Consider the following 59846-nt stretch of genomic DNA (forward strand, 5'->3'; position numbering starts at 1 on the left):
AAATGGTTTTCTGCAGCTATAGAGATAATTTTTAAGATTTTCATTTTTTCAGGTGTCAGAGAAAACAGCAATAAACTGGCTATTATAAACCAGCATGAGTTTCCACTATGTTTGCAATATTTATCAGGATACTTCTCCATGACTGCTGCTTCCCTTATTGGGCCCATGTTTTATGGTTCATGTCACTTACTGTGCCAGAATTTTATTGCACCATCCTACTGTTACTGGTCCAGACCATCCTTTCCTGCAGCAAATCCTATGGGATGCATCTGAGAGGGAGGCAATCTGCATGAGGATACCCTCTACATGATCACATCAGGGAGCAGAGTTTGCTCTAGCATGAAGTCAAGCTTTTCCCCCAAACCTGGCTGATGCCCAGATAATCGCAGGCGGCCAGGAGACAGTACACACAAGCACAGTGCCTCTGCAATACCTCTGGCCCCTTGCCATCCTCTCCCTCACACACCCTTCCTTATAGCAGTGCGTCTGCATTTTAGCCACACTATCCAGGGCTGCCTCCCAGAAGTCCTGGGAGGAGAGAGGGGCAGCTACTGGATGATACAAACCCAGGCTATATTTATCCTTTTTTTGTTGATTTAAATAACAGTCCCAGAAAATACTCAGATAAAATCTGCTACTCCCAACCCAGGAATGAGCGCACGAACAAAGGAGTGAAACCCCCCTTGTCTCCTGCACATGGCCTTTACTGTAAAACCAACAGACATTCGTTATCAAGAGCAGTGGTTTCCCTCATTCCTCCCGTTAGGCCCCATAAATAAAACACATATGTATTATATGGATATTTACTCTGGCATTCTGTTGCCCCACAAATCCCTTGAAAGGATGTCTGGATGCCCGGAGTCCATGGGATCACTTGCAAGTTTCACAGCTAACATATTTGGGGTTACGTATTGTGGGGCCATTTTAAATAATACCCATGCCCTGGGAGACTTAAACGTTTCCCATTGGAGGTGCCAGGACCGCCTAGTGGGTAACTCCTGGCGTTGGAATGAATGGGTGGCCTGGCACCATCGAGTCGCGGGTAATACCCTTATCTTCTATTTAGAGACCCCTGGCTTGTATTTTATCTGTGGCCACAGTGTCTACAAAGCTTTCCCTCCAGGTTGGCAAGGTCGGTGTGGTGTGGCCCGGGTGTTACCAGATGTGCAAGTAAATGACACATTGGATTCCAGCCAGATCCTCAACCTGGGCAGCTATTCCCATGAGTTTTTCACCCCACATAAAGACTCAAGCGAAACGCGCCAACAATCCCTTAATAGTCAGACAAACGGGGTTCCACTCCTTTGTTCATGCACTCATTCCTGGGTTGGGAGTAGCAGAGTTGAAAAGGGCGGTAGTAAATATTTCTGCTGAGCTTGAAAAGGCAGCTAATGCCTCTTTAGATGCTTTCCAGAAGTTACAACGAGAAATCGATGAAATAGAAATAACGCTGCAAAATAGGTGTGTGTTAGATGTCATGAATGCTAAATTAGGGGGGGCTTGTGCTCGCATCGGGGAAAAATGTTGTTTCTATGTTAATCATTCCGGCTTAATTGAGCAGGATTTACAAGCCATTAAGAATGCTGCTGTTGTTTTCCATGCTGTGTCTCTTGATCATACCTTTAGTTTTGAGGACCTCCTCCCAGACCTTGGGTCATGGTTCATGGGGCTCTTCCGAAAAACTGTCAAGTGGATTATTTTCCTTCTTTTCTTTCTATGTGTTATTTGGGTAATGTTTCAATGTGCAAGATGTTTGTGTAGAGCTGTTACTAAGGGCTCTGCCACCTGTGAGAAAACCCAGTATCTGTCTCTCCGGCTTGATCGCAAATTGCCTAATGGGCTTGACAATTTTTGAGCTTTTCAGGCCCGAAGGGGGGACTGTGACAGTCAGCAGCGACACCTCCCCCCCCCCAATAGCTAGCAGCCTTTATGTCAACCAGTGGCCATTAGGGGGAAGCAGATACCTCACTACACAGTAGCCTGAACTTTTGAACTATCTTCTCTCCTCTGCCTTGAGGCAGAGGGAACTAGCCCCAAGCTGGTTTTAACTGACCAGATAGCAGCAGCACGGGTCTGGCAACCACCAATCAAGTGTTAACACGGCAAGGGCCTTTGTCTGAATGTGTATAAAGGAGCTGTAAAATGTGTGTAAGACAGAGTATTTGTACCAAGGTGCAAAGCTCTCCTTTCTTCTGCAGAATAAAGCAACTCTTCCTTATCCCTGTCTGGCTGTTATTGGCTCTCAGCTAGGTGGACCCGACATTTCGGTAACAGCTCCAAAAGGGGAGATTTTGCATCCCACCAATCCAGTGGCTACTGACACCTCCCTGTGGCCAGACAACTCTCCACCCCCTTCTCCACCCAACCCAGTGCAGACCCCAGCCCACACAGAGGCCAAATTCGCATACAAATTTCAGAGGTGCATACTCATGCAAAATAAATGGCTGAAAAATATTCACTCATTTTAATGAAAATGTTTCGCTACTTTTGCACATCTACACTTTAGAATCACACTGGATGGTGAAGTGGTTTATGGGGAATGGTATAACAGGCCAAAAGCAGGAATTAGAGCAAAAAATAAGCTGCATTTTGATTCCTAGTTGATGTCTGCTAGGAAATTCAAACAGACACTTATTCTGAATGATACACAAGAACGAAAGGGGAGAGACATTTAGAAGTTCAAACCCACAATAACTAATAAAAAAAGATATTCAGTTTTATCAGCCTTGTATAAGTTATGTGTACACTGGGAGCTGGGGGAGGGGATTCCCAGCTTGTGTAGATGTACCCATGCTCTCTCTGCTCAAATTTGCATGCTAAAAATAGCAGTGTGGCCAGGGTAGCACAGGCAGCATCTCGGGCTAACTTTCCAAGTACATACACGGGGGTCCAGGCAGGTACTTGCATGGAGTGACTAGCCTGAGCCACCACCCAGGCTACCCCAGCTACATGCTACTGTTAGTGCACTAGCTAGCTTGAGCAGAGTGAGTCTGGGTATATATATGCGAGCTGGGATTCGCATCCCCAGCTCCAGTCTAGACATAGCCATACAGTCACAGCTGTTTCAGTGGAAGGTCTCCACATACATTGTTAATCCATTGCCAAGGTGCCAACGTCTACTGATAAAGGGCTAATGCAATTTAACCCAATTGCTAAATATGTTCCTGGGGAAAAAACTGGTAGTAACAGACACTCTGTCATGGAGCCCAATATCGCATTCAACTACCCATGAACTCGAAGGTGACGTAAAGGCATATGTGAATGGATGTGAATGCATGCAGACCACCATCGGAAAAGAGACTATACCAGCCACAAAAAGCAACCTCACCGGACACACCACTTCAAGAAGTTCTAAGTAACATTAGGGCCATAGTTATCTAAAGGACACTAAGAAAGTGACAAGAGACTACTTTGTGGTACATGGACAATTAAGCAAGTCAAATGGATTCATGATTAAAGATGATTGCATTATAATTCCAAATGAAATAAAAAGAGAAATACTAAACCTCATCCATGAAGGACATCAAGGATTAACTAAATGCCATGACCAGGCCAGACGCAAAGCCAGCCTCTTCCCAATGTGTGTGTTTTTGGGGGCTGAGGTTGGCCAGACAGAAAATTGGGGTGGATGCACCTCCGTGCCCCCCACTTGCCATGACACTGCACCCCAAGGCCAGGTTGGAAGCCGGAGCCAAGCAGTGGGGGGTGCTGCCTGCTCGCAGACCATAAGAGCTGCCCTGGCAATAGCATGACCAGAAAGCAAATGTGACAAATCGGGACAGGGGATGGGGGTAATAGGAGCCTATATAAGAAAAAGACCCCAAAATCGGGACTGTTCCTATAAAATCTGGACATCCGATCACCCTACCTGAAGGGGACCTGGCTCCAGGGCTGGCAGAGCCTTTGGGAGCAGTGACTGTAGGAAGCAGGGCCCAGGAGCCCGAGCTGGAGTGGGTCAGTCAGGGCCACTGTGTGGAGCCACAGACTCTCCACCTGCCCTGGGTGATGCACCTCGGTGGCCGGGGACACGGGTCACAGGCTGCTCTTGGGCACCCTGGCCTCCTGCGCAGGCTTAATTCTCTACTGCTGCCAGCAGCCAGCCAGCCAGCAACTGCCACACTCTCTACTCTGCCTTCGGAGCTGGGTGGCTAGAGTGTGGCAGCTGCCCTGGGGGGGCCAAGGCAAATTTTGGGATGGCTACAGCCCCTGCAAGTCCTCTTCCCCTCACCCCCTCACCCTCACCCCAGTGAGCATCAGCAATGACATAAAGAATAAAGTATGTGCATCTGAACATTGCAGAACTAACAGACTAACACAACACAAACAACTTTTAACAACAGCACCTCTGCCACACAGAACTTGGACAAGACTAGCTTTATGTGAATTCAGAGGACATCATTGCCTGGTTGTAATGGACTATTTTTCCAAGTATATAGAAATAATATATTTAAAAGACATATTATGTTGCAGTGTTATCGAGGAACAGAAGTGCATTTTTGTTCACTTTGGTATTCCAGAACAACTAGTGATGGACAACAGACCACAACACACTGTAGCAGAATTCAAGTCATTCCAATGAAATATGATTTTGATCATAATGCTGGCAGCCCACGGTATCCACAAATGAATAGAAAGGCTGAAAGAGCTGCACAGAGGGTCAAGAAAATCCTACAGCAAGAAGATCCATTCCTTGCTCTTCTGAGCTACAGCTCAACACCACAAGCAGCTACTGGATATAGTCTAGCACAACTCCTGATGGGAAGACAACTCAGATTCTTTTCCAAAGTTGCACCGTAGTTCTGTCTCCAAAGTCACCAGACATGAAGACAATGGCCAAATTGGATAAAAAAGGGAAAAGAGCTTACAAACACTTTTACAACAGATGTCACTCAGTTAGAGAATTGCTGGTCTAGAACCTGGTGACTGTGTTCATCTCAAACTGGATGGAGAAAAAGGAGAACTCCAGCTGTCATAAAGAAAAAGAATTAATTGCCCAGATCATGTGTGACTGAAACTGACAGTGGAGTGTTCAACATCTACTGTTTGTTCCTCAGAAAGGACAGCCGACAGAGAAAACCCCACAGGAGGCAGATACGGAACAAGAAGAAGATTCAAGGGACTCCAAACCGACCACAGCCAGTCATTACCATTAATGGATAGCCAGATCACGAAGTTGTTACGCCTTCAGGATGTGTAATTAGAAAACCAGTACAATTCAGAGAAGTTTAACAGACTGATACACACCGAATTTCAAAGATAGTGTAAATTTTGTACATGTTAGGAATATAGAATTTAAAGGAGGAGATGTAATGGAAAATGAAACTATATTATGTAGTTCAGCCAATAGGTGGTGCTGTGTGCAACATACATTATTTAAGCTAACTCAGTCATACGAGGCAGAACATTAAAGGTCTTTAGTGAACACATCTGGTGTAGATCTCTCTAAAAAGGAAGCTCTGTGGCCAGTCCATATCCAGTACAGATGCCTGACCTGTTAGTAGCAGCCTTGCAACCCACCACGTACAAGAAATGAATCACACCCACCATCCTGGTAGATTATGGCTGGACAACTACAATGCAGCGTGAAGGCATCTGCCCTTAAAATACTCCAGCTAATTCAGAACAATAATGCATCTCCTCAGCAACACAGACTACCACGAGCATATCAAACCTGTCCTCCATTCTCTGCACTGATTTCCCATAGAATAGTCAAGTTCAGTCTCAGCCCTTAATTTGAAGGTTCTCAATGGCCTAGACCCAGCATATCTAACAGCTGCAGGACAAAGTCTCCGGTCAGCAACTCTGCTTCTCTGGCACAATGGAACTTTCCACCACAAGAATAAAACTTGTCTGTCCAGGAGACAGCTTTCTTGGGGGGCTGCTTCTAGACTGTGTAACTAACTCCCATAGAAATTAAAAACTGCATGACAGCTAAAATTACCATGAAACTTACCATCTTCGGCTCTAAGCACAAGGCACACTTCTTTGACCCTACCTTCTACACATAGATAAGTGTCTACACATAGTATAGACACATAGCAGTGTGTACGTTTGTTTGTTTTTAAATCCTACCAAAACATTACACTGTACACAGAATTTTCCACCTGGGGAAAGGATGAGAGAGAAAACAAAGCACGCTTAACAGATGTTAATCACATTGCTTAATGCCCTGCTGGTGATGAGGGTGATACAAGCGCCTATATAGAATACAACAGAATAGAATCCGAGAATAAAATTTGTATGTAGCTTTCTGCTCTTCTGAATTTGTTTTTCTTTTTGTGGTTCTGAATTTGATCTTTATGATAACTGATGGGAGTATAGTTGGTTTTAATACTCTCCATCACTCAGCAGTAGAATTGCTGGGAGAAGATAATTGATGGATTATTGGACAGTGTTGCAATGCTCCTTGTCGCAGAGAACTGAATTATTTGCTTGCCCTTTCCCTTATTGTATTGTCTATGGTTTTCTTTGGAAGGTGAGCAGGCTGGAAAGAGGGTACCCACTCTATCCTGGCTTTTGTTTTCTTCATTCATGGCCTGCTCTGAGTTGCTCTTGGTGGCCTTGATCACCCTCTTCCACCCAAAATCAGCACATAAGGGCCCTCATGTATTGACCTTCACACCTCTGCACATAAGGGCTGGCTCAGTAACCTTAGCAGCACCACTCCACCTCCACTTCCTGAGTGTGGGTTAACACTGGAGGAGGAAATGAAGTTGAGGCAGGCTAGGAGGAGGCATGGGTGGGAGGAGGCATGGAGATATGCACATGCTATCCCCTCCTGTTGCTTTAATCAGAAAAGCTAAACCAATCTATGGCTGTATTTTCCCCCCGCAGAACTCCCTTTGGTTCCGCAGAGGCAGACGCAGGCAGGGAAAGTTCCTGGCTGAACAGCTTCAATTGAATCACATTGCCCAAGAGCTAGCGGGGATATAGAAGACTACTGCTAGTGCAGAGGTCCAGGACTACTGTGTGGATAGCCCTGTCCTCATGCAGATAACACAGAATCTGTGGGAGTCCCTAGGGTTCCCCATGGGGAAGGGGATGGCCCTGGACCTTTTTCTGCAAGGTAGGGAAGCAGGATGATGGGTGGGCAGTCTCGGTAAGAGTATTATTGTAGAAATGTTCTCCGAAGAAGCCTCCCCTTTGTGTTTCACAATGAGCACTGATGATCTGGACCTCTCCGAAGACTGTTTGGGTCTGCCTGTATTCATGCTATTTATCATTATGTATATGTATTGCAGTTGCACCTAAAGGAACCAGTCAAGCATCAATACTTCAGTCAGATCTGTTTTTCCCCAAGTAACTTCCTATGATGTTAGCAGCAGATTGTTGACATAAGTGTGGCTTTGTTGGCATTCATTTCCACAGGGGATGGTTCTGTTCCCTAGTCCATAATTTTGGTCACCAAAAAAAAACAAAAAAGTTCTCACATTACTAAAATTAGTCCAGTGGGTAACTTCTTTTTCCTGGATCTAGTCATTCTGGTGCAGATGCCTTACAAATCCTTACGAGGCCAATTTCATTTAGAGACTTGTGACTTCCTACCATGCTAAAAAAAAAAAGGATGGGGGAGGGGTCAAGTTGATGTAATAAAGGAGACTGTATTAGAAGGATGCACACGCTGAAGAATATGTAACCACTCAGGGTTTAACCTTAAGCACTAACGGGAAGTGTTCTGGGACATGATTATGAAATTAAATGTCTGATTATAACAGAGACACTAGTCAGTAAACAGGACTGCTGAGACTTTACTGTAATGTGGCTCAATGTTTGTGCTTCTGATACCGTCATCTCCACCCATAGATATGGGGAGGTTTGCTACAGGTTCCTGGGTTGGTGTTTCTGTGGTGTGGTGTATAGTTGCTGGTGAGTATTTGCTTCAGGTTGGGGGGTTGTCTGTAAGCAAGGACTGGCCTGCCTCCCAAGGTCTGTGAGAGTGAGGGATCATTTTCCAGGATAGGTTGTAGATCGTGCTTACTCTGTCCCCATATCTACTCTGGCGACACCATCAGAGGACCCAACCACATCAGCCACACCATCAAGGGCTCATTCACCTGCACATCCACTAATGTTATATATGCCATCATGTGCCAGCAATGCCCCTCTGCCATGTACATTGGCCAAACCAGACAGTCCTTCCACAAAAGAATAAATGGACACAAATAGGACATCAGGAATGGTAACATACAAAAGCCAGTAAGTGAACACTTCGATCTCCCTGGTCATTCTATTACAGATTTAAAAGTCACTATCATTGAACACAAAAAACTTCAGAAACAGACTTCAAAGAGAAACAGCAGAACTAAAATTCATTTGCAAATTTAACACCATTAATCTGGGCTTGAATAGGGATTGGGAGTGGCTGGCTCATTACAGAAGCAGCTTTTCCTCTCCTGGAATTGACACCTCCTCATCTGTTATTGGGAGTGGACTACATCCACCCTGATTGAATTGGCCCTGTCAACACTGGTTCTCCACTTGCGAAGTAACTCCCTGCTCTCCATGTGTCAGTATATAATGCCTGCATCTGTAACTTTCACTCTATGCATCTGAAGAAGTGAGGTTTTTACCCACGAAAGCTTATGCCCAAATAAATCCGTTAGTCTTTAAGGTGCCACCAGACTCCTTGTTGTTTTTGTAGATACAGAGTAACACGGCTACCCCCTGATACTTGTGAGTGGAATGTCAGCTCAGAGCAAGAAGCAGGAAAGGCTGCACCTAAGGTAATGGGGCCAAACAGAGAGCTTGGAAAGAATGAAATAAATCAAATAGAACAACAGAGAAGAGAAAGAGGGAAACGAAAAGAAGAGCAGAGCAGAAAGTGGTTGATACTGTGAGGACAGGAAGATGGAGGGAAGAGGAAAAGGTGGGGAGAAGAGTTGTCAAGGGGAGAATGTGCATTACAATGTTAAGGTCAAACACAGGAGCTTCTGGAGAAAGTATGGCGGGCACAACCCATCTCCTAGGAGTATAAAGCAAAACGTTTGTACAAATGTACAACACTTCAATCCACATTGAATGTGTCTGTCCACTGATGAACTTGGAAAACTCAGCAAGTAACTTAGGAAGTACAGGCTTTTGGAGCTACTGCAGAGTAACAGTTGCAAGAAAATTTATTTCAAAATACTAGCTTCAGGAAGACAAGCCTCGCAACGCTCGGGCTATGTATTCTCTATAGAGTTAACACAGGCAATAGGCACCTGGATCTGAGTACCCGAATTAGCTTAGTTCAGGTGTGAGCAGCCACACTGCAGAGCCAGATCCAAGAGCCAGTGGGTTGCTGCTGGGGGCAGAACCCTGAAGTAGAAGGGCACTGGGGTCTGGGAGGGACATGGGGGGCCAGTGGCTGGTGAGCCACCGGCCTGCAGAGGGTGCTCTGGGCTGGAAAGAGCTAATTCCCGAGATGACCAGCAGGAGGAGCCGCGTGGATGAGTTGTTTCCCTGCCACATGTGGTAAAAAAGGAGTTTCATTATAACTGTTCTACGGTGTACATGAGGATGTGGCTGAACACATGCATGTGTGTGAACAATACAAATACTGACTGGTTAGAAGTGCAAGAACAACAATATATTGCTTCAATGGGGAACAAAATGTTTATAGGCACATTTAACTAAATCTTGCTGTCAGTTTCATGTAGGAACCTTCAGTGCTTTTCAGGAAAGGGTACAGGTCATGGTAGGAGCAATGTTGTGGGAAGGATGGTCTAATGATAGCCCTGGGTGGGGAGAATCATAGAAATGTAGGGCTGGAAGGGGATCTTAAGAGGTCATCTAGTCTAGCCCCCACACTTAGGCAGGACCAAGTATACCTAGACCATCCCTGACAGGTGTTTGTCTAACCTGTTCTTAAAATACTCCAATGATGGGGTTTCCATAACCTTCCTTGAAAGCCTATTCCAGTGCTTACTTATCCATACAGTTCAAAAGTTTTTCCTAATACACCTCTACCCCGATATAATGCGACCCGATATAACACAAATTCTGATATAACACGGTAAAGCAGTGCTCTGGGGAGGGGGGTGGCTGTGCACTCCGGCGGATCAAAGCAAGTTTGATATAACGCGGCTTCACCTATAACACGGTAAGATTTTTTGGCTCCCGAGGACAGCATTATATCGAGGTAGAGGTGTATCTAACCTAAATCTCCATTGCTGTAGATTAAGCCAATTACTTGTCCCACCTTCAAATGGATATGGAGAACAAATGATCAGCGTCCTCTTTATAACAGCCCTTAATATAGTTGAAAATTGTTATCAGGTTCCCTCTTAGTCTTTTCTCAAAACTAAACATGGCCAATTATTTTAACCTTTGCTTAGGCTAGGTCTACACTACCCGCCTGAATTGGCGGGTAAAAATCGACCTCTCGGGGATCGATTTATCGCGTCCCATCGGGACGCGACAATCGATCTCCGAATCGACGCTCTTACTCCACCAGTGGAGGTGGAAGTAAGCGCCGTCGACGGGAAGCCGCAGAGGTCGATTTTGCCGCCGTTCCTACAGTGGGGTAAGTCGGCTGCGATACGTCGAATTCAGCTATGCTATTCGCGTAGCTGAATTTGCGTATCTTAAATCGACACCCCCCCCGTAGTGAAGACCTGCCCTTATACATCAAGTTTTCTAAACCTTGTATCATTCTTGTTGCTCTCCTCTGGATTCTTTCCAATTTGTCCACATCTTTTATAAAGTGTGGCGCCCAGAATTGGACACAGTACTACCTCTGAGGTCTCACCAGTGCCAAATACAGTGAGACAATTACCGTCCATGTCTTATATACTACACATCCCAGAATATTAGTCTTTTTTGCAATTGTATCACACTGTTGTCTCATATTCAATTTGAGATCTGCTATAACCTCCTGATCCTTTTCAGCAGTACCACCACCTAGCCAGTTATTCCCCATTTTGTAGTTGTGCATTTGATTTTTCATTACTAAATGTAGTGCTTTGCACTTATCTCAATCGAATTTAGGCTTATTGATTTCAGATCAGTTCTAAAATTTCTCAGGGTCATTTTGAATTCTAATCTTGTCCCACAAAGTGCTTGTGCCCCCCCCTCCCCACTCCCAGTTTGGTGTCATCTGCAAATTTTATGAGCATACTCTATACTCCATTATCCAAGTCATTAAGGAAAATAGTGAATGCTATCAGACCAAGGACTGACTCCTGTGGGACCCCACCAGATATGTCCTCCCAGTTTGACAGCAAACCATTGATAATTACATTCTGGGTACAATCTTTTAACCAGTTGTGCAACTACTTTATAATAGTTTAGTGTAGACAACATTTCCCTCGTTTGCTGATGGGATTGTCATGTGAGACTTTGTCAAAAGCCTTACTAAAATTAAGATATATCACATCTACTGCTTCCCCTCATCCACTAAGCTAGTAACCCCATCAAAGAAGGAAATTAAGTTTGTCTGGCATAATTTGTTCTTGACAAGTCCATGTTATTCTTTAAAACCCCATGATCCTGTAGGTGCTTACAAATTGATTTTTTACTACACCACTACCTTGATATAACGCGACCCGATATAACACAAATTCAGATATAACACGGTAAAGCAATGCTCCGGGGGGTGGGCATAGCTGCGCACTCCGGTGGATCAAAGCAAGTTCAATATAATGCGGTTTCACCTATAACGCAGTAAGATTTTTTTGGCTCCCGAGGACAGCGTTATATCGAAGTAGAGGTGTAATTTGTTCGTCTCTTTCCAAGTATCAAAGTTGGGCTGATTGGTCTATAATTCCCCCGGTCCTGTTTTTCCCCTTTTTAAAGATAGGTACTATGTTTGCCCTTCTCCAGCCTTCTGGGACCTCACCTGATTCCATGAGCTCCCAAAGATCATCACCAATGGTTCCAAGATTGCTTCAGCTAGTTCCTTAAGTATTCTAGGAGGAATTTCATCAGGACCTGCCATCTTGGAAACAGCTAATTGAATTAAATATTCTTTAACTTGTTCTTTCCCTATTCTTGTGTTCCTTCCCCCTCGATGGTAATATTAATTGTGTTTAGTACCTGTTGACAATAAACTTTTTAGTGAAGACTGTAGCAAAATAGGCATTACACACCCCAGTCCTCAATCATCCATTACTAGCTCTCCTTCCCCACTAATTATTTCTCCAATTTTCTTTGTCTTTTTCCTGCCCTTAATGTATTTAAAGAACCTATTCTTATTGCCTTATAGATTCATAGATTCTAGGACTGGAAGGGACCTTGAGAGGTCATCGAGTCCAGTCCCCTGCCTGCATGGCAGGACTAAATACTGTCTAGACCATCCCTGATAGACATTTATCTAACCTACTCTTAAATATCTCCAGAGATGGAGATTCCACAACCTCCCTAGGCAATTTATTCCAGTGTTTAACCACCCTGACAGTTAGGAACTTTTTCCTAATGTCCAACCTAAACCTCCCTTGCTGCAGTTTAAGCCCATTGCTTCTTGTTCTATCCTTAGAGGCTAAGGTGAACAAGTTTTCTCCCTCCTCCTTATGACACCCTTTTAGATACCTGAAAACTGCTATCATGTCCCCTCTCAGTCTTCTCTTTTCCGAACTAAACAAATCCAATTCTTTCAGCCTTCCTTCATAGGTCATGTTCTCAAGACCTTTAATCATTCTTGTTGCTCTTCTCTGGACCCTCTCCAATTTCTCCACATCTTTCTTGAAATGCGGTGCCCAGAACTGGACACAATACTCCAGTTGACGCCTAACCAGCGCAGAGTAGAGTGGAAGAATGACTTCTCGTGTCTTGCTCACAACACACGTGTTAATGCATCCCAGAATCACGTTTGCTTTTTTTGCAACAGCATCACACTGTTGACTCATATTTAGCTTGTGGTCCACTATAACCCCTAGATCCCTTTCTGCTGTATTCCTTCCTAGACAGTCTCTTCCCATTCTGTATGTGTGAAACTGATTTTTCCTTCCTAAGAAGAGCACTTTGCATTTGTCTTTGTTAAACTTCATCCTGTTTACCTCAGACCATTTCTCCAATTTGTCCAGATCATTTTGAATTATGACCCTGTCCTCCAAAGCAGTTGCAATCCCTCCCAGTTTGGTATCATCCTCAAACTTAATAAGCGTACTTTCTATGCCTTCTATGTCCCTTGCTAGGTGTAACTCATTTTGTGCCTTAATCTTTCTGGTTTTGCCCCTACATGCTTGTGCTATTCTTTTGTTCTTACCTTTAGCAATTTGTCCATGTTTCCTCTTTCTGAAGGATTCCTTTTTATTTTGAGTCATGAAAGAGCTCCTGATGCAGCCATACTGGCCTTTTAACATTCTTCCTATCTTTCCTTTGCATTGGGATAGTTTGCTGTTGTGTTTTTAACGTTGTCTCTCTGAGAAACTGCCAGCTCTCCTGAACTCTGTTTTCCCTTAAATATTCTTCCCATGGGACCTTGCCTATCAGTTCTGACTCTGTTAAAGTCTGCTTTTTTTCACATCTATTGTCCTTATTTTGCTGCTGTCACTCATCTCTTTCTTTACAATCATGAAGTCTATCATTTCATGATCACTTTCACCCAAGTTACCTTCCACCTACAGATTCACAACCAATTCATCCTTGTTAGGCAGGATCAAGCCTAAAATGGCTTCCCCTCCTCTTCCTGGTTACTTACTACACCTTCTGAACCAAGAAATTGTCCCCGGTACATGCCAAGAACTTACTGGACATTTAGTGTTTTGCTGTATTACTTTTTCAACAGATGTTTGGGTAGTTAAAATCCCTGATACTACCATGTCTTGTGTTTTTTATATTTCTGTCATTTTAAAAGGCCAAAGGGATGTAATAGGTACACTCTGTAGGGTGTTGTGGGACAGCTTGTCTGCCCTCTCTGGGACTCAGCCAGTGCTGTGCATTTCCTGGCAGACCCAAGTTGTGATGATGTGCTGTTACAGGCTGGTGGTATGGACCCTGCTCTCCCTGATAACTGGGACTGACAGATGCTGCTTCTAATGGAGGCAAAGTTTCATTTTTGTGCCAGACCATTTGTGCGTGTGCACACGCACACACACACACACACACACACACAAAGCACTCAAATCAGCTTTCAGGTCTGATTCTGGAAACTGCCTTTCAAGGAAGTCCTAATGCACTGATTAAGGGATTGTCCAACACTCAAGAAAACCTCCATCTCTAAATTTACCCTTAATAATAAATTGGGTCTGGCCACAACTGAAGAGGCAGCCAAGTGCAAAATACCCATCTCAAGGTCAACACCAATGGCATGAAACTGAATGGAAATCACATAATTTGCAGTATTCCTTAGCTGCCTTAGTTTCCCTGCATTTGGCTGGGGTCTGAGCCACAACAACACTGAACTGTGCCTCAGTTCCCATTAAGGGAAGGCAGTTAGCTCATCTCCATGGGGATTTGGTTAGACTTTTTCCCACCTCCTCCCAAAGAATCTTCTGAATGAAGCAGCCATGTCTGTTTATCCCTGTCTAACTGAAGATAGACTATTACCTGTGAGGGCACTCACCACATTATATGCCCCCATCCATTCAGCAGGAGCTTTCTCAATGGCTCTTGGCCCCTGTCCCTACATTCTTCTGTGAGTCGAATCAAAGGTGTGTGATCTATAATGTTCTGCCTGCTGAGGACCCACACTCCGTTGACTGCTGCCCACATGGCGGCACTAGGGTGCTTTGCCTAGCCCCTTCATTTCTGGACAATGTGACCTGGGAAATCGCAGGTCAATGATTCCAAGCCCTGGAATGTCCCTGCCTCTCCCCCATTCTCATTCCTGTGCTCACAGCTCTGTTGAGGGGGAGGGAAGGGGAAAGCCTGGTAAGCCATCTCAACTCTAGAAGCCACTTTTAGTCCACTTCCAGTCAGGGGGCTTATGGAAAGGGATTGGATGAGCATGTTGTCACCATTGTTGTGACTACCTGTGGCGGCACACCTTCACTGCAGTTACCTTGGGCTCTGCCCCACTAGAGCTCAGGAAGTGGTGTTTACCTCACCACGTAGCACTGATAGAGGCATGTGGATGTGTGAATGCAGAGCATGTCAGGAGAAAAACACACGACTGAGCCTTAGGGTACATCTATACTTACCCACTGGTTCAGCGACAAGCAATCGATCTTCTGGGATCGATTCATCGCATCTTGTCTAGACGCGATAAATCGATCCCGGAAGTGCTCGCCATCGACGTCGGTAATCCTGCTCTGTGAGAGGAGTAGGCGGAGTTGATGGGGGAGCCTGCCTGCTGCATGTGGACCCGCGGTAAGTACTTTTAAGTTTGAACTAAGATACTTCGACTTCAGCTACGTTATTCACGTAGCTGAAGTTGCTTATCTTAGTTCAAACTGGGGGCTTAGTGTGGACCAGCCCTTAGTTAATTCTCTGGTGAAGACAAGCCCTGTGACTAAGGGGTTGCCCTTAAGTCCCCTCCCATCCACACACAATACCTTCTCTCCTGAGTTTAGTGGTGTTTCCCACCCAGTCTAACTGGTTTGTCTGGAGCTATGGGCCAAAAGCTGAGTGAGGCCATGTCTACATTACAGTGACACAGCCATGGCGCTTCCTATACCAACAGAAGGGGGGGTTCTGTCTATGTAATTAATCAACCTCTCTGAGAGGTGTTAGCTAGATGCATCTATGCTGGGGTTAGGTTGCCTTAACTCTGCCATTCAGGGCTCAACATTTTTCACAGCTCTGAGTGATGCAGTTAGGTTGATCTAATGTTCAAGTGTAGATCAGTGTGGACAAATTGGAGAGAGTCCAGCGAAGAGCAACAAAAATGATTAGGGGGCTGAGTGAGGCACATGACCTATGAGGAAAGGCTGAGGGAACTGGGCTTGTTTAGTCTGCAGAAGAGAAGAGTGAAGGGGGATTTGATATCAGCCTTTAACTACCTGAAGGGGGGTTCCAAAGAGGATGGAGCTAGGCTCTTCTCAGTAGTGGCAGATGACAGAACAAGGAGTAATGGTCTCAATTTGCAGTGTGGGAGGTCTAGGTTGGATATTAGGAAAAACTATTTTACTCGGCGGTTGGTGAAGCACTGGAATGGGTTACCTAGGGAGGTGGTGGAATCTCCATCCTTAGAGGTTTTTAAGGCCCAGCTTGACAAAGACCTGGCTGGGATGATTTAGTTGGGGTTGAACTAGATGACCTCCTGAGGTCTCATCCAACCCTAATCTTCTATGATTCTATAATCAGGCCTGAGGCTTTCACTTGGGTTGGTAACCTGCCTACTTTGCAGTGAAAATGCAGGGTAAACCACTCCAGTGCTGATTGTCCTCCAAGGCCTCCCCACAATCTCCTCCCACCTCCATGTGTCCTGAAGGACAAACTCTCCTACAATTCACTGGGAAAGAATCACAGAGCAGCACAAAGAACCATGGGACGGGTTCCCAGACATCACAGCAACACACCTGGGTGAGTGCAGTACCAGTGAGGTTGCTGTAACTCGGGCGGGTATGGCTTTGCAGTATTGCTGCTCACACCCAGGCTGGGCTAACCCAATTGCTCAGATATGGGTACCAATCACCCGGTCTAACAAACACCTATTTACCTCTATTTGGCACTGGTACAAGCACTACTGGAATACTGTGTCCAGTTCTGGTGCCCACAATTAAAGAAGGATGTTGATAAATTGGAAAAGGTTCAGAGAAGAACCACAAGAATAATTAAAGGATTAGAAATTATGCCTTATAGTGATAGGCAAGCTAAATTGAGCTCTTTGGGTCTAACAAAGAGAAGGTTAAGGGGAGACTTGATAATAGTCTGTAAGTATCTACATGGGGAACAAATATTTAATAATGGGCTATTCAACCTAGCAGAGAAAGATTTAACATGATCCAATGGCTAGAAGCTGAAGCTAGACAAATTCAGACAGGGAAATAAGGTGTAAATTCTTAACAGTGAGGGTAATTAACAGTTTACAAACTGTTTGAAACAGTTTACAAAGGAACATGGTGGATTCTCCATCACTGTCCATTTTTAAAATTGGGAATGGATGTTTTTCTGAGAGATCTGCTCTAGGAATTATTTTGGGGGAGTTCTTGTGTATTATACATGATGATGAATGGACCCTTCTGACCTTGAAATCTATGAACTCTGCAGTGAAGTAGTACCATATTTGGGTTTAATTGTACTAATCCCTTTGGGATGCAGCAACTGTGGTCTACTAGTCAGGGGATAATGGATGCATTTCACTGGAATTGGAGTACTTGTGGCACCTTAGAGACTAACAAATTTATTAGAGCATAAGCTTTCGTGGACTACAGCCCACTTCTTCGGATGCATATAGAATGGAACATATAATGAGGAGATATATATACACACATACAGAGAGCATAAACAGGTGGGAGTTGTCTTACCAACTCTGAGAGGCCAATTAATTAAGAGAAAAGAAAAAAAAAAAAACTTTTGAAGTGATAATCAAGCTAGCCGAGTACAGACAGTGTGATAAGAAGTGTGAGAGTACTTACAAGGGGAGATAGTCAACGTTTGTAATGGCTCGGAATTATCACCTAATTATCTTCTCCCTTTCAGTCATAGCAGAGAAGTTGGCACTTCCCCCACTGGAGGAGGGGGCAAGGAGGGATCCCTAGTTCCTGCCTTGCTAAAGCTACTCCCCTGCTGTGAGAAAAGATGTGCCCTTCCAAAGAATGTGTTCATAACCTTGCTTGCCAATGTCCTGAAACTGCAGGTCCTGGAGAGAGGCCTTGACACCACACTTGGGGTGTAGTAGAGAAGGGGATCTTTTGTCAGACAGGTCCTTTCCTATCATAGAGAAACTCACCAGCAACCACACATCACTGAACAAAACCACTAACCCAGGAACCTATCCTTGTAACAAACCCCGATGCCAACTCTGTCCACATATCTATTCAAGTGACATCATCATAGGACCTAATCACATCAGCCATACCATCAGGGGCTCGTTCACCTGCACATCTACCAATGTGATCTATGCCATCATGTGCCAGCAATGCCCCTCTGCCATGTACATTGGCCAAACCGGACAGTCTCTACGCAAAAGAATTAATGGACACAAATCTGACATCAGGAATCAAAATACTCAAAAACCAGTGGGAGAACACTTTAACCTGTCTGGTCATTCAGTGACAGACCTGCGGGTGGCTATATTACAACAGAAAAACTTCAAAAACAGACTCCAAAGAGAGACTGCAGAGCTAGAATTGATATGCAAACTAGACACAATCAACTCCGGTTTGAATAAGGACTGGGAATGGCTGAGCCATTACAAACGTTGACTATCTCCCCTTGTAAGTACTCTCACACTTCTTATCACACTGTCTGTACTCGGCTAGCTTGATTATCACTTCAAAAGTTTTTTTTTTTTCTCTTAATTAATTGGCCTCTCAGAGTTAGTAAGACAACTCCCACCTGTTTATGCTCTCTGTATGTGTGTATATATATCTCCTCATTATATGTTCCATTCTATATGCATCCGAAGAAGTGGGCTGTAGTCCACGAAAGCTTATGCTCTAATAAATTTGTTAGTCTCTAAGGTGCCACAAGTACTCCTGTTCTTCTTTCAGCTTATAGCAAGTCATTTTGTGACAAAAACCATATCACTGAAGGAGGGTTCCACTGTATATATTTTGAGAGAGAAATGTTTAATCCCTAAATCAACTAGCAGATAAAACATATTGAGTGCTTTTTATTAGTAAATCTCAAAAAGAGCTAGATATTATTTATTTCACTGCTCTGGTAACTTGATTACTATATTTCATGTCTGAAAGGTCATAAACATTATTTTTAAAAGAAAACCCAGAACAACTTTTACAGTATTTAACAATAGGGTTGCAGTATTAAATGAACTTGTCATCTGTATGATAATTAGCTGAATCACCTCCAATGGCACAAGCATAACAGTAAGTATCGGTCTTGAAATTGAACTGTAAACTTAAAAGAGAAAAGGTAATATTCCTCTAATATCCTGAATGTAATTTAAAAAAGCAAGTTAAAGGACGGTTTTGCATAACCATTTTAATAAACATGTATCTGTGACATAATTCAATTACACTGCACACTAAACACATAAAGACCCTGAAAAAGGCTTGACACATCTCAATGGTCTGATGAGATTAGAAACCACTCAAGCTCCATCTGGAGCTTATCATGCTGTCATCAGAAGTTATTTACCCATCTAAGTATAGTTCATTATGGCATGGTCTTAATATGCATAGTTACCTATGCATTGCAATCTGTCTCTGCAATTAATTGTACTATCACAAACATAACATCATATACCAGTCCTATTGAAATTGGCACAACTCTAATTACATCAAAGGAATTAAACTAGCATTGAATTTGACCCTATATCTTCATCTGCTCCTACTGCTTGTTCCTCAGTTGAAAATAATGTTCGTGTTTAGAACAGTAAACAAAAGAAAGGGAAATGTAAAACATATGTGGTCCTGAAGAACTTGCCTCTGAATAGGATGTTTTTCAATGTACTCCATGAAACTTCAGCCTTTAACTCCTTAGTTTCAGAAGTTCCCAGCAAGAAGACTAGTACTGAAAATGAATTTTCCAGGAGTCGATAGCAGGATGGATTACAAACAGTGAGCTAAATACTGTACTGTACATAATCAGTAGATCTCTAATTTGATTGCCTGGTCTGGTTTTCATTATATATCTTGTTCAATGTCATTAATATTTTTTTACTATAGCTTAGTTCATTTTAGTTTCAAAGCTGCTAAATATACAACATAAAATACCAACTGTGGTTACAGCAGCAGAAATACACATTTGTGAGAACTTACAAAGCACAGATATTGAGGGGGGAAAGCTGCCAAGTAGCCTCCTGCTCAAATATAATTAAGTCATAATACATTAAAAATTTCTCTCCAATATCTGAGTCCTACCAAGTGAGCTGGTTTCAGAAAATTATTATGAAGGAAACTACAGGGCAGGCATCAAATCCAGAGTGAGATGGTTGGCTTTCCACAAGACATCCCATGGTAACCCCATCCAAACACAACAGTATTGCTTTGTGGAATTGACATAAATCCAAATAAAGGTATTAAGAGGAGGAGAAAACACCAGCCCAGGCTCATGGACCTTGCTGAATAAACTTTAGGAAAAGACCAGACTGACAGATGTGTTAGGATAGTTTATGGCAGCGGTTCACAACAAGGGGTCCACAGCCCCTGGGCGTCCATGAACTCTTTCAGGTGAGCCATGGGGCTTTGTGGCTAAAACTCAGAGGCCGAGCCCTAGAACCTCCCATGGGGCTGAAGACAGGAGCTGTGGGATTGAAGCCCTGATCCCTGGTGCCCACCGCAGAGCAGAAGCCCTGAGCCCATGGGAAGAGTTGGGGGGACATAGTGGTGTTCCCCCCCCAAACTACAGTTCAAGAGCTGAGGTGAGTCGGGGTGGAGGTGATGCTTCCTCCCTGGACCCCGCCGTGCGGAGCTGGCTCGACCCACACAGGCTCCTGTCATCCGAAGGAGTGGGCTGTAGTCCACGAAAGCTTATGCTCTAATAAATTTGTTAGTCTCTAAGGTGCCACAAGTACTCCTGTTCTTCTTTTTCCAGAATAGAAGTCAATCTACACCTATGCTTGAGCGCCCCCTCCCCCTCCTGGCCCAGAGCCTCGAGTTCCCCCCCTCCCCTGCTGGGCCCTGGAGTTTTTATAGCATGTTATGGGGGGCCTCGGAAAGAAAAAGGTTGAGAACCCCTGGTTTTGGGACACCTCTAAGCAACTATTCAAATCTGGCCTAGTTTGACAGGAGTTGACAGACTTTACTATCTGTTCAGAGGTCTTTATGAAATAAGTCAGCCAAACAGCCATTCTCATTTCAGTCTCTCTAATCTGTTGGACATGCAGTCACAAAACAAAAATAATGTGTCCAATCCTGTGAGGTGCTCTGCACCCATTGCTGCCATTGCTTGATGCTGCTGCTCAGCAACTTCCAGAACAAAGCACTTACAGTATCAGACACCATCACAACTACACAGTAGCTCACATCCTATTGCAAAAATGTACCTTTCTGCACCAGCAAGGGTAGGGCAAACCGTCCCAGCCTAATTCTGCCTCGCCAATTATTTTAAGAATTTTTATCAATATTTTATGCCAATTATTTTCTTTCATTTGACCTGTTGGTGATGATGCTATTCTAGTGAAACTTCAGTTACAGGTATTTTGGTTTCCATCTGAGATTAAAAAACACACACACAACTTTAAAACTACCCGTCAGACAAGATACAGAACCACCATGAAATGTAATTTCAGGGGGTTGTGTAAAATTTAGAGATCACTTTTGTCTAGGATGTCAGTTATTTTGATGAGGATGCTTTAGCATATTGGCAACCAATGTAGTCTGCAGAGGGCATATTCCAAGTAGCAAGTGAACACCTGTGTTCTCCAGTGTTGTAGCCTTGGAATAAATTTCAAGGAAAGACTAATCAGGAGAACTGCAGTCCAGGCTGGCTGTGACAAAAGTATGTATGATTATGGCAAGAATCCCAGGAAAAACTATTGGATTTTCCAGGTAAGACAGACTTATCAAGCATGACTATTGCCTATGGTCACAACATAGTCATATATGCTGAAAGAGCAATCAAGGATGACAACAAATTTCACAGCCATTTCACCACTGAGAGCCTGACTTATGAATAAGGGGCAACCACTACCAATCAGCACCTCACAATGCAGCATCTCACAATACAGCAAAGACTATATAATGCCCCAATGGGCATTATTTAGTCTTTGCTGCATTGAGTTTTAACCAATTGTCTTTAATCCCAATGAAAAAAAGTTGGCTGGCAAAAAAACAGTCTACTAGCCAAGAAACAGGCAATAATGATAGAACTGAAAGTGCTGCAGATAGTGGTGCATTTTGCCATCCATATACTGATGTTATCTCAGATCATAGTTTCATATGATTTCCCCCACTAGCCTTTATGTATGTTTAAGAGTAGGAGGATACTATGGCACCCTATAGGTACCAATGAACAAGTGCCTATGAACACTCCTCCTTTCCAGGAATTATCAAAGCCATTCAAGAACAACCCTACCCATTCCTACCAAGAACCACAGCCTCAGACAGACAGTGTCAATGGCTCTTGAAAGATCATCTAACCATCAGCAAGGGCAGCTTATCAGTGTTGTTGTAGTCATGTTGGTCCCAGGATATTAAATAGACAAAGTGGATGAGGTAATATCTTTTACTGGAACTTCTGTTATTAAAGTTGGTCCAGTAAAGGTATTACCTCACCCACCTTGTCGCTCTAGTTCCTTTGCCCACAGTCTGCACTGTTTAGACTGTGCCTTGTTCCCCTTCCCAGCTCTCTAATTCATTGTCTTGTGATTGGCATGAATCCCAAGGGAGCTAGTTTGGCATAGCATGTTGCTTCAAAGTACTTATTATAGCAAACAGGAAAGTACTCAAACATCATTAGTGTCCATTCCCTTACTGTGTCAGTGTGATTCTGACCCCAAAAAAAAAAAAAGTGTCCCTCTCCTCTCCCCCCTTACCTCTTAAATGCTGTACTTTCTCCAAAGAGAACAGTGACACCCTTTATAGTCTCAGGTAGTGATCAAGTTGGGCAAGACCAGTGATTTATTTAGATGAAGGGAGCTAGAAAAGTCACCCCCTCTCTCCAAAAGAATGAGCTGTTCCCTTTTGAACACTTGATAGCTCCCCATTCTCTGTATATTTGTCTTTCGCCTGCATTATCATTTGTTAGATACATTACAAAATGTTTCCCTGGATCTGCAGTTTCAGGACATTTGCGTAACACAGCCACTCTGAACAGTTCCCATCTAGGACTTTTACAAATAAATCACTGGGCAGGAAACAGACCAACGCCAGCCAACTTTCTAGTGTTTGCATATAGTAATAATTGGGAAATTCCAACAATGTCAAAATCACTGCATGTGTTCCCAGCCCAAAGCCTCTATTCTGATATAATGCCTTGCTAGAAAGCACAGAGGCAGCTACAGAGAAGATTTGGAAGGCTTGTCCCCTACATGGGGGAATTATGAGCTAATGTGCCCCAGAAAACAACCTGTTGCTCAAATCCAGTCGACTAGCTGTTATGTTCCTGGCTCCATGGTGAGGTTCACGCAAGGGGCGTGACAGGTGACTGCTGCTGCCTTCCAGCCAGGGTGGGCCATAGACACCTGCAGATCCTGCCACGGAAGGGCTTAAACAAGAGTAGCTCTGCTGAGTTTGGGGAGGGTGCAAGGCCCCATCTCAAGGGGCCCACCTTAGGTCCACCCCTACTTTTAAGGGCTCAGGTTCCCACCGGGGCTGTGCCTGGCGCTGGGTGGTGGTAGGGGCAGGGCACAGGCCGTTTTGAAGCCGCCCTGTCACTTGCCCTGTTCTGACCCAGGCAGAGCCCAGCCCCGCCCCGCCTTGGCCTCAGTTAGGCCAGGTTCAGGGCCGCTCTCCTGCCCCAGCGCTGCCAGGCAGCCGCGATCAGCCGGAGCCACACGCTTCCCTTCCCGGCCTGGGCACAGAGCCAGCCCCGGGCCTAGGGCTCTGGCCCCATGTCCCACCCGCTCCTGCAGTGCTGTGTCCCCAGCCATGCCCGACTCGTGCAGCTGCTGCGCCCGCGGGAACTCGGCCAGACCTGGCCGGGCGCCAGGCGCGTGGCGGTGCCAGCGTGACCTCTCTCGCCCTGCACAGCTGCGGGGTTTTCTCTGGGGCGCTGCCGGGAAATTCTCATCCTGCACAGTGCTCAGACTTGCAAAATCTCTCTCTCTCCCCCCTCCTTCCCTCCCCGCTGGTTGATAAATGCCTGGGAGGCTCGCGAGTCCCAGAGCTCTTCCACTCCGCTCCAAGCTGTGAGACGCGGCTTTTGCAGCGACCCGATCCCGGCTGGGGAGGCGCTGGTTTGCTCACTACAGGCATCATCCCTCACCGAGAGTCGCGGGAGCGGGAGGTAAGTAAGTTTCTCAGGTGTCCCTCGCCTCCCGCAGCTCCAGCGGAGCGGGACTGCTCGCAAAATTGCTCCCTGCCCTTCCTGAGCCGAGGCAGGTTATATTTTTGCCAAGTCTGCACTACTCAGATGGCCATGAACTCAAACTTCTAAAGGGTCCAGTATGAGTTTGCCCTGACTTTCCCCCGTGACATACATAGGGATGGCTTGTTTCCTGTCTCTTTCTTCTCTGTTAATCACCTTTCACAAAATGTTCCCCGCGAAGAGGTGATGGAAAGGGGCACCACCAGAGATTTGTTGGGACTTTTTTGTAAGATAAAAATTAACGGTGGACTGGAAATCAGGTCTGTCTGTTACACAGTTCATAAAAACACAAAATCTGATCCCAAGTTTATTCAGTCTTTTAAAGGTATTTGTCATAGGAAGTAAGCAAAGCACCCAGAAATACTGCTTTTGTTAAAAAAAATAAAATAAAAATACTAACTAGACTGAAAAGCAGAGTTTCTTGGTAACTACAATACCAGAAATTTTGTTTTGGATTTTAGCAATCAAAGCAAAGACATTCCCATGGTATTTGAGTTTCCTGATCCTGTAGTTATAACTCATCAGTTGTTGAAAGGATAGCTAGATACTGTAAATTTCTTTTTCCTTTAGCAGATTCCGATATGGACTTCATTGTTGCTATGGTCAGAAATCAGTGTTTCAATAATAATGTATTATTGTTTAAAATTTATGTTTTATAGGTTGATAAGCAAATGTCTCCCTTGTTGCAGAAGGGAAAAGGTTTTTCCTTAACAATGACTTGTACCAAACTGTTAATTCAGAGGCCACTTGAGGCTGTCAGAACTATTCTTATCTTTGATATATGAAAATTTCATATTCCCTGTAAACCTGCAATCATATAAAATGTCACTCAAAGTACAGCACATTTTTTTCAGATTCTTGTTCTTTTATAAAATGATGCATTCGGTTGAGGCTGTAATTTATTTTTTTGAGATATGGCCTTTCCAAAGTTCCCGGATTTGTTGATAGTAATGATTCAGAATAGCATGAAATTGTAATAACTAAGAAAGTACTCTTACTGCACCAAAATATTTCAGTAGTCTATGCGAAATCACGTTTACTAGTACTTTCTTCTTCCAGAGTGAAAAGTACTTAACATGTTTGTATAGCTGTGGGCCAGACAGCATGTTCCAATTACTTCCCTTCTTAGAACACAGAAGACACGTAGCTGGCTAAAGTAGCTCACTTTGTGCTACACAGGAAGATTACAAACACTTTAAAGCATGATATTGAGGATCTGTACATTCTCAGCCTACTCTTTTGTATCCAAATCCCCTTTCTTAGTTCATTTTGAGATTGTTTTAGGACAAAATGGAAGGAGAGAGCAGCTCCAAAACATACTCACTAACAAATGGTAGGAAAAAAAACATTATTTCATGTGATTTTTTCATTTGATTTTCAAAAAATTGTCTGGATGACATGATTTTTATTTCAATTTGAAATCAAATTTTAATTTCATTTTTATTTTTGAAGATTAGATTTTTTTTCCAGTTTTAGGGTATCCCTCCTCACACTCACTTTGTCTTTCTTTATTCTTGTTTGTCACTGAGTGCAATAAAACAAATAATGTCTAGGAACCATCCTACCCAACTCCCACCCACACTCCCTTTTCCACTCTAACTTTTCAAAACTTCTCCAACTTTGGAAGAGTTACCAAGTGTCAAGCAGAAAAGTGAAATTCAAACTTTGCAAAAGTTAACAAGTTGGAGAAGCTTGGAAAAGGTAGAAGGGGCTGAGGGGGAAGAGAGGAGAGAAGGGAGGGCAGCTTTGGACATTATTCATGTTATTATATTCAGTCACTAAAAAGGAGGGGCAAGGGAGATGGGAGGCAAAACTTTCAAATTCTTTTCATCTTTCAAAACTAAAACAAAATTTCAATTTGAAATGTCATTTCAAAATTTCCCCATCAAAAATAAAATAAAAAAATAAATCACCAAAAGTGATATTTTCCTACAGAAACACATTGTTTTCAGTGAAACCTCATTTTTCAACAGGAAAGGTTTCAGCCAAAAAATGTCAAGCTGTATTCATTAAACACCCAGGAAAATCCTGTTCTCAAGTGAGGCCAGGGGTCTTTATACAACAAAATCCAACTCAAAATGAACTATAAGACTGGATTTAAAATGTGTGTGCGCGCGCACATACATACACTTAGGGCTAGTTGTAGCTAGACTTGAAAATCTGTTTTGTGATAGAGGGCATGTAAGAAACAGCCCAAGATCAATTCCAGCATGGGAGACTCACTGTCCGTTTATCCACACCTGCCATAATAAAATGTCTGAACAGTCAGTCATTTTACACACAAAACTCCCATTGACTTCAACACAAGTTTCACACATGTACTGACTACAGGACTGGGAAATTACTGTTTTTTACTTTGCATTGCAAATAAGGATGAATTGGAATAATAAGGGAATTGCACCTGATACCAGTCCATAAGGTTGGCTAGATATTCATCATGTTACTATGGAGACCTAACTTTCAGAGTACTGTACCTCCAGAACTCCTGCAGGGCTTAGAGCAGCCACCAAATTGCTAAGAGCAGAACAAACCCAAATCAGCATTATGTCTTATGTATCACGTTCTAAAGTACACGGATATAGGAAATATCATATGGTGTTTCTATAAATCTCTATTGCTTTAGCACCATTACTGGGTGGCAGCAGTCTTCAGAGAGAAGCCACCATAGTTTCTATTATAGAATTTAAGTAACTCATGGTCTCTGAGTTAGGCTCATCCCTGGTTTAATTCCACTTATTTCTTTCCACCTGAAATGTGAGAGATCATGGCAGAGGAGATGTTTTGGGTCTTAGAAGATTGAAGTTAGTTTAAACCACACTAACAGGGGGCTTTAGGGGCTATGAGTACAGTTGTAACGAAGAAACAATGAATGATATTAAAGAATGACAGGGTGGCTGAAAAGCCTTGGTTTACGTGCACAGACACCTTTGTGACTGACCTTATTTGATCAGGAAAGGAGTAAGAACAAAAAGATTTCTTTCTGATACCTCCAGTCCTCCTGTTTCACAACAGATTAAGAAGAAAAAACCCCCACAAGCCGTGCTGCAGGAAGTAATTGGTTGTTATTTTGATAGGCAATTTAGATCAGAATAATTTGGTTTTAAATTAAACAATGGCATATTTTAAGAGATTATTCTTTTTCTAAACACTCACTTCAATCTGCATTTTATCAATCAAAATGACCATTGATTGGGGCATTTTTCTTAATAAAACAGCTCAAGTGGTAGTGCTTTACACTGTTGTGTCAAAGACCTGACTTCAGTATCTAACAATGGTATTTAAGAGCAAAATTCTCTTTTCAGATTTAAGTGATGGAAATCGACTGATATTCTGTTGTCCCTGCTGGTACAGACCTTCCATTAATGTTAACGGGAAAGGAGAATAGCAGAATTTAGATTTGCTGTGTGTATTTTAGGAGAATTGTCCCCTAAATATCTGAGCAGTCAGGGACTGAGAGCAATTCCAAGGCATTGACCCAAATTCTGCCCAAACTGTTTTGCCATCCTGAAGTCAATTGAGATCCATTGGGTGTAAATCTGAGCAGAATTGAGCTTAATCCAGCTGCCAGGAGGTAGAAAACAGTGTACCACATTGCTTTGGGAATGTCCACCTGGACACAGAACTGAGTCATGCTCTGCTGCTGTTTTAACAAGGCGATGCAGGAGGAAGTAAAGAACTGGGTTGTTATCATAAACATGTTGTTAACATTATGTTACTGCTTAATTACCAACTAGGTCTGAATAGCCCTGTCTTCAGCAATTCTTGTTCCTATATTGTGCGGACAACACCTTTAGAATATCCTAGTTCCAGTGATGCCAGCAACTGTTTTGCTGTCCAGCATGTCCAGCAGACAGCCTCTCCAATGTGTAGTGTCATATAGCCAGACCTCTAAGAAACTTGTTCATAGTGTTGACATAATGGACAGAAGAAGATAGATTGTAATAAAATACTTAGGGAACTGTTTACACCATTTATCAATCAGTTTTTAGCAGGTGATCTCATTGGATCCAGTGTATTATAATTGCTGCCATATTTATATGAAACTCTGGCATGGTTTGGGCTGCGAGGGGTCCAAAAGTATTTATTATTATTCATTTCTCTTCTTGAGGATATTACACTATTTTTGGAAATTGCACACTTTAAATAGCTTTTCTATACATGCAAAATATTTGCAAGCACTGCTGTTCTGTTTTAGAAAATATATTTGGGAAAATGTCAAGAATTTCAAATAAGAATTGATTTAACCCTGCCACTCCCTAAATTCCAGAGTAATTCCGGAGTTCTGCAATTCCCGACATACAGATTAAGAGGCTCAGATTATCCACTCCACTTTGTGTTGCGCCTCCAGTGCAAAGTAATCTGAAAATCAGCATGGTCAGTAACTGAAGGACCAGCCAAATGACATAGAGCCTGCATAGAAACATAAAGGGTTGGGAAATGGGTGTGACCAAGATTTCCCTGCAGCATTGACCCCTCAGACCCATTGGCAACTGCCATAATTTAGAGCAGCCTTCTGCTGACTGGACCAGTACACAGTGTTAGAAACCTGGACATGGGCAGTTCTGCCTAGTTGTCAGAGCAGGACTCAGGCTTAATGATAGGAGCAGACATCCAGAACAGGGAAACAGAAGCAAGGGTCAGCATCAAAGTCAGAAACCAGATGCCAAAGCCAACGGTCAAGGTAGAGTCAGAGCCAGAAATCCAAGGCAAAGGTCAGAACAGGGTTACTTGGAATAAGGGAAGATAGGAGCAGGGCTGGGAAAAGGCAGGAGCAGAGACTAATGCATCCACAGTCAAATGCTTTGAGCAACCAGTGCGGCCTGCTGCTGGTTTTAAGAACATATCTGCTGATCCCCTCCACCAGTTGTGCTGTTTAACCAGTCAGGTGGCTGGGCTCTTAAACTGCCTGGGGGTTAAGCTAGCAGGTAAACAGACTGGCTGCGGTCTGACACCCAGGAACTCAGGGAAGGTAAAAGTAGCTTACACTAGCCACCTTTTCACTGACACTATGAACTCTTCAGACATACTGAAGAGTACAGTCATACTATCACACTGGTAGCAGAAATTTTTACAGGTTAGTTTGTTAAACATTTCATTTCTGTAACAAAATATTGAGTAGTTACACATGGGAATAGTCTCCCTCTTCCACATTCTTTAAAATTAGCATAACATTTATGTTCATATTACACAATCAAAAGTTTCCTTTATGGGCACTGTCTACATTAGGTTAAAAGGTGTTGTAAATATACATTACATTAAGCAATACCAGAAAGTTACCGTCTACAGTGTCTGGGGAACTTTACAAGAAATGACTCTTATAGTGTGATTTGATTGCAACATCTATTGACAGATCTTTAGTCAGGTCTGTTGAACCAGTGCATTCTCTAATGATTCTCCCCAGTGGGGATAGTAAGCCAGAAGTATTGCAGCTGGTTCAAACTGTCTCCCTCACTTTGTCCCTTTGTGAGGTACACATTTGCAAATGATTCCAAAATCCCTGCTTTCAACAATAGTACCTGAAAACATGGTTTACAAGGTGTCCCAAAATGCACTGATATAATCACAGTTGTCAGGTAAACCGTGTGTGTACATACCAAAATGGATTGTCAAGAATGATGTTGCCACGTGGACACATCAAATTGCTACAAGGCCAGGGGATATATAAAACATCTCATCACTTTTTGATTTCATAGGTATAGCAGCATTTGTTCACGCAAGCTTTTCAGAAACTACTGCAAGGCTGACTGCTAGCCATTGCTTGGGGATTGTCTTCATCGGCAGTTATTTCCCCAACTCTTCTGTTTGCAAGTAGCACAAGTATAACTGATACTTACTCAGGAGTGCCACCCATCACAAGGCATCTGGGAGACTACACAAGTTGCAACAATAAGTTAGAAAGAATGGAAGCCAGCAGCTTGGGGCGGGGGAAGAAAAAGAGAAAACCGAGCCAATCTGACAAACAGGAGAAAAGGAAATCCAGAAAGGAAAAGGTGATAAAGGAAGGCCAAAATGGGCAATGCTGAACAGAGCTGCAAAGGGAGGCTTCATATCAAGCTTTGAAAACTACAGAAGGACTCTGGTGGACATAAACAGGGAAGGGGGATCATAGGACGGAATGCTGAATTGAGAAGGTGCTGCTCTTAGTCCATTCAAGACAGAACCTTAAAATGGATGGAAAACAAGGACAGCCCAGAGGATCTCAGTTGTCTTGGATAGGAGGAGATGGCTAGATGGTGCCTCAGGCCCCAGTTCAATTATTTATATTGGGTGACCAGTTTTAAGTTTACTTTGTTATTAATCTGGCAAGGTTTACATGTAAGTGCTGGTACCAGTCCTTCCTTAAGGCTCTGGAAAGAGGAATGATCAGTTTCAGAACAGTCTTGGTAATATTTTCAAAGTAGTGATCACTTCTTACAGAAATTACAGCAGAACTGGGTCTTTGCCCCTCAATTTACCTTGACTCCAAAGTACCCTGAATCTAAGCACATGTTTTGTGGGTGCAACGTGATTGTGATGCAGGCTCTAATGAGAGAGAAAGTGGATGAATTCTTCAAGATTCTGTCAAGGACATAGAAAATAAGCAAAAGGGAAAGAAAGGATTCTTTCTGTCTTTAAAATAGTATTTTATCAAAATATGGCAGTCCACAGCATTGTGCAAGCAAGAATGCAGATAAAATGAATGTACTGTAAAATCAGTTCTGGACCATATCCAATGTGTCTTTGATCCTGATCATGTGTTCTGTTTGTTTTGGCAGGCAAAACTCTTGCTTGAGCTATTTCTCTTTTAATAATTCCAACTTGTTCTCCCTCTTTCTCCCACCCTGCAACTTTATATTTAGTGATGGAGAGCCAAGAAACCCCACTGAAGCCTTTTCACAACAGTAGGTAGCCTGCAGTTTAATTTAGTCTATTCATCTGCATTCCAGAAGCGGTAGGTAACAAAGCGGAATGGGCCTGATTTTCCTCTCAATTGCACCAACACAGAAGCAAGAGTAACTCCACTGAAGTCAACAGTTACCCCAGGGCCGGCGCTTCCACTAGATGACCCTAGGCGGTTGTCTAGGGCGGCAGGATTTGGGGGGCAGCATTTTGGCATCTCGGCAGCAATTCAGTGGCAGGGGTCCTTCCGCTCCGCGTCTTCGGGGCGCTTCGGTGGCAGGTCCTTCACTTGCTCCAGGACCCACTGCTGAAGTGCCCCGAAGACGCGGAGTGGAAGGACCCCCACTGCCGAATGCTCTGAGGAGGAGTGCTGCCGCTTAGGGCAGCAAAAACCCTGGCGCCGCTCCTGAGTTACCCTCATGTAGGTGCAAAGAGAATCAAGCCCATAGTATGTTTCCATAGCTGAATAGCTTGTTTTCTGTGTATTGTTCAAAGTGACTGGTTTTGAACCAGCTGTGTGAATAGTTATCTGGATGCAAGAGCACAGCCAGCTAGTTAGCTCATGGATGTGTCTAGCAGTGTCCTACTGATGGACATTCCAAATATTCTACCACCTCATAGTTCTAAGTCTCTCTAGAGACCAAAATAATATAAGAGGATCATAATTCAAACATGTTTGCTCAGTTGCTCTCACTAACCTCCTTGTCTTTTGACAAGTAGAGAATATTATATACATATACACCTTTACCCCGATATAACACTGTCCTCGGGAGCCAAAAAATCTTACTGCATTATCGGTGAAACCGTGTTATATTGAACTTGCTTTGATCCGCCAGAGCGCGCAGCCCCGCCCCCCCGGAGTGCTGCTTTACCGCGTTATATCCAAATTCGTGTTATATCGGGTAGCGTTATATTGGGGTAGAGGTAAATAGAGCTATATGTACACCTTAGGCACTTTTAGGATACCCCTCATTATAATATTACTGAATATTAAGCACAGGTTGCCTTATTGGCATAGCCCCACATTGAGGGAGCCTGCTCACAGTCCAAGCAGGAACTCCCAGAGGAATTGTTATGGGATGCACAGGGGATTTGAAAATGTGGGTTTAAGTGACTTAGCTCAGTGGTTTGAGCATTGGCCTGCTAAACCCAGGGTTGTGAGTTCAATCCTTCAGGGGGGCCACTTGGGGATCTGGGGCAAAATAAGTACTTGGTCCTGCTAGTGAAGGCAGGGGGCTGGACTCAATGACCTATCAAGGTCCCTTCCAGTTCTAGGAGATGGGATATCTCCATTAATATAATATATAATAATATCCCAGAGCTAGTTGTAATAGATCTCCCGCCTCTCAGTCCAGTGCTTTAACTAGGCCTCAGACTTCTGGTGGAATCATTTTCTATTCAGTGCGCAGTTCACTGGATTAAATTAGTGCTTGATACTATTAAAACTCTGAACGGTTTGACAACTCTGAAAGTGCAGAGAAAATAACTTGACTTTTAGCTAGGTCTTGTGTATTTATGGGAACAGTCTGAGGCAGTGAGATTTGCAGCTTTTTCAGTAGGGTGTTATGATTTAGACAACATTAAGCACACCTGTTAAGACCTATACTTCATATATTTAAAGAACCTCCAGACAGCTTTAGTGTTCTCCTAATAAAAAGCAGATGTGGGAAACAGAATACCTGTGTGTTGTCTGTAGTAGGATTTATCATCTCCAACAATTTGTTTTATCAGCTTGGTCAAACTCAGATCTCTGGACCTTTTGCTGAGTGTAACTGCCCAGGAAAGAACCTCATTTACTTAAAAGTAAATTGGCCAATAATTGGTTGTAATATGTTTTTAAGCATTTGATCCCTCACATTGTTTTGTTCTCTTCTGTGTGGGTTTTATATGAGAAACAGTGTAATTTATAGCATAATAATCCAGTTTAGTCACATATAAATCTCCCAGTTGTACGTGAATTAGAAGACAGATTATATAATGTATAAATGAGGAGGGAAGGAACTGTTTTTACAATTGTGCACTACTAAAAAACTGAGCAGATTGTATTTTTATTTGTGACAAAGCCATATATATTTCAAAATAGTAAAATGATTTTTTTACATAATTTAAACTAACTGTGGGTATCGCATATATATTTTAGGTTGCTTTTTAAACTGCATTATTCTGTTGTTCTCCAAAATGCATGAAGGTAGTTGATTAAAACACACGGCAAAATACTTAAAGAAAAATACATTCAATATGACAGTACCATTCAATATACATGTCATATAAAATTACTCAGTCTCTTTATCAAGTTGCTGGTAGAGAATTTAGTGTAAGTGCATTTGGTCAGACAGTTTGTCTAACTTGCATATCCATGGATAGCATGGATAGCTTTTTCCCTTTGATAAAATTATTCTGGCCTCAGACATTCCATCACAAACCACGCATCTCATTACAAGGAGCAGACAGGGATTACTTCTGCTTGTGAGCATATGCAGGAATCTGTCCAGGAACTGATGAGGCAGGATTTACTTCTAGGGAAAGGGCATTTTGTCTGACTCCGTAGGGCAGGGATTGGCAAGCTTTGGCATGCTACCCATCAGGGTAAGCACCCTGGCGGGCCGGGCCGGTCTGTTTACCTGCCGCGTCCACAGGTTCGACCGATCGTGGCTCCCACTGGCCACGGTTCGCCGCTCCAGGCCAGTGGGGGCTGCAGGAAGCAGCAGCTAGCGCATCCCTCAGCCCGCGCCGCTTCCCTGGCAGGCCGCGTGCCAAAGGTTGCTGATCCCTGCCATAGGGCCTGGAGAGAGGAAAGACTGCCAACCAAGATAGGTGAATTCCTCAACAAAAATGTGTACTTGTTTACTCAGAAAAGACTGAGCCCAATTGTGCCCTGCCACTACACAGATGTGCAAGGAAGTATCCTCCACACAGAGGCCAGGCATAATCAAAACCTCTGCTCTCCCTAGACCTGCAGACTGTTCTCTTCCAGAGCTACACTGGATGAAATAACAGCTATAACCATTCAGGAGACGCAGGCAGAGTGAAGGTGTTGATTTGCAAGGAAGGGTATAGTCCTCACATATAGGTGGGGTGCGGAGTGAAATGTATGTAGGTCGATATGAATGAGAGGACAATGGATGTAATGGTAACAGCTGAACCAATCTGACTGAGAGCACGAGTTAAACACTGGACTCCTTGTGAAGCTAATAGAGATCAGCAGCTGAGAGTCAACACAGGAGCAACACAATGGACTAAATTACTGGCCGGTCAGTGAGAGTGCTTAGTTCCAAGGTGTCATGAGTTTCTCCCCATGCTGTTAGGTAACTATAAACAACCCTTTTTAAATGTGAAGGGGTAGATTTGGTTCACAAAGGTGAATCTAGAAAGCAGGTTTGATATGACATTTTTATCATGTCTCCTCTATGACTTTCTGTAAATTTACCCTGACAAACCTCAGGCCATGTCTACACTACAAAATGATGTCTACCTAAGTTATATCGGTGTACAGCCACCACCGTTTTTACAGCACTTGTGCGGTGTGCATGCTACTCTCCTTGTGTCAGCGATGTGCGTCCTCACCAGGACTGCTTGTATTGATGCAGAGTGCAGTATACCATGGTTAGGTATCCCACTGTGCAACTTACCACCATCCTGCACAGGGTGTTTTGGGAAGTTTTTGCAATGCCTCATGGGGCTGAAATGAGTCACACGGGAGTGACTGGGGCCATGGGGTCAACTTCCCATAATGAAATGTTCCCCATCCCATAATTTCCTCTGCAGCCCATAATATTTCACATCTCTTTTCAAAATTCCCACAAATCTGCATGTCCCTTCTCACCATCTGACATCTCTGACAGAGCATGAAGCCTGCACAGCTCTGCGCTATTGTCATGAGCATTGCAAGCATAGGGCACCTGATCCAGCTGTATTTACAGAGAATTGGACAAGACGACGATTCCTTGGAGGCTAGATTGCTGTGGGACAGACAGAAAGAATTCAAGGTGGTTGTTGGCATTTGTGGAGCAGGTGGAGATGGTGCAGCACCGCTTCTGGGCCCAAGAAACCAGCACTGACTGGTGGGATTGCATTATCATGTAGGTTTGGGATGACGAGCAATTGCTGCAGAACTTTTAGATGTGCATGGCTACATTCCTGGATCTGTGTGCCGAATTTGCCCCAGCCCTCCAGCGCAGGGGCATCAGAATTAAAGCCACACTGACAGTTGAGAAGTGAGTGGTGATTGCATTGTGGAAACTGCCAATGCTAGATTGCTATGTCAGTCAGTCAGGAATCAATTTGGAGTTGGGAAATTGACCGCAGGGGGCGTTGTCATGCAAGTGTGTAGGGCTGTTAATTGCTTCCTGCTACGCAGGGCTGTGACTCTGGGCAATGTGCAGGACACAGGGAATGGCTTTGCAACAATGAGCTTCCTGAACTGCAGTGGGGCAAAAGATGGCATGCATATCCTTATTTTAGCACCAGACCACCTTGCCACAGAGTACATCAACAGAAAGGTCTACTTTTCCATAGTAATGCAAGTGCTGCTGGATCACTGGGGTCACTTTACCAATATCAGTGTGGGCTGGTCAGGGAAGATGCATCATGCGTCCATCTTTAAGAACAACAGGATGGTTCAAAAAGCTGCAAGCAGGGACTTTCTTTCCTGATGGCTGAGTACCACTGGCACTGTTGAAATGCCAGTGTGATCCTGGGAGTGAACCCCTTGCTCCCAAGGCTCATGATGCCATACACTGGCCACCTCAACAGCACCAAAGGGTGCTTCAACTACATCTCAGCAGGTGCAGAATGGCAGTTGAATGTGCCTTTGGTCGTAGGAAGGGTTGCTGGCATTGTTTACATAGGAGATTGGACCTCGGTGAGAAAAGCATCCCAATGGTAATAGCACCTGCTGTGTCCTGCAAAATATCTGTGAAACAAAGGAGGAAAGTTTCTGCCAGGATGAACAGAGGCGGTGGAGCTCAATTAGAAGAGCTCAGTGCAGAGCTATACAGCTCAGGGAGGCTTTGAGAGAACATTTTAATAGTGAGCCAGAGTAAGGTGTGATGCCGTAGTGTGCTCTACCTGGCCTTGCTCTCTTGCAGCCTAGTATGATTCTTGTAGTGACTGCTGTCATGTAGGAATAGAACAGTGTTTGTGAATGATTTTATGGGTTTGTGACAAAATGAAGTACCAGGAAATTGGTGTGTGTCAGACCTGCTCAGTGTCAGACAGCGTGTGTTATGAACTAATAACGATGATTCTTGATTAAAAAAATAGAATTTTATTCGGTAACATGAACCAGGCAATTTAAAAAAGCCATTTTAAACTTTGATCCCCCAAAAGGGTAAGCATTACATTCTCACTTCTCCACGGGACTGATACAGCACGGTGCCAGTCACCGCACCAGCCAGGTTGAGTATGGCTCTTTGGGGGTGGGGGCAGGGTTTAAGGTTGGGGAAATAGCTCACAGGCATGAGTATATTGGTATAGGGCAATGGAACTGAATACCGGCACTGTTTTCCACAGGCAGTGGAGATTTTAGCGGCTATCTCACTCCTGATGGTAACAAAGGAAGAGAGAGTGCAGCTGGTGTCCTGATGCCATCTGGACCCATATGCTGCTAGGCTTGTACTGCAATGGTGCTTGCTGAAGTACTTGCTGACTGGCATGGGAAAGTGTCCTATCGCAGTGGAAGAAGTATGGCAGCCTTCCCCAGAAACCTTCGGCAGAGGATTGCAGAGTACCTCCATAAAAGTTTCATCAAGATCTCTATGGAGGATTCACAAGATGCACATAAACTGCTCCGCATGACCATTTTTGCTGCACTCTAGAGAGGAATTAAAACCAGGTAGCAAACTCTATCTCTCTTGGTTGTTTCACTACTTCTTCTAGCACAGGTAAACAAGAGTAAATCAACAGATGTGGCCTGCTACTTTGGAGGTTCCATACCCTGGAATTTCAAAGCAAACTACCTACTCACCAGAGGTTCCTTCCCCAACATAATGCTCACCTTTGCTCAACAAATCGGGATTGTCTGGACTGCAGTGGAGTCAAAAATATAGAACCACAGGGTTAGAGGGACTGCAGGGGTCATCTAGAGTAACCCCCAACCAAGATGCAGGATTTGTTGTCTAAACCATCCAGGACAGATGGCTATCCAGCCTCCTGTTGAAAACCTCCAGTGAAGAAGCTTCCACAACCTCCCGAGGCATCTGTTCCATCGTCCTACTGTTCTTATGTGTCCTGGCTCACTGTGCAACTGGATCCCCCGGTCGCCCATCCCCCACACTCCTCCTTCCTTGTCCTCCTCCCCCCCCTGTTCACAGTGGGGGTCTGTGACTCCTCCGAAGTATCCATGGTGCTCTGGGGGAGGGGGTCTCCACCAAGGATGGCTGGCATGTAGCTTTTTGTAAAAGCAGCAGGTCTCCAACTCCACACCAGATTGATTGTTGATCTCTCTTCCCTTCTGGTATGCCTGCCACAGCTCCTTGGCTTTCACGAAGCACTATTGTGTGTTCCTGTTGTAGCCCTTCTCCTGCATCCGCTGAGCAATCTGCTCGTAGATGTACACATTTCTACGGCTGGATCAGAGCTGTTCCTGCACAGCCTCTTCTCCCCACCAGCCCAGGAGATCCATATACCTCTTGTGTATCTGCAGCATGTCGCCGGCGTGGTCAGCTAGGCAGTTACACACATCAATGGAGAGCTGCTAGGTGTGCTCACCTCACCAGGCACCCAGGAAAACGAATTTCAAAAATTCATGGGGCTTTAAAGGGGAATGGCAGCTGACCCCTGGGCAGAGGAGTTCACAATGGTGACCAGAGCGATCAGTATGGGGCATTATGGGACAGCTACTGGAGACCAGTAATAGTCAACGTAAGTAATGCCGCGCTCACGGTGACACTGTGTTGACCTAACTACATCAACCCTGAGTCTACGCTGCCCGCAGAGGTGGTGTTAAGTCAGTGTAGCGGGGCAGTTACGTCAGCAGGAGTGTCCGTTCTCTGGTGTCTGTGCCTGGTCATGGCAGGACAGTTTGCATGCTCTAACGATCCCGAGTCTGTGTCGGCGGGGGCTTTTTGCTTCTGATAGGTTCAACCATGTTGGATTGGTCTGTGGGGAAGGGGCCAGGCAAAACAGACACCCTGGTCCTCCAGGTTGGGGGTTAGGCACATAGCTAACAACCCTGTCCCGTAAAAAAAACAAAATATGTTACGGAAACAGCGACAGAGAAATTAACCATTACTGTGTGTGATGGCCTTCAGGAGTCAATGACCCGTAGGACTGCCAGTAGTGGAAGCCATTGGCATGAAGACTGAAGTGCTCAACACCAAGTCAAAAACCAAATTTGGTTTTTGGAACGTATGGACAATTTACGAGGCAGGGAAGCTAGCTCAGGTCACAGCAGAGATGAGACGCCACAACTTACACATCCTGGTTGGAGCAGATAGGTGGGATCAGGAAGATTAACAACAGCCTCAGGAGAAACTTTGCTGTTTTCTGGACGGGATGATGGACAACACCATGAGGGTGTTGCCATACTTTTGAAGAAGGGAGTGGAACATCCCCTGCTTGAATGGATATCCATCAGCAGCAGACTTATGAGAGCCAGACTGAAAGGGAAACACAATAATATCCCCTTGATTCAGTGTCATGCTCCGACAAATTACAGTGATGAAGAAGTAAAGGACAAATTCTACCTTACACTACAGGCAGAGTTAGAGAAAGTACCACACCACAGCCTAACTATCGTAATGGGAAACCTGAATGCCAAGGTCGGTAAGGACAACACAAACAATGACAGAGCAATGGGAAGACATGGGGGTGGCACCATGAATGAAAACGGAGAGAGGCTTGTTGATTTCTGTAATATGAATGACCTATTCATATGTAATATGAATCGGCGGAACCGTATTTGAACATTGTGAAATTCACAAACTGACATGGTGTTCTCCAAATGGCAGAGATAAGAACCAGATTGACCATATCATGATCAGTGGCAAATGGCGACACTCACTAACAGATGTGAAAGTGAGAAGGGGTGCAGATGTTAGCAGCAACCACCACCTTGTGACAGCCTCCATCAAGCTAAAACTGAGAAATGTGGGTTCACCAAACAAGGGACATAGATGTTTTGATATTGACAAGCTAAAGTCCCTTGAAATACTGAAAGCCTTCGTTCTGCAGTTAAAGAACAGGTTTCAAGCACTTGCAGACCTTGATGAAGGGGAGGGGACTGCAGATGAGGAGATCAACAAGAAATGGGACAAAGTAACAGCAATTTATAAACAGAGCAGTGAAGCCTGTCTAGGCTACAGGCAGAAGAGAAGGAAGGAGTGGATTACATCCAGCACTGGGAACGCCATAGAAACCAGACGAGCCCTGAAGAAAAATGTTTTAGACACAAAATCCCGGAAGCTAAAGGACAAATACAACGAGCAGTATAGCAAGTCACAACGGGAGATCAAACGCCTTGTGAGAGTGGACAAACAGCATTATATTGATAACCTGACAACACAAGCAGAGGATGCAGCTGCTTGTGGTGAACAAGGAACCATATAAAATGACGCGGCTTATCAGTGGTAAACGGCAGACACCAACAAACACTCATCAGGAACAAACAAGGACACCTACTAACAACCAAAAAAGAACAAGAAATGCGCTGGGCAGGGCATTTCAAAGAATTGCTGAACAGGGAGCCACCTAAAGAGGAAGCAAACATCCAGGAGGCAGAAGAAGATCTTGATATCAACACAGACACCCCAACTAAGGAAGAGATAATTCAAGCCATCAAATCCTTAAATAATGGGAAAGCTCCTGGCAAGGATAACTTGAATGCAGAATTGTTCAAGGTAAATCTTAAATTAGCAGCATCTATCCTGGCCCCTCCATTTACATCAGTCTGTGAAAGGGAAAAAGTGCCAGATGAGTGGACCAATGGGGTTACAGTGAAGATACCAAAGAAAGGAACTCAGTGATTGTAATAACTGGCATGGTATCACACTTTTATCTGTGCTAAGCAAAGTATTGTGTAAGATCATAGTCCAGCATATATCAGAGGCAGTTGATAGCATTCTCAGAAAAGAGCAAGCTGGTTTTCAGAAAGGGCGTGGGTGCATAGACCAGATCTTCAGTTGGCTAGGACTCTATATTAGGAAGCAACCAACAACAACACTGCAGAGCAAAAAGCAGATAAGCAAATAGTTATAGAACTTATATAAGGATTCTTTTCCAAAGAAGTCAATCTTTACCAAAAAAAAAGAAAGCAAGAAAATATTATGGTAGAAAAGCCAGATTCCATGTATTGATAAGCATTTCTTTGGCGTTCATCCCTATAGTATCTGAACACCTAAGTAAAAGAACTTAAAATAATTTTTATATGTTTTCTCCCAAGCATTATGTACGTACTGTAAGACTATCACAGAACAAAGCTAGGTTATGTTGCCATCTACTGGCTGAACAGAAATATAGTGGCTCTCTAAGTAAAATTTACAAACCCAAATCCAAAAATAATGCAAAGTGATCATGGTTTGGAGTTTCATTACAAAAGGCAAATTCTCCAAGAAAGGCTCACAAACACAGGCTACAGATTCATAAGAATCTCATAGACTCATAGACTTTAAGGTCAGAAGGGACCATTATGATCATCTGGTCTGACCCCCTGCATGCTGCAGGCCGTAAAACCGTCCCTACCCCTTCCCTGGACTCTGCTGTTGAAGTCCCCAATCCTGTTTTTAGTGACTTCAATCGGCAGAGACCCTCCTGCTAGAGATCCCTGCCCCATGCTGCGGAGGAAGGCGAAAAACCTCCAGAGGCTCAGCCAATCTGCCCTGGAGGAAAATTCCTTCCCGACCCCAAATATGGCGATCAGTAAGACCCCGAGCATATAGGCAAGAGTCTCCAGCCCGACCCCTGTTAGCCATTATACTATTTACCTACCATTGCTTGGCTTTCCTTGACTACTATGTTTTACCATTAAACCATTCCCTCCATAAACTTATCTAACTTAATCTTAAAACCAGACAGGTCCGTCGCCCCCACCGTTTCCCTCGGTAGGGAATCTGAAGAGGAATCAACTGTATTTTCCCCGCTCCCTCTCCTGTAGCAGGACTCAGTTCCACTTGCTTTTAGCTATCGCTGGGTGAGGAAAAGTCAGTGGCTTACAATCACTTCCTCTCACAACATCTGTTCTCGGTCTCCCAAAGAAAGTGATGGAAGCCTTTGCCTTTGGAACACTGAGAATTAGACGTGCATAAAGATTCCATTTGCTGCTGTGGATGTCAGGGACCTGGGTATGGCTCCCTGATTCTCTGTACTAGGGACTTGGAGGTTTCCACTCCCTTTGCACCAGAAGCAGACTGGGGTAGAAAATCGGTCTCAATGCTGGAAACAATCCTATATTGGTAGAGAATTGGACTGTATAACATCATAGGTTTCGTTCACTGTCTTATGAGAATCTGATTAATATTGTTTAAGTCAAACTGATTCCGTTTTAGAGCAGGTTGAAAACAGAAAACCATTTTTAGTGGGGGAAAAAAAATAAAAATTGAAGTCACTTGCATTCTGCAGGTTTAGAAAGATTTTTTTAAAATTTCTAAAAGATTTTGTTCGGAAAAATTCTGTTTTCAATTTTGGGTGGTGCGGTTCTTCACGCTTTTCTTTTACCCCTCTCTCCCTTCATTCCCTTTGGCCACTGAAAAAGGGATGTGTAGGAGACAAAGGGTGGAAAGGAAAAAAACAAACTGAACACCCCCCCCCCCCCCCCACACACACACACTTACTTTTCATTTTCTAGTTTGTTTGGTTTTGGGGGGGGGGAAGGAAATCGAGCAACTGAAATTTTCTGAACAATTATTTTGAAACTTTAACTACGTTCTCTTTTTTTCTCTTTCCCAAACATTTTAAGGAAAGACACCAAGGGATATTTCACATTAAACTACTTTCCCTGGTGTTTTACAAATTATTTTCCTCTGAAGTTTCTCAGAGGAGGGGTGAGCAGACAAGTTATTGAATGATTGAATTGGAATAGGGGGATGTATATGTGTCTAGATTCCAGGAAACAAAAGATTAGATTCCTCAAACACCTGTAGAAGCACCAGCCCATGTAAACATAAGAAGAGTGTTTTTAGAACAAGCGAATTACATCTCCACATTCATTGGACAAATAGTTATAAGAGAGTGAGAAGCAGCCCAATATAGGGCACAATCCTGCAAAGTACAGAACATCCTCAACTCCCAGAGCAGTGATTGGGAGACAAGTTCATTATATTCATGTTCTTCTTGCTAAATGAATATTAACAGACATGAAATGCTGACTATTTTAAAATACTAGGTAGTACACAAGCTTCCACCTTTCCGAAGACACTGAGCATCTCAGAGGATCAGGTCCTGGCTAACAGCATGAGAACCACGTTAAAATCTCTTCAGTGATTTTGCATCAAACGCAGACTGTAGAACAGTGATACTCTGACTGAGGCTCGCAGGCTGCAAGTGGCTCTTTAATGTGTCTCCTGCAGTTCTTGGCAGCATGTGGTATTAAAATACTGTGTGATTTCATTATTAACCAGTCTACGTTATTAACCAATCAAGATGCTTTTACCATGTTGTTAACCATTGTAGTTGATAAAATAACAACACTTGGTCAGTCATTTTGCTGTGAGAATAAATGAAACAATGACTTTGCACTCCTGTGGCTCTTTTGGGTAATGTTGATTGCTAATTTGGCTCCTGAACCACTGAGATCTGAGCATCACTGCTATAGAACCAGAACAGCATGATAACTACTTTGTAGCATGAGCTATTTAGCATTAGGTCACAGTGTAACAGAAATCTCTGATAAAATATCTGTAATTTAGTGCCCATTTTTATTTATTTATTTATTTATATATTTGTAATATATCTTAATGAATAACATTTAGAGGGAAGTAACTAAATCTGTTTCCATGTGATTTATTTTTCATAGCTTCCCACTTTGCTGAAGCTATTTCATAAGGCTGCAACTCATTTTAATTGAAAGAGTAATCAAATATGCATATTTCCAAACCACACAACTCCAGAATTGTTCAAAAGAAGGCTAAATTTAAAGTGCATATTAATTTTTTCTATCCATTTTTGGAATAAGTGGTAGGATGAAACCTGTGTCATTAACTGGATATTAATTATGGATATTTTGAAAGATTCAGTAATGTGCTATTTCAGCATTAATATTCCCTTAAACACTAGTGTAAGACTTTATGTTCATCAGCACTTAGGTTTTTTTGTTTTGTTTTTTTAGCTAATTACAACAGCATCTACAAGCTTCAACAAAGATCAGCATCACATTGTGCCAGGTGCTGTGCACACATGCAGCATGAGACAGACTCTGCCTTTAAAAATTTACAGTCTAATAGACAAGACAGACAAAGGAAGTATTATATTCCCATATGACAGCCTGGGAATTGAGACACAGAGAGTTTAAGTGATCACATGGCCATGATCACATAGGAAGTCTGTGACAGAGGTGAGAATTGAACCCAGTCCAAAGTCCTGGGGCTTGGTCCTGGAAGGTACTGAGCATTCCAGCCCTCATCCAGCAAGGCACTTAAGCAAGGAACAATCAGTTTTACACATACAAAATGGGAAATGACTGCCTAGGAAGGAGTACTGCAGAAAGGGAACTGGGGATCATAGTGGACCACAAGCTAAATATGAGTCAACAGTGTAACACTGTTGAGAAAAAAACAAACATTATTCCGGGATGTATTAGCAGGAGTGTTGTAAGCAAGACACAAGAAGTACTTCTTCCACTATACTCCATGCTGATTAGGCCTCAACTGGAGTATTGTGGCCAGTTCTGAGCACCACATTTCAGGAAAGATGTGAACAAATTGGAGAAAGTCCAGAGAAGAGCAACAAACATGATTAAAGGTCTAGAAAACATGACTTATGATGGAAGATTGAAAAAACTGGGTTTGCTTAGTCTGGAAAAGAGAAGACAGAGAGGGGACATGATAACAGTTTTCAAGGTACATAAAAGGTTGTTACAAGGAGGAGGGAGAAGAATTGTTTTTCTTAACTTCTGAGGATAGAACAAGAAGCAATGGGCTTAAATTGCAGCAAGGGAGGTTTAGGTTGGCTATTAGGAAAAACTTCCTAACTTTCAGGGCCGTTAAGCACTGGAATAAATTGCCTACGGAGATTGTGGAATCTCCATCATAACACAAACACCTGTCAGGAATGGTCTAGATCATAGGTTCCCAAACTGGGGAGTGTGCCCCCCGGGGGGGCGTGAAGAAATTCCAAGGGTGGCGCGAGTCTGCCTTGCCCTTGAACTCCCAGCCGAGGAGGCTAGCCCTTGTTCCCTCCCCTCCCGTTCCCCCTCCCCTGCAGGCACGCCACCTCACGAGCAGCGTGACTTGTGCCCGCCCACCTCCCAGGCTTTCCAATAAGCCAGTCCTGCTGCTCTGAGCAGCCTGGTAAGGGGGCAGGAAGCGAGGGGGCAGTCCGATAATTCTATGATACTATGTGCTCAACTTTAATCATGTGAATTGTCCCATTAAGTCATGCTTAAAGCAAAGCATATGCCTAAAGCTGTGCTTTATCAGATCTGTTTTCAAACACCTCACAGGATTGAACCCTGAGCCGCAAGATGTTATTCTTCATGTACAGTCCTTTATATTGATGTTGTATTAAAATACATCAACTGATGTAGTAAAGTATATTAGTAGGAATTACAGCTAGAGCTGTGGGAAACTCACTAGGGTCTTTTTGTCATGGATTCTGTCAGACACTTGTTAGTTTTGATTTTCACACATTCATACCCATTGAGTTGCAGCCTGAGTTTTAATTTTGAACCAAATGCACATAGGAAAGCCAAAACTCAGAACAAAATCATCATTGCCTGTAGGTTTCTGAGGTTTTGAGATACCCAGATGACTTACCCTGTGAACTTATCACAGAAGATTCATTACAAATCATAAACCCAGAGGTGAAAGTAGGCCAGTACAGGCCTGTCCGGGATACCGGTAAGAAGTGGCCACCGGTATCGGCCTACGGCAGCGCTTTAACATCGCTCCTCCTTCCTCCCTGCCCCCCATCCAGGGGCGTCAACGGGTAGGCAGCCTACCGGCAGGACCACTGACAGGGAGTAAGGGGGCCAAAGGGGCAGCTGCCCCAGGGCCCGGTGATTTAAAAGGGCCTGGGGCTCCCAGCCACCTCCACCGTGGCAGCAGCCAGAGCCCCGGGCCCTTTAAATCGTCACCAGAGCCCTGGGCAGCACGGGCTGGGCAGCATGGAAAGGCTGGCTGGGGGAGTCTGACCCTCAGCCCCGCCCCTTTCATCCAAGGCCCCACCCCTTCCAGGGGCCCAGAGCCGGGCCCCTGTACTGGTAAGTAATTTATCTTACTTTCACCCCTGCATAAACCTCAGTCTAGAAAAAAAAAATCAAGCCAATTCAGCAACAGGTGGAAATTTTACTAAATTTTGCCAAAAAGCTTGAGGGAATAATAGGACTGAAAAGGGGTTAGATGGAAGTCAACTCATTTCATTTCCATATTTGTTCTTGTAACTAGGCAAGTTACAGATGGCTTGTAGCTTCAAAGCCAACTTTTTCCATATCACTTAGTACAGTGCTGTATTCTTGGATTATGTGTTGCAGGAACAAATGTTAAACTACACAAAGTTAGCAAATAAGATTTAACAATGTACGATATCTATGAAGACATTAACTACTGACTAATTTATCTCTGGTATTTGTGTGCCATCAAATCACTACGGTGATGATAATAAGCACCATCATCTTTCATTATGTCTGACACCCAGTATTTCCTAACAAACAAGGCTGAATTCTCCTTACTTTATTCATGCAAGTGGCCTCACTGCATGACATGGGACTAGTTGTGAGAGTGAGGCCAGCAAAATTTGGCCTATCAGCTCTAAGGGCCCAATCCTACAAGGTACTGAGCAACCTCAACTTCAGCTTAACTAGGAACTGAAGATGCTCAGAACCCTATATATAGGAGGCTGTCAGCACCTTGTTGGATAGGGCCCTAAATAGTAGAGCAAAGAAAAAAAAAATTCTGCAGACTTCTCTCTAGGGGAAGAGGAATGGAGAGTTCTAGAAAGGGATGAAAGAGAGAAGAGCCCAGTGTGCTATAGAGCAAAAGGCATACAGACAGCCTTCCTTAAAGGCATTTTTGGGACCTGAGCTTGCCGCCACTGAAGTGAAAGACAGAATTCCCATTGACTTCATTAGGAGCAGGATGGGCCCAGAAATACAGTCATTTAATCATCATTGCTCTCTGACTCAAGCCAGTGCACTGTTTATAAGCCTATAAATACCTCTTATACTTTCTGTTCCTACAAAACAGTTTATTACCACTATACTATGCCATAGCCACCCAAATGTGATTACTGTCACCCTGAAGAGTTGTAAAAGACTATGTTACCTGTCCTGTGTTTCAGATGTGGGTGAATTCAGTTATGTAATCCCTCCTTCTCCAGTTCTCAAGAATCATATGGCAAGGCCTACAAGAGGAACATTTAGTTTTGTGAGTGCTTGGCCTGTAATTGGAGGCATATAAACAGAAAACAATATTTAAGGTCTCTAGAGGTCAGAACATTGCTTGCTGGATCATTTGGGCAAGTGTTTAGCCCCAAACAATCATTGGCGAATTAAATGTTTGGTGTTCTGTTTTAAAGAACACTGGAGATACTTTGTAGATTTGGTTCTTATTGCTGTAGCTTTCATGAATAAAATGTTTATAATATTAATTAATTCTGCATGTCACATAGAAACAGCCATTTGATTTCCATTCAAATCTCAGTTAGGAGAGGACATGACTGCCACACAGTTCACTCAGTGACAGCTTTCTGATTTCTTAAGCTTGGAGGCCCTGGAAGATTTGAACGGGATACTGCCATATTTCGAACAAGGTCAATCCGCCAGTTTATAGTACAGAATATGTTAAAAAAAGGAATGTTGCATCTTACTATGTAGTGGCTCTGAGAAATTAATCAGTATTACAGATGCTGCTATTCTGCTTTGAAATATAAGAATATCCATAAGAGGGAATTATACAGCCTTCCTCTCATTTGCGTCTATGTAAAGGGGTTCACTCATCACAGTTGCACCTCCTTAGCGGTATCTGGGAATTAGCTTTCACCGTGTCTTGTAACCCCTTCTGTCAGTTGCTCATATTGTGGCCCCTCTTTCTCTCTGTGACTCAGGGTACTCCCTCTTGGTGACTTGTCCCTCCAGCCGGTCACTGTATAGTCCTCCCCTTTCAAGGTAACAAAGTCCCATCAGACAAGCTGTCCAGATGCCACCTCAGACAGTCTTCCGTTTCACATCGCCAGGTCCCGTGCCATGTTCCCAGTGGCTGGTAGGGGAACCTAGGCCCTCCTTCTACACTGGGTTCCGGGTACAGGAACAGGAACAGTATAACCAGCAGCCATGGCCTGTGCAGTCCCACTCCTTGCTGCTGTTTCCCTGGACTTCTTCCAATCCAGCCTCTCTCAGGCTTTCTTCCTCGTAACTTCTCTGGGTAGACCTTTCTTCCAGGGCTAGGATCTTATTCTCCCCCCTGGGTGTCCTCTTCACCACCTCTCTGTACCCAGAGAGTGACTGAAGACTCCCCCCTCTTTAGCCCTCTTCTGCTCTCATCTTCCCGGCTTTATGCTAACCAGCCTGCTCCTGCCCAGCTGGGCTTCATGATCCATTAAGCCTGGCTCTCCTTCCAAGTGCAGCCAGGTACCATAACTGACCTCTCAGGCTCACATTAACCCTTTCAGGGCCTGTGGGGTACACACCCCATCACAGTCTCCCAGGACATCAGCATACCCAGCATAGAGTGATTTTTAAACATGTCCAAAGGAAGCACAATGTAGATCACATGACAGAGCATACAAATAGTAGCTTCTTAGAACTTTCTACTTATGGGTCCCTTTGAATAGGTTTCCTTTGTATAGTATGTATAGATTCATAGAGAAAGGACGGTGGCATGTTAGGACTCTACCAGGGACTCAGGAGACCTGGCGTCAATTCCCTGCACTGCCATAGACTTCTTGCATGACCTTGGGCAATTCACTTTGTCTCTCTGCGCCTCAGTCCACCATCAGTAAAATGAAAATAATAATCCTTTCCTATCTCACAGGGGTGTTGAGAGGATACATAGACTGTAAGCTCTTTGGGGCAAGGACTGTCTTTTTGTCCTGTATTTGTACAACATCTAACTCAGTAGGGTCCTGGTCACTAGGGATCCTAGGTGATACCACAATGCAAATAAAAAATAAAGATAAAAAAGATTGTGAGGCACTTAGATATTACAGTGAAGTGGGTCATATAAGTACCTAGTAGATCAATAGTTATACATTGCTTATAATAGAATCATTATAAGTAAAGGAAATACACTCTAGTAGCCCAGTACCTCAGTAGTCCCTTCTCCTGGGGTTCTTTCCTAATAAAACACATTGGCATTGAAGAGCAATAACAATAAAACACTGAGTAGGGCAGGTGAGTTCCCAGCTTGCTCCTTTTGTGATGTCTTTTCTTTGAGTTTTCCTGCAAAGAGCCTCCAGGTTCTGATTTCTCTTGGTAAGTTCCCCTTTAACTTATTTCTGTCAACAAAGTAAGCAGAAATGACCCAGAAACATGGGGCAAATACTATTCCTTCTTCTCTCTATATCCTGCTCCTTCTCCCCCTTTTCCCCTCAGAGAAGAGAACTGAAACAGTTCTTCCACATCTAGGGTCTGCATCTATCAGCTGAGGGAAAGGTAGGGCGCTATAAGCCCATGGAGAGAAATTAACTTTACTTTTCTTGATAAAACGGCACAGTAAGCCCTCTGACAATGTGTGTTAATTGTTAGACTTTCCTGCTAAATGGTCCAAGAAACAAAGAGAACGTTAATATACATTTTGGTATAATCAAAGCACCATGCTAGTTTGTCCTTTTCAAAGTATTCCTGTTTTGTTTTTCCCTATTACTGTTTTTTAGATATGGAGAAAAATTCTTCCAACATGATCCCTCTTGCTGAAAACTCTCCTAATAAAAAAGAGACTGTGTGTATTTTTGGAACAGGAGATTTTGGAAGATCTCTGGGGTATAAAATGCTCCAGTGTGGCTACTCCATAGTGTTCGGAAGCCGAAATGCACAGACTTCCAGTCTGATTCCCAAAGGCACAGAGGTGCTGAGCCATGGAGAAGCTGCGCAGAAGGCTGACATTATTATTGTAGCAATTCAGAGACAACATTACAACTTCCTCACAGAGTTAACTGAAGTTCTCCATGGAAAAGTATTGGTGGATGTAAGCAACAACCTCAAAATAAACCAATATCCTGAATCCAATGCTGAATACCTTGCTCAACTGGTGCCAGGCGCTAAGGTAGTGAAAGCATTTAACACCGTGTCAGCATGGGCCTTGCAGTCAGGCACGTTGGATGCAAGCAGACAGGTAAGATGAAAGAACAAGAGCTTCTTGCAAATTATATCATATGGCAATCTCTGAACAGTACAGCAAAATACAGATGTAAATAAGGAGAAAAGTATCAGACAAGGTTCAGATGCAACTTTCATTATGATCCCCTGTGTTCAGTCAAATAACTAAGCTAAAAAAAATCCTTTCATGCTCAAATATGATTGTTTGATCTTAGCCTAGAAATAAATCTCTATCCCCAACATTTAAAAAACATTGATTTTCCCTGTCTTTTGATCGTTAAGCACCTGTCCCTCACCCCCAAACTGCAGGAAGATGTTAACAGAGATCAGAGAAGGGAACTGCTGTTATGTATCTACAGTGTTGGGAGGATTTTAAAATCATCTAAAAATGTTTGTAAGTTACAAAAGTAAGCAAGAGCAACTTCAAAAAGAGGGAGACGACAAGGATGAAATGAGGGTTGTAGGAAGCTGAAGATAGGAAAGACTAAGGAAAGGAATTGAGAAGAAAGAGCCAAAGAATCAAGAGAAGAGGGAAAGAAGAGAGGAAGAAGCATAATGAGGGAACTTGGACAAAGCAGGAGGAGAACTGAGACAGAAAGGAATGTAGGGTGGAGAAGAAATATCAAGTTGTGTAAATCACACTTCCATTCTGGCTACTTTCAGGTAGTGGATAAGCGTGGAAGCAGATATGTCCCTTCCCACAGAGTTCAGAAGCAAGATTGGACTTATCCAGAGTTCAGAAGTGTTGTGGGGATGTGCAGGGAGCAAGAAGGGCATGGAGATTCCGATACTTGGGCAGCTTGGGATGGCTGGAGGAACTATGAAGTTTGTTAGCCGTCTTCATGGTTCTCTGACCCTTGGTCCACTGTGTGCTGGGCTAGGCCTGAGAAGCAGCTTATTGCAACTTCAGGGGTTACTTTAAGCTGCTCCAGGTGCAACTGCCCCCAAGGGACTGCTCTGACAGCCAGGAACCATCAGAGTTCCCTTACGCCGTGTGCTGTCTCAACTGGTCACTTAAGCCATCATTAAACCTGCTTTGTGCTGCCAGGGCAGAGCCACGGATTTGGTGCCTTGTACTCCTGTCCAGGCTGATCTCTGCACAGATATAGCTCCCTTCAGGCTGCACTATGGTCAGAAGCTCCAAAAATCCCCTTATTGTGGGTCTGAATGAGAGCAGGTTGCTTTTTTTCTCCAGACTCCAAGATGAGTATCGTCTTTCCCAAAACACCCTCCTCCCTCCCACCATCCTTCTGGCTGCCCTGTGCACATGGTAATTGGCTGGTGAGGGTACACTTTTCTATTACCCTGCATACCCATATGAGAGAGGCTCCCTCTACATTGTTCTCAGAATCCTTGAAGAGAAATATTTATTTTAATGACAGGTCATCTATATTCCTATTACCTGTATCCTGATTGCTCTGGAACCCTTGGGAATCCCTGCTTTATATGTGTGGTGCAAAAATGGAAAATTGTGACCATTTATATAAAATCCCCGAGAACCCTTTACCAGTAAGATGCAATTGTGTTTATAAATTGCTTGACAGAGTTGTCTTCCAAAGCGTGTGCTAAAATCCAACAGTTCGAGCTAAATATCATTGTTAAGTGTATTATATTTTGCTATTTTCATATATATGATTGTTTCACTTTAAACCTTCCACCTCTCCAGTGAAAAGGTTTTACTTCTGATTCTGATTCTCAGTAGCGGAGCATGTTATTGTTTGACCCTTGCATCAAAGACTGGCAAGAAAGCCAATGATTTCTAGAAAGTTTGGAAATACAATCAACTTTAAGGTCTTATTTTATACCCATACAGGTCAATAGTAAAGACTGTCCCAAAGATTTGTCAAAATAAAGCCCATTCTTTTTATTGCAGGTGTTTGTCTGTGGAGATGACAACAAAGCCAAACAAATGGTGATGGATATTGTTCGGACTCTTGGTCTTACACCATTGGATCAAGGCTCTCTCTTGGCAGCCAAAGAGATAGAAAATTACCCACTGCAACTCTTTCCAATGTGGAAATTTCCCATCTACTTGGCTATTGGCCTAAGCGCATTTTTTTTCTTCTACAGTTTGATTCGTGATGTAATCTACCCCTACATACATGAAAACAAAGACTTATCATTTTTTATTGCAATTAGCATTCCAAATCGGGTCTGCCCCATAGTGGCACTCATCCTTCTTGCTTTGGTTTACCTTCCCGGCATAATTGCTGCAATTCTCCAGTTACACAGAGGTACAAAATACAGTCGTTTCCCAGACTGGCTGGACAAATGGATGCTTTGTAGGAAACAGCTTGGATTAGTAGCCTTGGTTTTTGCTTTTCTACATGTTTTGTATACGCTTGTTATCCCTATTCGCTATTATGTAAGATGGAGATTAAATGGTTACGTCATCTCTCAGGTAAGTTTCTGTTCATTGCTCCCCCCAACCCCACTTATGTATGCTATTGTTTTGTAGGTTGAGTTTCAGAATTTCATGTCAAAGGTCATATTTGTATTGATTTTATGCTATTGAATTTCTTTGTATGGTTGGTGTTTCCTCTAGACATCTGTATTTCCAAAGATCACTGGTGCTGTGGTTAAATGGGGGACTTCTGATCTCAATCTTCCTTCTGGCTAGTGTAGTGATTAACAACAGGTGCAGAAAAATATGAATTATAAATAATTTTGAGGTACATGTTCCATATTTCTGCATATCTCTTTGAGAGTGGTACATTTACTGACATGCAGAAAGCCAGGCCTTATTTTTAAAAATAACCACATTCCCGCAGTCATCAAAATGTATGTTCACGTTACAAAGCTTTATTAATGCTACACTAAGGCTGTATGCAGGAGCGGCGCCAGGGGTTTTTCCGCGCTCCCGGTCTTCGGGGCACTTCGGCGGTGGGTCCTGGAGCGAGTGAAGGACCCGCTGCAGAACTGCCGCCGAAGACCCGGAGCGCAGAAGGACCCCCTGCCGCAGAATTGCCGCCAAGGGCGGCAAAATGCCGCCTCCCAAATCCTGCTGCCCTAGGCGACCGCCTAGGTCGCCTAAATGGAAGCATCAGCCATGGCTGTATGCAACACTGTATCTGCTGCCTCTGCGTGGCACATGCTATGGAAGGCCCTGCATGCTGGCAGTTCAGAACACCCCGCTCTGTTCAGGAGACAAGCTGGTCTGCTGTTTCAGATTGTTTTAATCTATTTACAAAAACCTTTTCAGTTCACCTTAAAGGAAACCTCATGTTAAAGGGCATTTTTCTGTCCATTGGAGATGCAGCTACTGCACTATTAAAGTATATGTGATATTTTTCTTCAGATAAAGGACAACAGAACAGATCCATTTAACAACACTAACGGCTGGATTAGTGACTCTTACGTGGCTTTAGGCATCCTGGGATTTTTTCTGTTTGTCTTGCTGGGAATAACTTCCTTGCCCTCTGTCAGCAACAGCGTCAACTGGAGAGAATTTCGATTTGTACAGGTGAGAAATATACCTTCTTTCAACTAAAAAACTAAGTTCATGTCCTTTCTCTCTGCTATATTCCCTGCACTCTTCTGTCAACTTTCATGTTTCCCTGGTAGCTCATGATGGTGGCACTGCGGTCACCACTTACATAAAGTAAAAATAAACCCTGAACTTCCAAACAACAAATGAGAAGTTGCAATGACAAATTTGTTGCTTTCAGAAGATGGTTGTACAAAACAGAGTGATCAGTTACATTGAGTAAACCCCTGAAATATTCAGCCACTGATTAAAAACCCATGTTCTTTCACTAATTATTTTGACTCAAAGTATTTATTCCAGGTTGAAATTTCAGTTAGCATTAGTCTGGAAATTCACTGTGTTAAATAAATTGACAGTTATTGTCACTGTGAAGTGCCAACAATATTCAGATAACATACAAGCAACTATACTGCCACTTTTTGACGTTTCGTAAATGAAAAGTCAATATTAACAATCCATTTCCTCCTCTCAACACTGGAAAAATGTGGTGATTTTCTAAGTGATTGTCATAAAATGATGCACTCTGTCTGGCAGGAGGTAGCTTTTCTTTAGACTCTCCATATAAGCAACACAGCCTTCCCTCCTCATCTTTGTGAGACCATAAGCATCTCTTAAAAGGAATTGTGCAAAATATGCCCCATCCCCCAGAACAAGAGACTGGCTGAAAATCAGAAGTATTAGCCAAAAATATGTTCATATGGGTGAGGATGAGAGAGTTAGCTCATATTTTATTGCCGCATTTACCTCATTTTCAAACACAGCAATTGGACATCATAGGTCCCGGGGTTTGAAAATCCAGACTTACATATTTGTAGTAGTACTGGTGCTATTGTACATCTGTAAAGGAATGCAGTGTGTGATTAAAAGGTACTGTTCCTTTAAGGGGACAGGCTGGAGCCGAAAGCCTGGGAATAATCAAAGAGGCCCTGGCAGGGTTGAGTTTTATAAAAGGAACAGGAAGCACAGGGTGTCAGGTAGGCTGAAGTGAATGACAGTTGCTCTTATAGGCACTAGGAGAGAGACTTGGAACTGATTCAGAGACTTGGGGTGTGGAATTTGGGCAGCTTGAACCAGGGCCTGACGAGCTATTTGTTGTAATGGTTCCTGGGCTGAAGCCTTTTTAAAAGGGGATATGGTATTTTGTTTAAAAAAAATGTTTGCTTCTTCTTGCCTGGGCTGTTAAACTGAAATCTACTGCTGCTCTGCTGGGGGCAATCTAGGTGGGGCACTCCAGCAGCGTCACGCTGGGCTGCAAAGGGTGCTTATCGACTGCCTGCACCTTTATAGCATCCTAGTCAGATGAGAAGTTTATGCTCCATTTATGGAAAAGAATTTAAGGCTACAAAACGGTTTCATTATATAAATTGTAAAATGGTTAGTCCACTGAGGTGGTCAGCGATGGAGAACTTTTTTGAGCACAAAGTATCAACATTTTATTTTGTATAATGCCATCAAGTGCCAACCTTAGCCAGGCTGAAATTGCCTCTGCTCATGTGCACTTGTTCTTTCTGCCTCCTCTTCCTCCTCTTCAGCCCCTTTATGCCTCTACTCCATCTTTGACCCTTTCCCGCTCTCTGTGTTTGAATTCTGTAAGTCTGTCAATGGCACTCATCTGGCACTTGACCGCATTATCTACCCCTACTGCTCACTCGTCCTGACACTGCTCGTCCCAAAGATGTGGGCCATCCACACTGCTAGTCCTACCTCACCAGATATCAGAGAGCCAGTGGGGCATGTCACATCTTGTTTGGCTGCATTAGCAGCCATCCCTGCTGCTACAAATCCTGCCTCCCCACTCCATGTTGGACACCTATAGGGAGCCTGCCTTTCCTCTAGTGAGTCACCTGTTCTAAGGTCCAGCTCATGTGCAAGCAAAACTGGTAAACCCATGGCACAGAATATCATGTGGGTATAAAGAGTACAACCCTGGTGACAGTGCAACACTGATAACTGTTAGCACTTGGTTCATAGGAAGCATTGCAGCCACTGGTTGGCTTCAATGCACCCGTTCTGGGCTACGGGGGCTGGGGGTGGGGAGTCTACTGTCAAGAAAGCTTTGGTGTATTGAAGAAACCCAAATGATATGAAAACTCTTGTTGGACTATCACTATGGCCTCTAAAGAGCTAGGGCTTCTGGATTAATTTTCACCAATTTTCATGAAAATTACAACCAGATGGACGTAGGTGTGACCTGGTAAAAATTATCAGAATTGCCAAGCAAACATTTTGAGAAGTAAAAAGCTTTGGTTAAGAATATAAATCAATTTCACCTAAACAGTCTCAGTTCATTTCCAATTTTGGTTATATCCCAATAGTTTATATAGTTTATAAATAGTATTTACTGTAAAGTTTATTTTACAATCTTAACCGATGCTCTTTTTTTCTCTCCCAATAGTCCAAACTGGGATACGTGACACTGATTTTGTGCACTGCACATACACTGGTCTACGGTGGGAAGAGATTCTTGTACCCTTCAATGTATAGATGGTATCTTCCTGCAGCATATATGCTTTCTCTCATTGTTCCATGCATTGTCCTGGTCATTAAATTTGTTCTGATATTCCCGTGTATAGACCGACCACTCACACAAATTCGACAGGGCTGGGAGAGGAACTCCAAAGGTTCAAAACAATCATACTACAATGATAGCAAGTCAGCAGTATAATCACGTAGTAAACACCCAATCTGTATATCATTGCAGTGTCTCAAAAATTTAAAAACTTTTATATTAAAGTAATGTCCTTTCCCAGTTTTATGTGCAGGAAAAGGCAAAAAGGAGGAAACTTTGCCAGGCCTGAGCAATTTATCGATAGAAAAAATGACCCAGGGCCAATCTTAAACACAAATAAAGCCAGAAGCCACTGGGAATGCTCTGTGACCCATGAGCTGGCTTCATCTCCCTCTCATTCATACTATAAACTCACCACTAGTCTGCCCCTTCCAGAAGAAACTCTGCCTGATTTCCCTCCTTCTATTAGTATGGAATCCCACTCTGGATAGGGCACCACCAATTGTTAGGCTGGCCTTGCCTGGACCATAGGCAAAGAGGAGCTCAGCTCTTTGATGGCTTTGCTTGCTCTCCATTAACCTCTGTTTCAGTAGAGGTCTATAGCTACACCCTATGTATACCTTAAAGATAACGGGCCAAGGTTTGTTTGGTTTGTGTACAGAAATTTTATTGTTGGAAGTGGTTGGGCCAGTGGTCCCACTGGACTACTGCAAACTCAGGCATCAGGCTGCTGGGAAGTGGGGAAGACAGAGACTTTCCAAAAATCATTTGGTAAGGAAAGTGGTGTCAGGTAAAGACAGACCTTGGTTATGGTGGTTACAAATGTGTGCTTCTCCATCTAGTGCAAATGAAGAGAGACCAGTGATGGAGACTGTGATTATGCTGCATTCTCAAGTTAAATCAATTAGTCATTTTGCTTAATATGAATTTGTGGCCAAATTTGTTTAGTCTATGCTTGTAATGAGTTATAATCACTGATGTAATATGCTGTTTTATTGTGTTATAAGTTCAATAAAGATGAGGTCTTTTGCTTTCCAAAATCCTGGGGTTCAATATGACCAACTGTTCCTCAGCAGCAGTTATGCTGTGCATATTGCAGTGACAATGAAGCAAATCCTTAAAATAATTGAGTTCTGAGAGTCATTTTGGGGATCCTGTAACTCAGAAGGACTGTAAGTGTTCTATAGATTTTATGCTTAGCCACCAAGTCACCTGTGAGTGACCATGCTGCTGATAAACAGGGAGCAGATGGTGAATGATGACTTTGTGCTAGAATTGGGGTGACTAGAGAAACCACCAGACCTCTTTGCAGTGGGAGGGGAAAGAAAAGAATGAATAATAGGTTTTAACAGGAACAGACTTGCTCACCAACTCTTCGGTCTTCTCCTCACTGTTTCAGTGACAAGATAAACACATACAAATGGGTACTTGTAATCATGAAATGACTAATTGAAATTTCAAATGGGTACTATCAACCAGGCCAGAACAAACAAACAATCATTATCTGACACTTTCTAAAACCTTCACAATATGGAAGTAATTTTACTCCAGTACAACCACCATAAAGAAAAAAGTACGTAGCATGTACTTGACTCCTAAAAAAGCGTAGGACTGATGGTGGAATGATAAACGAGACAAATGTACTAGTGACTGGCCCAGCCAGATTCCTTATGTCTAGTCTAACACCAGTGTTATCCACCTGCTAACTACAGCCACTAGTCACTGGTGCAAACTTCATACCTCAAGGTGTATTAAGCTATATGTACCGTTGGTGCAATTAAGAAGTTTTCTTTCCCCTTTTAACTGATAGGTGGGGGTCCATAGAGGGTCTATTTAAAGTTGTTTCAAATTAATGTTAAGAAATTATTGACTGAAGAAAGTGCAAAGGTCACAGTCCTAGCTCAATGTCTTTTCGGCTAAGTAAAAACACAGACAAGATTATCCTTAAAATTCAACCCTCTCACACTCCAAGAGTAAAGTGGCTGGCTGTGGGGAGAAGAAAAGCTGAAAATAACAAAATAATGGATAAGTAGAAATCTTACAAACTTGCCGTCTAGGGGCAAATTCTGCCTTCAGTAACACCTGTGTCAACAGAGTTATTTCAGACTAACAGAACAGGAATATTTCCAAGATAAATCAATTGCTTGTGTTGCTTGTAACTTCAGGAAATTACTGTTAAGAGCTCTGCAAATATAGGTGCAGTTTCAGGAATTCCCCTTTCTACCTGTCACTGTAAAACTCCTAGAAAATTATCTCTGGGCTAGAGTATAAACTTCATCAATGACAGCCAAGTAACAAAAGTCCAGTATCTCTGATTTATCAAATACAAATATAGTGTGTACTTCATTGCCCCTTGTTTTAGGGAACAGGGTTCCACAGACGCCAACTTTTCATTGTGCCAGAGGGTGCTCAACCCCTGGCTTTGCCCCAGACCCCGCTCCCCCTCCACCCTTTCCCTGAAGGCCCCACCCCACCTCTTTCCAACCCCGCTCCACCCCTGCCACCCTCTTCCTGCCCCATTCTGCCCCCTCCTCCAAGCACACCGCATCCTCATTCCTCCCCACTTCCTCCCAGCCTCCTGCATGCCACAAAACAGCTGATTGCGGTGGGTGGGAGGTGCAGGGAGGGAGGGAGAAGTGCTGATTGGCGGAGCCACCGGCGGGCAGGAGGCGCTGGGGGGAGGGGGAAGCCCTGATAGGGCGACTGCCAGTAGGTGCTCAGCACCCACCATTTTTTCCCCCTAGGTGCTCCAGCCCCGAAGCATCCACGTAGTCAGTGCCTATGCAGGGTTCTATGTACAGGGTTCTTTGTTTCAGGGTACTGAATACAAGGCCAAATCCTGTAGTCTTTACTCAGGCAAAATTCCCACTGCAAAGTAGTCCCTCTTAGTACAAAACTACAGCTGCAGGATTTCATATAATCTTTATACTCAGTAAGGGCTGTCACAGATCCACAGGATCAGTGCTATAACCCCAACTTTGGAACAGTCTCTGGGAGGACCCCACTCTTTCTTCAGGGTAAACTGCACAGCTTCATTGCCTCCTTAGACTGGATCTCTGAGCCTTCAGCACTCCTGTTTCACATCATGAGCGCCGTTCAGCAAGTCCCACTGAGGCAGGCCCCTGAGGGAGACTTGTACAGTCTTAAGGAACAATGCACCTCCGCAAGCACCTGCAATCACACTCCACCAGCATTGTGAAACAGTAGGATTTATTAGCTGACTGGAACACAGCATAGGAAGACTTCGGTTAGCATAGAGAAATGAAGGTTATAGAACAGTCCATTCTGGGTAGCCAGAGCCCAGTGAAGCTGCAGTGAGCCCCCATTATTCAAGCTCTGTCTGTCCCTCTGTCTGATTTCCTATGTGCCCCCGACTGCTTCCCAAAGCTGACCCTTAAATTCCACCTCACCCCAGTTCTTTGTCTCCAAGCTGGAGAGATGCAGCTTGAAGTCCATAGCTCTCTCTGGATTGTTGATTCCTAGGTGTCCAGGTCCAGGCAATTGGATTTGACATTGTCTTCTCAAGAGCTCCATTGATATGGGGTCTAAGGCTCCAGAAAATGAGTCACCCTTTGCACCTGTGTCTTAGCTTGCCCCAGGAACAAACAGTCCCTTTTCATCCACTAGGTCACAATGCAGCATATAGGCACATATAGACTTCATTAAAATATTACAAAAAATTCCCACTTCATCACACGGGCTAAATAGTACCACCAAATGAAGTAAGACCATGGAATATACACTTTGCTTCATGGGGAGACTGAGGGTAGGGGGCCCTTTCTGTAAAGATTGATATCAAATTTGTTTCGTGACTAGTATATGAACTAAAATGATTCCATTTATTTAAAGTGAGACATATTTTTACTAAGGGTTTGTCTATATGAGGAAGTTAGTCCAGAGTTGCTAGTATGCTTTAAATTCACACCCTAACTTACTGCCCCGTCCTGTGAATGTTCTTATGGCACGCTACAAGTGTGCTTGAGTAGTTTAACTTAATGTGCTTCCAAAGTGCACTAAACCACTGCACACAAAGGCACTCTCAATGGTCAGTAAGAGTGTCCACATGGGGAGTTAGTGCAGAGTACCTCCCTCACATTACCTACTGTGGCCTTTTTCCGCATGTAAACAAGTCCTGTGATGTTTCGTAGCTGTAGTCTGCAATTTTCTCTTTAGTCTGAGTTCTTTTGCATTACTCCAGCTGGAATGAGACTAAAGGAGTAAAGCCCCAGAATCTGATGTGGTCAACCCAATAAATAATGACATCTTGTTTAGTGTTGGGGATGGTGAAAAGTAATGTGGGTGCAGGCAGCACTAAAGGATTGATCCAAAGCCCTTTGACTGATAGGGAATGGTCCAGGGATGTTTCCTGTAAAAGTTTTTTCAAGTCTTTGCAATGGCCCCTGGTGGTGGAACTGCCATCCAACAGGACATATTTTTCCTGTCTGAGCTGGAATGATTTCATATCCTGTTGTCCTTGGGCAGAATTATTTTAACTATTTATTATCAGAACACTTTAACAGAAATCGTAATGTGTAAGTATATTTATTTTTCTATAGTAATCTTTACATATTTTAACTAGTCCATAACAACTTTAAAACAATAATGGTCAGCTGCGT

At 43.5% G+C, this 59846-nt stretch overlaps 1 protein-coding gene across 2 annotated transcripts; it reads left to right on the top strand.

Annotated features, from left to right (window-relative positions):
• Positions 1 to 23697: 23697 nt before the first annotated feature.
• On the top strand, positions 23698 to 56295 carry STEAP4 (STEAP4 metalloreductase). 2 transcript variants are annotated; one of them, XM_054020532.1, is made up of 5 exons: positions 23698 to 23878; positions 48793 to 49250; positions 51108 to 51635; positions 52533 to 52697; positions 55117 to 56295. In XM_054020532.1, the coding sequence occupies exons 2-5, from the start codon at positions 48795 to 48797 to the stop codon at positions 55384 to 55386; spliced, it is 1419 nt and encodes a 472-aa protein (XP_053876507.1). In that variant the 5' UTR covers positions 23698 to 23878; positions 48793 to 48794; the 3' UTR covers positions 55387 to 56295. The 2 variants fall into 2 exon arrangements, with proteins under 2 accessions (XP_053876507.1, XP_053876506.1); XM_054020531.1 differs by having other exon boundaries at positions 23699 to 23874.
• Positions 56296 to 59846: the final 3551 nt, after the last annotated feature.

Source organism: Malaclemys terrapin, chromosome 2 (genome assembly GCF_027887155.1).
Source record: "Malaclemys terrapin pileata isolate rMalTer1 chromosome 2, rMalTer1.hap1, whole genome shotgun sequence".
Lineage (NCBI taxonomy): Eukaryota > Metazoa > Chordata > Testudines > Emydidae > Malaclemys > Malaclemys terrapin.

Bases quoted from the DNA above. Each gene is read 5' to 3' on its own strand.
- STEAP4 (XM_054020532.1), top strand. From the start codon at position 48,795: ATGGAGAAAAATTCTTCCAACATGATCCCTCTTGCTGAAAACTCTCCT. The intron at 51,636-52,532 runs GTAAGTTTCTGT...ATTTTTCTTCAG, and splicing joins ATGGTTACGTCATCTCTCAG to ATAAAGGACAACAGAACAGA. The intron at 52,698-55,116 runs GTGAGAAATATA...CTCTCCCAATAG, and splicing joins GAGAATTTCGATTTGTACAG to TCCAAACTGGGATACGTGAC.